This window comes from Dermacentor albipictus, unplaced genomic scaffold (assembly GCF_038994185.2).
Source record: "Dermacentor albipictus isolate Rhodes 1998 colony unplaced genomic scaffold, USDA_Dalb.pri_finalv2 scaffold_17, whole genome shotgun sequence".
NCBI lineage: Eukaryota > Metazoa > Arthropoda > Arachnida > Ixodida > Ixodidae > Dermacentor > Dermacentor albipictus.
In genome coordinates this window covers 4,977,499-5,049,587 of record NW_027225571.1, presented here as the reverse complement: position 1 = coordinate 5,049,587, position 72,089 = coordinate 4,977,499, and the positions used below count along the sequence as shown (strand labels likewise).

The 72,089-nt window shown below is 46.0% G+C and overlaps 2 long non-coding RNA genes across 3 annotated transcripts; one reads left to right on the top strand and one right to left on the bottom strand.

Annotated features, from left to right (window-relative positions):
- The first annotated feature begins 28,936 nt into the window (after nt 1-28,936).
- Nucleotides 28,937-69,349, top strand: LOC135896198 (uncharacterized). 2 transcript variants are annotated; one of them, XR_010562625.2, is made up of 5 exons: nt 28,937-29,735; nt 30,435-30,542; nt 31,955-32,075; nt 34,489-34,601; nt 69,222-69,349. It is a non-coding gene; the product is annotated as an uncharacterized lncRNA (long non-coding RNA). The 2 variants fall into 2 exon arrangements; XR_010562626.2 differs by having other exon boundaries at nt 34,475-34,601.
- LOC135896199 (uncharacterized) lies at nt 38,481-67,151 on the bottom strand. Its single transcript, XR_010562628.2, has 4 exons — nt 67,080-67,151; nt 55,782-55,842; nt 55,553-55,718; nt 38,481-38,678 (listed from the first exon to the last, which is right to left on the bottom strand). It is a non-coding gene; the product is annotated as an uncharacterized lncRNA (long non-coding RNA).
- Nucleotides 69,350-72,089: the final 2,740 nt, after the last annotated feature.

Genomic DNA, 72,089 nt, shown 5'->3' with positions numbered 1-72,089 from the left:
GGGCCGGTATTACGCTACCTTCAGGACTTGGCTCTACACGCGGATGCGATAGTGGAGAAAGTAGCCCTTAAGAGGAAGCTTTAGCTCTGGTGGTCCTATCTAAGTAAATGTAAAAGGAGAATTCGTTTTTCTCGACAGCCACTGCATCTAATTTGACAAGGTTTGTTGCATTTAAAACAAGAACTTAAAATCTAGTGTCTGTTGGTTTCGAATTCTTGAATTAGGTCATCATTTGTTTATTCAAAATTGTCCAAAGTGGCAAATTTTAAGAAAACGAGACCATCAAGTTTACAACTCTCTTTCGGCAAAGAAAACTAATATCAAAATTATGTACATTGCATCTAACAGCACATATAAAGCAGACAAAATTGATATATTACGCATGAATCTTAAAAAATTTAGTAATATGGAAATACAGCTTTTCCACAACCCTTGTTCACAACGTAACGACTTCACGTAAGATATAAATCGGCATATTGTAATTGTCTAATGGATGCTGTTTACAGAACCTTCTTTATCTGGAGTTAATAATTTGTAAACTTCGTGCTTTTGTACTTTTCGCACTTTCGAATTGTTGAATATCTTTTACCAAAATTCAGGCCCTAAATAGAAATTCCGCTTCCAATAGTCACTAGAATTAACCTTTCTCTCCCGAATCCAACAAAGTTCATTAAAATCGGTCCAGGGGTTATCTAAGAAAAGCGTTTCGGCGTTTTACATCTATTTGAATAGGCCGAGTAGGAATAGGGCCCGTGTTAAAGCTTCCTCTTAACGACTTCGCTGTAAAAAAAAAAGAATAAAAGAATAAAAGAAAACAAAAACGCTGCATCCATCAATATCGCCGGCTCAGATTTCGTCATGATGGCACCGTCCCCATCGGCACGGCTCCGTGAGCAGCTACCAAGCTGTTCACTTTCGTTATCTTCCTTCCCTCGGCGGCCGCGCATTGTCTTGATGCCAGCGGCGCGCTAAATCTGCACCATCATTCCGTCATGCATCGCTTCTGCGACCAAGCAAGCTTTCGGCGGCACACGTACACTGCCGTGTTGACACCAAAACTTTAAACTGCTTGCTTTCGAGTAAACAGCATGAATAAAAATGGAAGGCGACTATAAGGCCACGTGGAATATGTTCGCGGGACCATACTATTGATGACAGCATCCCGAAAGGCTAGATGTGGTCAGGTTGGCTTTACAGGTTTGGAAGAAATGACTGACGGTCTAGCTGCTTCATTATCACATAAACAGCGCTTGAAGTTGTTCGCGCAGTTTGTGTGTGGTTCCTCCTTTGTGTCCCGTCGTGAACTGCTGTTCTTTCTGTGGCTTTACAGATGTTCCTTTTCTGCGTCAGTTACGCCTTCCAAGAGTGTTTACTTGGAAAATTTTTGTTTGCAGGGCTCTTACAGAAGCATGTTTAGTCCAAAGTTTTTCGATTGGCTGCATAATCTCGAGGACGGGCTCCAAACTTCTCATTTTCTTTAGCCACGTAAGAACCATTACTGAAAATTTAATTAACGTAGCTTTGTTAATTACGCAAACAACTTCTCAACTTACTCCGCATCTAGAGATTAACAATCTGAACACTCGAATGATAAAATGATGTCAACATTGTTTGTATCATTTCAATAGTTTTGTTTCGTGCAGTTAAAAGCAGCCGGCATATTGATGGTGTTGTGGACTTCTTATAAAGTAAGTGTGAAAGCTTGCACAGGTTATCTTGGCACAAATCAACTTCATGAGCTTAAGCACATGTGCCCAACCTTGCACGACTGCCTTTACAACCGATTCTTATATATTATACAAGAAGCACCTCAGCGCTACGGTACATCCCACAAGGTGTGCGAGACCACTGTGTGCGCTCCCGATTAAGGTGCCTGAGCGTTGGTGGCATCAGGCTCGGTTTCCTGGCATCATAAGGAATAAAAACTGCTGCCTGGAAGAAAGCATTGGGTACATTTTCAGTACTTTGTAACATATGGATCAGCACGGATGTGCACGTTAGAACGAAAAGTACTGAAATATTAAGATGAGGCTTTCGCTGGATGTATTTTAGCTGTCTAATGATAAGATCTAAAGAAAAAATACTGTGATTTTGTGACAAATAATGCTGACATGAAATATGAGCTCCGACACAGTAGCCGTGGTGGAACTGGCCCCTAGACTATTGGGATACATTGAACCACGATACGCTGGTTTGATAGTTCGCGCTTGAATTTCCTGTATGTCGGCGCCGCTGTGCAGTGTTGAAGGCCCTTTTTAAACGACAAGCACTATTTTTCAGCTAATATTGAAAGCAACTGTATTCCTTTTTTAGGGGGGGGGGGGGGAGCTTTTTTTTTAGCGTCTAACCACAGTTCCAAAGTTATCAGTTAGCTCAAGGTGCGCCTGCATGTGTTTCTAATATCCAGTATGTTGTCACGGATTCAATAGCGAAAGAGCGTTATCTTATCAGATTGCGCGCGTGAAGCGAATACTGGCCTACATTCGCCGTCACATTTGAAGACCTGAGATTGCGCTGCAATGTACGAGCATTTCAGTCTGACGAGCTGACGCCTTGATCCGTAGATCGGAATCAGAGGAAGCACTTTGCGCGCAGCCATCGTTGCGCTTTGAGCGTTTTCTTTTCCAGCGCAAGCTCACCTTATAATGAGATATATTCGTGACTCACTCTTTGGAAGTGTTTTGTTCTTGACATCCCTACAATGTGAGAGTATAGAGGCGCTTCATCTTCATTGAGTGAATACTTGGAAACGGACTAGGCTTTTTCTTGCGTCTGCGTTTACACGCTTACCGCATCAATTTATTTTTTATAACCTAATTTAGGAGGCTGTATAACACAGCAACCTTTTATTAACAGGACGTTTTAATAACACAGAAAATATAAACGCTTATTAGTCGGCTTTCACCTTATGGTAAGGAATTTCAATAAAGATATCTTTATGATAATTCAAAGCCTATCCTCTTGACAACGTTTAATCTGAGTTCCTCTTTGCAAGCTGATACAGACTTGCAGGTGGTTCGTATCGGGGGCCCTCAACATATGTCTAACCGTCAAACAAAGAGTTATTCCGAATGTTTAATTTCAGGAAGGCGTGTTACCCTCCTGTCTTTCATTCCCGTTCGCAAACACGCATAAGACGAAAGTGCTGCGTGAAGAGCGTCGTTAGTCAAAACCAACGAACTAGCGTAACTCACCTCGCTTATATCGCTGTCATTTAGGCTTATATAAGAAATATATATATATATCTTATATCGACGCATCACGAATCGAAAAAGAACTGTCCGTGACCAGCCCAGCTAGGTTTCTTTCATTTCCTACTTCGTAGTAGCGGCTAATAGTAGCTCACGAAGCAGAGCACTGAGTGTGGATATTGCAGAGAAGGTGTTCTATATACTGTCTCGTCATCCACCGAAAATTGCCCGCCGTGCTACTGGCCATAGAAAATTCGTAGAAAATTGTATATGTGACGCCCAGCCATTTGCAACACCGCAACTTTGTTTTGCGATTGGAGAGTCCAGGTGAGAGAGAGGGTGGTTATGTAGATAAAGACACGCTATTTTCTGCAGTAACATAGGAATGCATGAATGAATGCCTTCATTTATTGAGAAAAAAGAAGAGCAAGCATCAGTGGAAGCACGTCTCAGCAGATTGGGAAAGAAGCGGGGGACAAAGAGGAAAAGCTGGAGGTCGGGTGGCAGGCAAAGTCGCAGTTTAGGGGCGAGAGAATATAAGCAAGAGTTGGTGAAACCAGTTGAATTCTAGTGTAGATCTGTGATGTGGCGAGTAAATGATTGGAGTCACCGCCAAGCATCCGTCATTTACGGTAGTATAAGCACCCGCCGTTCTTGGTAACAAACGTTTACTGAAAACCAATCTTCGCAATTAATTATTCATCAGCCATACCTCGCCACGTATTTCTTAGTGGCAGGGTCAGTGGCTTTCAACTACGCTGTCGCGACAAGTTACGACTATAACGTGACGCTTGCGGTTACGGTTGCCATACTCGTGACTCTTACTATTGCGCGAATACTATAAACATGGGTTTACTGCACAAGTTAGTGAACAGACATTTTAGAACCGCGTTTCTCACCTTACATACGCTCAACGCAAGCACCATTGCAGTATGTTACGGTGCGCGTCCCTTCAAGACGGAGACGAAAACAAAAGAACGCGTTAGAAGACAGGGTACCGACTTGGGCCTCGTGCCAAACATATCCAAGCCAACAATATTTAGTTTATTTCAATAACCTAAAGGCCCAATGCGGGCGTTACGTAGGGGGGGATTCATCAAAGAAAACTTAACAATATACAACACAGAATATGAACGGCTGAAGACAGGAATAAACAAGTTAATAAGCCAGGTACAAGTTGACAGGGGAACGAATGGCTAGGAACAGGTACTAAATAATGCACATGTAGCAAAGCCCACAAAACAAAACAAAAATCTCACCTTCAGAAGTTACAAAACATTTCATCTAATATTCCACGGAACGTTATGGCCCATACGCACACAATGAAAAAGAAACGAAAAAAAAACCGCATATCATTCTACAGTGGAATTTTCTAAGCATGACCAAAGAGCTGTTTGAAATGATGATGTTCCAGAGATAGCCGCAATGCTTGAAGGAAGCGAATTCCACTCTTCAATAGCCAGGACCAAAAGTGAGTATTTGTATCGTTCTGTCCGAGCGAAAATGGGTTAGTCGTCTTCATGTGATCTACACAAGCCGGTGTGTGCGGCACCGGGAGAAGATGTGAACTTGCGGATGGTGTGTTGCTGTGGTAAAGAGTATAAAAAAGATAAACGGCTGTGTTTTCTGTGCATGACCAGAGGCGGGGGACGGAGCGATATTTTCAGTATTGTTACACTTTGATACCGAGAGTAACGGAAACGGATGAATCGAGCAGCCTTGTTTTGTATAGATTTCAACATGTTAACAGGATAGGTATAATGACGGTTTCAGATCATGGATGCGTATTCTATCACAGGCCTGATTAGCATGTTGAATGCGTGTAGTTTTGTGTCCTGGTTGACTTGGTGTAGTCGGCGTCTAAGAAGACGAAGTTTTTTTTAAGTGTTTGGTAGTAATCAGTTCAATATGAGTGCTCCAGGATAAATACGAGCTAAAATTTACACCGCGGTATTTTACCGACGCTGAAGTTTCAATGATAGTACAGTGAAAGCTCGTTAATTCGAACTTCAATAATTCGAATTTATGGATAATTCGAACTGTACGATTTGGTCCGGCCAAGCTCCACAGAAATCCATGTATAAAAAAGCCCGTTAATTCGAACGCGAGAAGGTCCCCTCACGGATAATTCGAACTACGCTCGCCTGGCACACGGCCAGAGAAACGCACCTACTGCCTACACACAAGGCTGTATTGCCTCCGAAACGGAGAGAACGGCGAGAGAAGGCAAAATCGGAAAAAAAATCTAACCGACGCGGGGTCAGCCAGAAGGCAGCGGCGGCTGCCGCCTCTCCGTTCTACGTAACCTCCGAGACTTCTTGCCCGTTGCGAATCTCGGAGGCTTTGCAAATCTTGTACAGCTGCTAATGTTGTGCGGAGATGGCACGGCAAGCTCCAAAACACAGCGAATCAAGTACGTTGCAGCTGCGCTTGCAATCAAGAACCAACGAATCAGGGCTTTCGCCACCTTCACATGTTCAGCGTCTTTGTCTCGGCAGTCTTCATCGGTTGTGCACCTCTGTTTTCAGCTTAGGAGGTATCGGCCGTCGCGATTCATTGTGATGGTGTTAAGCCTCGGCTAACGTTCGTTTCGATGGACATCGGTGGTGTGGCACAGTCGGACCCAGAGCTTCGACTTGAAGATGGCGTGTGCCCGCGGCACACGCCATCACTTTCTGACACGCCAAATTTCAGACATGCCCTACTGCTTCCAAATCGCAGTGTACTGTTGCCCTCCTTCACTTTCGTTAGTTCGAACTTTCGTTAATTCGAACTGAAGCGGCTTCCCCTTGCGGTTCGAATTAACGAGCTTTTACTGTATTATTAAATGTGTGGGCATTAGGAATCGCCTTAGCAGCGGAAGTAAACTTGAGATGTATAGTTGTGTCTGCGTTAATTGCCATCTGCCCTACCGCACCAATGAGTTAGCTCATCAAGATCAGTCTGGAGAGCAATGATGTTAACAATCATGCCGTCGTTTCTATGCAAAGAGGTTATGTATTTAAACTTCTGGAGTGACAGTCCACCCCGTCACCTACGGGAGCGCTTGAAGCCGCCGGCGGCCATATTGTTAGAGGAAAAGGAGCACGGTTACAGTACGTGGCTGCAAGCACGCGCGACGCAACTGTACTTGCAGTTCTGCGATGAAAAATGAAATGAGACCCCTTTGGGAAGTATATCAGTCCGGCATTGTGTGTCGCTGTTGTCAAAAAAAAAAGAATGTCATGGTGGTGGGTGCCTTGTGTTCTGTGTACAATATGTTGCGAGAACTGAAAAACAATCGTTTCCTGTTTTCTTCATTCAGTAACCTGCCGAGTGCATCGGCACTGTGATGCCCTTTCGTCGATACGTGGTGCCGGGCCGTATTGGCAAAACATGACCTTGAAATATAGTATCCTTATGCCATTTCTTAAAAAAATCACTATTTGTGTTAATGAGTGTTTTTGATTTAAACCTAGAAAACAAGAAGAATATTCAACGGTAGGTCTCATTTTTGTCCGGCGTTTCAGTTCTAGCTGAAAAGAGTTGGTGAAAGCAAATTTACAATAAAGCTAAGGCGACCCACCATCTGCACGAAGCCGCAAGCCTACATGCGCTCCAATGAGGGTAACCTGCCAAAGTTAAAGTCATGCGTCACTGGCGGCTCAAGCAATCTTTACTTTTTTTTCCGTTTCTGCATCCGTTCTTCCTGCGTCTGCGGCAAAAACGAGAGGTGGGAAGGCAGATAAACGGAAATTGGTGGAGGCAGGTGGTAGCGTAATGGTTAGAGTGCCCATCTCCCAAATGCAAGATGCTGCATTTGGGAGATGGGCTCGAGTCCCGGTGGTTTGTTTGGGAAGACAGCTTTCTGTGCACTCTGGTGAGTGCGACGCTCAGAATTAGGCGGCAGCCTGACGACAACGGTCGCCGTCAACGTAACAGAATAAGCGGGCGTGCAAGGTCCCACTTAAAGCCGAAAGTACATTCAGAGGAGATACGCTATACTCTTGTCGGCAAAAAAAAAGTGATGAGTAACGAGCGGTGTTGTTGAGCGATGCTGTAGACCGATAATGTCACTATAGACAGGACCATGCTCCAATCCCGGTGCTCAGCGGAAATATACATCGACAGCATTTCAACTAGCGTGTTACTGATACTTCATTAAGGTCGTTGCGTGTTTGTGTTGTGTCTTGCAGGAGCGAGTAGTATAGGAGATGACATTGGAGAGAAGGCGGTGAGCGAAGTCCGCGAAAAGTAATTGAGGATAGCCATATTGAACGTCGACGCCGTCTTGAAGAAAGCCTGCGACTTCAGTTGCTCAGCCGACAGAGAGGCTTGAGTGGTAGCATACCGCTGGGCGTATTTGGTATCCACAGCGATAGACACACACTTTGCGGAAGTAAACAGGGAACGGCACGTAGTGAGTTGGCCGCCATTTTCAAGCTCTGGTATAGCTCTAAAAATGAATGTGGAGAAGTGTGACGCAACAAATAGTATATGCCAATCGAAATGAATCAGCGTGGTCATACTTGCGCGACAAGCCATGGTGGCCTGCCACCAGGACACCATGAAGTTGCAGCGATGACAGTTTTCATTGGGTACTTGAGCATAAAAACGAGCACATCAGAGACATCCGAGGGATGTTTCTACGGTATAGACCGTTTTTTCGCAGGCGCCGCCATATTGTGAACGCAGTGGCGCCGCCTATGAGCAGCGCCATACTGGCTTGGGTGAATGCGGTCTTTCGCATGGCAGGTATACGCTCGGCGGCAGGTTCTGGCGTTTGTTTTCGCGGTCGTGCGGTTTGTTTAGTATGACGTGCGTCTTCTACGCGGTAAACGGTTCTGTGAGACGTGCTGAAGTGGTTTAAGGCGTCATGGCCGGAATTTCTGCTGGCGTTGAGGTGGACGGAGCATGCAGCGCGATGTGTGCGCGCAGGCATATTCGTGCATACAATCAGCCTCGGAGATCACTTGTGTATTTCTGAATGTTCCAATCACTAATGTGACCTTATTGCAGTATTATCCTCTATTTCTGAGCTGCGATTTAGAAGCCATGAAACATACGCGACGATCGTAACAGCGTGAGTGTGGGTACCGTTCTGCTACGATAGGAGTTGTGATAATATACTTTGACAAGCGTTCAAACTGTTTGCTGCAGGTTACATTGCGTGGCTACTTGGTTCGATGGATGAGGTTTCCGCCCCTGAATAAAATAGTTTTGGCAAGTGATAGCAGCATACCTTACAGTCTGAATTATGCTTGTCCAGCAAAGGGACTGTTTACGAACTGCGCGAGCGTCCTGAGCAGTGGTAGGTGCTGGATTATATATATCTTTGTCCTATATACACCGCATGGTCCAAGCATACCGCATCAGTGGTTATATATTTATAAACGTTGTGCGGCATGACCATGCGTTGCCCTATTGCGGCGCTAGCCCGTTTTCTCTTGCTTTTTCGAGAAGGAGGATGATAACCGAATTTCTTTTTCGGTTGTGTTCGTTCCGTTCTCTACGACGCACACACACGTATTACGGAAATTTGTCCTCAAAAATAGGCATCGCATTCTTTTTATGCGATCTCCCATATATATTTTGGCTGTATGCAGGCAAAAAATGCAATGCCGAAGCGCACAGCTTACATATGTACTGTGCTGGTTCACCAACCGCAGTGATCCCTGTGTTGAGCAGTGCCATCGGCCTCATGCTACCGTAGATATATGGTAACTTGAAGCCTACTAGACTTGAAATGCGCGAGAACGATGCCGGTGCATCACAAATATTTGATTGCGCCTGCCGCTTAGATGTTTCGTGATCCTTAGGTTGGCCGTGCACGAGCATGCGCTCTTATGCTTTATGTTTTACTCCCTATGCCAAGTGATCAGATATTGAGCAGATTTACCATTTCATGCTGCTAATACAAAGACACCAGTTTTCTTTGTTGAATTAAAACTGATCAAAGCAAAATAGTTTACAACACATACACACACCGCGACTGATAATGTGCGTACACCACGGCTGATAAAACGCGTCACATTTTTGCGCCCCCAAAAGATATTTCCGCCTACTGTAGTTACCGATGCACCGAAAGGCTTCCGTGACGACCTTATATGAACGGACATGGCGTAAGTTTCCCAAAGTACCATCTAAAACATCTCAAAATCGTTCCACAGCACGCGACAGCAATACTTTCAAGCAGCGCCGCGCCGGATCGCCCAAGCCAGAGAGGAGGAAACGCTCTCCGCGCGCCCTATCCTCCTCGCCCGATGAAACGGTCTATAAGAACACATCGCCTTCGCCCCCCCCCCCCCAAATAACTAAATCACGAATATAAGCTTACAAATAGGGGCATCGTAAGATCGAGCACTAGGGCGCTTGTTGATCTTGTTCAGGATGACGTCAGCGTTTCATTCAGCGTTTATTTCTGAGAAAATGAGTTGGAGTTACGTTTATTTGCATCACAATGGCGGGCGTAATGAGGCAATCATTGACAGCATTTCATTAGAGGGTGCCTGACTACTCTGTGGAGATTACGTTTAACAATGACAACAAACACAGAAAGCTATGCTTACATCGATTCGCACATACGTGGGATACGCATAATTTTGTGACTATCAATTTAGATGCTTCAGAATGGCGCTCATTAGCCCAACATTTCCATCCACAGTGAGCAAAAGCGGCTGTCGTATCCACAGTAGAATTGATTTAAATGGCTTTAATCCCATGGACATTCACGCGAACTAAACCCTTGTGTCCAGAAAAGCTGGATACGCTCGAAGTTATATTCTTGTAAACGGAGTATCCAACGGCCGAGACGTCCTGTTAAATTCTTTAGCGTCGCCAACCAGCACAGGGCGTGGTGATCAGTAACGACCGTAAAGTGGCGGCCGTCCAGATAAGACCGAAATTTTTGGACGAAGCAAACAACAGCGAGACACTCTTGCTCGGTAATCATATGTTTTCTCTGCAGCTGTTAGCGTGCGACTTGCATATGCAACCACACGTTCTTGAGAATTTGCTGACGTTGCAGAAGAACAGCACCGATATCTTGGCCACTGACGTCAGTATGGAGAAGAGTGGGTGCGGTGTTGTCAAAATGACAAAGCACAGGTTTGGAAGTGAGGGCACGCTTCAAGGCGTCGAAAGCAGTTTGGCATTCGTCCGACCATACCCCGGTCATCTACTAATTGTGGCCCTGTCGTCCCTGCAAACTTCTTAACCTCATCCGCCCACCTAACTTTCTGCCGCCCCCTGCTACGCTTCCCTTCCCTTGGAATCCAGTGTGAAATGCGAAAACCCGCATACTTAGGGTTAGGCGCACGTTAAAAATCCCAAGTGGTCTAAATTATTCCGGAATCGTCCACTACGGCGTGCCTCATAATGAAATCGTGGTTTTGTGAAGTAAATCCTCATAATGCGTTATGTAACATTCGTTAAGGATGTCCTGGGCAGTCGCACAACTCTTGAATACAACTAAGTGTCAGGAGTTGCGCGAGAGGTCTTTGGATATGTCATCATTATCATCAGCAGCAGCAGCCTGGTTACGCCCACTGCAGGGCAAAGACCTCTCCCATACTTCTCCAACAACCCCGGTCATCTACTAATTGTGGCCCTGTCGTCCCTGCAAACTTCTTAATCTCATCCGCCCACCTAACTTTCTGCCGCCCCCTGCTACGCTTCCCTTCCCTTGGAATCCAGTCCGTGTATAATAGCTGTGTCTTACCAGTACTCACCTACGGGGCAGAAACTTGGAGGCTTACGAAAAGGATTCTACTTAAATTATGGACGAGGCAACAAGCTATACTGAAAGAAGAATGATGAGTGTAACGTTAAGGGATAAGAAAAGAGCAGTTTGGGTGAGGGAACAAACGCGAGTTAACGACATCTTAGTTGAAATCAAGAAAAAGAAATTGGCATGGGCAGGACATGTAATGAGGAGGGAAGATAACCAATGGTCATTAAGGGTTGAATATGTGGATAGCCTTTATGGCGTTCGATAGCTGCTAGTCTACATTGCGGCTATATAATAAAGGCGGAACGGCAACATGGTAGCGAATGTGGAGAACATACAAATCCCGCATATATTACTGCACAATAATTTTAAATAGCGTTCTTGCTTCCCGCACGTGGATAACCGCCATAGGAGACTACTTTGGAAGCTAACTGCAAGTATTGTATATGTCGTACCCAAGGGTGTACCTGGCCTGGTGGCCAGTAAATGTGACGTAATATTGCGAGCAGCTTCGGCCATAGCATGCTAACGGATGACGACATGAAGTGACTAGCGCAAGAGTGGACAGGGGACACTAAAGACGCTACAAGGACAAGCGCCCAGTTGGAAGTTTGCGCTTATCCTTGTCGCCTCTTTAGTGTCCCGTGTCCACTCTTGCGCTAGTCACTTTAGCATGAAATACCAACTAGCCCCCTCTCACACCCTGCGACGACACGGGGACAGTTTGCTCAACTCTTGTTTCGTGACTTTTGTGTCAAGGTGAAAAACCAACATATCCATGTATATGTCTTAATACTTAAGCACATCTAGATTTGCAGCTTCGGCGATAGCCCTTGAGTGCGCATCGCAAAGTCGCTAGTGAAATAATTGTGTGCACCTTAACGAATTCGATAAGGGAAAATCAAAATCCATCCACGACGGGGTCTCTAGTAGGCACTGTGCGATGTTCCCACCTTAACAATGTATGCCGATTGAAGAAAGGCTGCCCCGAAGTGCTTCTGACGGTTAGGCTAGCTTCTTTACTCCGTAGAATGAAAAAAAAGGAAAAGAAAAGGAAAAGAGAAGAAAAAAAAGAACCGAATCAAAAGCCCAGAATCAACAATTGCTCGTCGCGAGTAAACGCTGGATGACGAGTAATTTCCAGGCGACGAGCGAATACGCCTGATCAAGAACACTGATAACGCCGGCGGGACAAGCATTGTGGCGAAGTTCAATGCGCAGGGATAGCTTTTACTTTTTTTTTGTTTGGTTGACGTCATCACGCGTCACCGCGGGAAGTTTGAAAAGTTCAAGGTGAGTACGCCACGTGGTGGCATTCACGCGAACTAAACCCTTGTGTCCAGAAAAGCTGGATACACGGCGTGAGCAGCGACCAGATGTAATAAAGTGGTTAACTCCAAGGCCACGAAATCCAGTATGCACGGCCCTCCAAAATATCCTGGCAACGACGCATTGCAGCAGAACATGTTTATTGGATTCTTGAAGGGGGCAATTGGGACACTGCGAAGATGGGACAACGCCCCACCGCTCAAGCCCGTCCCGAGTTGGAAGCACTTGCCACCCTAGACGCCACATGAAGTCGCGTATGTGGCCAGGCAAAAATGACGCCGTTATCGCATCCCACGACACATTATTGGAACGTGCGAGGCGCGCTGGGGGAACTAGAGGAAGCAGTAAGGCTGACATAGTATCTACTACACGGTTTTGGAGAACGTCTACATCAGGACATACCTGTTGTATGTGGCGATAAAATGCCACGGTCGTACAGTAAAATGTAGGCGCGTTTAACACTTGTGGGCCGCGATTTAAGTGTACGCCCGGTAACATGTAGCGAATTTTCGTGCCAAGGAAATAGCAAGCGAGTTCACGCGCTGGACACTGATCATGCTGTAACAGACGGAGCAGAAATCGCAGAGCAAGCAGCCGGCAGCGGACAGACACGGATGGGAAGGCGAACCCACCGCGAGAGCGTGGTTGCCCAAGCGCCGCGCGACAGACCAGTTCTGTACGGCCCGACCAGAAGAAGGCACCAAGAAGGGACTGCAAGGACCTAGTAACCCGTAATGATGGCTGTACGACGTGACAAACGTACCACACTCGGCCGCAAAATACAGACTGCGCTAAGTACCTTCTTTCTGATAGGGGTAAATCATAACCTTGAACATCTTTGAACATCTTCAATATTTCGCCTTACATCTTCAAGAATTGAGAGCCACACAGAGTCTGATATGCCATTAGAGGTGTAGTCAAGGCCTAAAATGCGAAGAGAATTGCTCTTTTGAAGACGGAAAAGGGGACTTAGGCGTGTCTGTGATGAACCAATGAACAAATAACGACATTTTGAAAAATTTAGCGCAGCACCTTAAATATTTCCGTACTCAGTGAAAATTCGAAGGCTACGGGTTAAGCTATCTTCATTCCTGAGATATAATGTGATGTCATCGGCGAAGGCTGTCACCTTCACAACACCGCTACCAGGCAGTGGGAGACCGCATACGTAAGGGTCTCTCACTATTGAGCGCAGAAACGGTTCTAGGCTGAGCACAAAAAGTACTGGGGACAGAGGGCACCCTTGGCGAACGCCACGAGTAACGGGAAACGGTGCACTTTCTCGACCATCAAGGAACAATGTACTTCGGATATTTGAATAGGTATTCCTAATAAGTTCAACAAAATTTGACGAGAAGCCGAACGAGGTCAATACATTAAAAATGTAGTTATGTTCAAGGCGATCGAATGCCTTTTCTTGATCCAGTGAAACTAAGAGACCACGTGCCGACCTGGTCAGCGTGTATATCATTATGTCACGAGTAACGAACGAAAGACTGTGTATCTCTGCAAGGGACTGAGCATGACTGATGGTGTCCTATTAGGGAAGGCATCAGGCTCCTCAAGCGCCGGGTGAGAACAGCTGTGAAGGTCTTGTAGTCAACGTTGAGAAGCGTGATTGGCCTCCATTCCTCTGGACGAACTGATGACGGATCGTGCTTAGGTATTAGCACAATACGACCGTCCCGAAAACTAAACGGGAAATCAAAGTTCTCAAAGCATTGGCTGATAACCGATACGAAAGTGGCACCAATATCTTCCCAGAACGTTAGATAAAACTCCACGGGTAACCCGTCCGGCCCTGGGGCCGAGCCACGCTTCATAGAAGATAATGCTGCTTTCACTTCCTCGGCTGATGGTCGTGCACAAAGACGGTTAGCTACCTCAGGTGGAACCTGAGGCAGCCCACTAAGCAAAGTATGAAGTCCTTGAGAGCCAGAATCTATTTGCATGGTCGTACGCGCCATGTTTTCGAAATGCGTTACAAATAGCGAATAATCACGTGTGGGAGGTGGTGTAACAGGAAGTGCTCTTGGGGCCGCAGAACCGAATGCATTCGGTTGTCTAAAAAGCGAGTTTCTTGAAAAGCGCAGAACTTCGGGGTGCGCACACGGATTACGTCTGCATCGCCAAGCAGCAGCTGACAAAGACGACGCCGCGATGAGGCGTTGGAAACGCCTCCGTAGCTCACGCTGCCAGGACTGCATCAACGGAGTCAGTTGATTGACCCGAAGGGCGATGCGGAGCTTCGTGGCAGTATCCGCCAGTTCCTCTGACATACGTCGTCTGAGCGCACGTCCTTCAACTGAACAGTGTAGACGCCACTGCACCTTGAGCGCATCCCATGACTCTCGGTCAGATCTAGAAACAGAGGCGCCCAAAACTCGTGACAAACAAGAGCGCGAGCGCGCGTCATGTAGAACGCGCATGTCCAGACGCCAGGGTTTTACTGATGAGGAAACAGGGAAGCGAATTTCAAGTATTACTGGTTTGTGATCGGAAATATAAACAGGGGATGAAGGTAACGTTATCATATCAGACTGGGTGACATACTGAGCTAAATTGCTTGGCACATAGGCACGGTCTAACCTGCTTGACGACGCACCGCGTCGCCAGGTCCAGGCAAATAAAGAACCATGAAAAAGTTGATATGTATCTAGCAACGAAAAATGCTGGACGAGGCGACGCAACTCCCGTGCGTTCCAATCAGGGCGACCCCGTACATGTGCATCACACGCTGTCTTCTTCGGCTTTTGCGCGTGTTTATTCGACAATGTAGAACTACCACACAGGGTCACTGGATTGAATATACCAGAGTGTATAACAAACTTTGTCGTGCTAGTGAACTACGCGCTCCAGGGAAAAGGTTGTACCAAACCTTTTTCTGCAGAACGGGAAAACGTATACTGTCTACTCGGGCGCCGCCGGACTGAAAGTATATGAAATGGATCGGCACACGAAGTGAAATCCCGGATGGGCTAATTGCGAATAACGGTCCCCGTTCAATGCAAAAGTACCTCGAACGTTTGTTTTTCACTCAGGCAAGAGTAGCCTCTGTTACTCTCAAGGTAATGTGGAAGCAGAAACAATTGTCACATCCATGAAAAGTCCCCAGTATAAGTCAGGGGGCCCGCATCTCGCTCTTGTGGGTTGCCCCACTATATGCCTGTGAACAACGTTCTCAGCCCGGCCAGACATTTGATGGGAAGAAAGCTGCTTACTTTGGCATAGCCCTTCTAAGCACGCGGTCGCAGAATCAAATGCGGGCCGCAGCGGTCGACTTTTCTTGGGGGCGAAATGCAAAGAGACCCGTGTACCATGCATCCAGTGCAGGTTGAAAAACCGCCAGCGAAAGAAACTATGTGGAGTCCTCCAGTACGCCCAGACTCAAAATGAGATCGTGGTTTTGGCACGTAAAACCCTAGTATCGTATCTAATCATCTCGAAGAAAGCTCTGCAGCCGGTTGCCGTCGTTGCCCGAATACTCTTGGTGACAGCTTCAGAGAGCAATGAAACACACTCGCGTATCCTGTCTGGCATGCACAGTCACACAAATATACAGAAGAAACGTTCCCCTCTTACCCACAAACCAACGGCGCAGACACGAAACTTACGAAAGAGTTCAGAAGAGCTGGCACTTTAAAACAGAAAACACACTTAGGAATTAGGAAACCTCTTAAAGTAGTACGTATAGTGCGGAACAAACGGCCGCAAATGTCATGCTACTCAAGACGAACGAAACAGCTAGGCACAGTTGGAACAACGAACCTTGTTGCTCAAATTGGTTTTCCATCTTTGCACCACGCTGTGTTATTTGGCCGCGCAGCCACTGAATCTTTCTTTTGCACTGTTACGGGGGAGGGGGAGCAAACCACCCTCCCTCCCTCTGCTCCCCCTCCCGGCGGCGCAGGCTTTTTTCGTGCGGTCCTGGGCCGCCAATAAGCACGTTGTTAAATCACTCAAGATTTGAGACGGCTTCTTCGCCGCCGAAGGGCACGTAACGAAGTGTCCGAATGCGCGTCATTGACCGACTGCCTGTCACCCGGCTTTTTATATGCTCTGGAAGTGGACACGTGACAGGGCGGAACGCGGCGCTCCTCGCGACGGCAAACTGACATCGGCCAGACCCCTTGCACGTGCGCGTCCGTGAGCTCTGCACTTCTGCTACTTCTTCTTTAACAAGTGAGCCTCGCTTTTCCTATGCACCACGACAATGTATTTTTGAGGATGCTCATTTTACAGTGCATCACTACGCGGAGCAAATAACCTGCTCCTCGAGTAATAGATGAGGGCACTGGCTGACAACCGAAGGCGCCAATAGCAATTAAGCACCATGTAAACTTTCGGCACGAATTTAGACATGCCATACGCTCGCACGTTTGTGTGATGCACGCATGGACGGAAAGAGAGTGTTGGTTAATAAAAGAAATAAAATATCACTATGTAACATAAAAAAAGTAAATAAATGTAAACCTATGTATACAAGAAAAGCGCGCCAGGACACCATAAAAGATGGATTTCGATGTAAGCGGACCGCATATACGAATTAGACACACTCGTGATGCTTCCGAAGTATGCTGCCGACGTCCCTAACCCTGACCGCCGGATGAGAACGTGTTAACAGCTTGACGACTACGTCGCCAGGACGGTGGCACGACGAAACAACGGAAACGGTTAATTGGACGTCAAACGTCCTTGACATTGAGCGCGACGATTTCGAGTTCTATTCGAAAAAATGCGGTCAATCATTTTGGCGCACCACTTGCCCTCGTAACGAATTTTAGAAAAACGATTTTTCTTTTCTTCGGCCACCTACACTGACATGAATGACGCCGTGGTGTGCGAATCCTAGCGTGAGAAAAAACGCCCACAAAAATAAAATACCGCGCGGAGTGCCTTGAAATTCTACCGAGTGTTAGAAGCGGAAATATGCTTTCTCGTTCCCACTCTGGCCGCTGCATGGTCAGGAGTTATGCTTTGTGGTAAAGCAGTACAGATCCAACGCCAATTCTCACTATATGTACTAAATTCTACATGCTTTGCAAACCGGGTAGAACTGCACAACATGGCAGCATTGTTGACAGGAAGCGTGCCAAACACGTATCGAAGTAGACGGGCGAATAGTTTAGATGTGTAAGAAGCGCAAGCATTGAAAAATGTGCGAAATGCCTCATTTTCAGGTACGTGTAGATTGGTGATGCGGTCCAAGTAAACACCCAAGCATGATACCATTAGGAAAGGTGTAGAAAGATATTTGTCTGTGGAAGTTTAATACGACTACTGTTTGCTTTAGAGGTGAAAAAAAAATTCAGGTTGAGCGTCAGCCGCCTCGCTGGTCGCCGGTCCGTAGATACGCTTTGCTGCGTCGCGCGCATCTCTGGTTCAACGGAAAGACGTGGTGTCCGCGCGGGTGGCTAAATTGCGTGCTGATCATCGTTTTCTCGTCGCTGCAACTTAGAATGAGTGTGGCTGACTGGCCTGAGGCATCACAGGGGCATCGAAGCCTGTAGATTAGTACTAGGAGCCTGGGCCGCTATTTTGTAGCGATGCCTTATGCCTTATTCTATGCTATTCTTATCATCCACCGCACACGGCCGCCTGATCGCGTTGATAATGTGGGCGGACCATCGCTCTGACCAGTGGTCAAGCGCGAAAAGCCTGAAAAAGCATAGAATCGAAAAAGGCATCGCTACAAAATACCGGCCCTGTATTCCACTCCCCCTTCACCACAATGCCGCAGATGCGATATACCCAGCAGAACTTAACTTGTGTACGCAGTTTTCTATCTTTCAAGAGGTTCCGCTTTTTACTGCCGTCGCCGACGTATGGTCTTTGGCGCTTGCAACACCTTTGTATATCACTAGCACGTGAGCCGAACATTAAAAGTCGTGAGCCATGACGACGAAACGGTGAATGGTGTGCGTACTTTTCATGGAATCCAAGGCTCAAGTATTCCTGGATGTTCCACAGCGGGCGCATTTCGATGGGGGCGAAATGCGAAAACAACCGTGTACTTAGATTTAGGTGCACGTTAAAGAACCCCAAATGCTCCAAATTTTCGGCATCTCCCACTGCGGTGTGCCTCATAATCAGAAAGTGTTTTTTTGCACGTAAAACTTTTTGCACGACAACGAAGTTGTCTTCGATTGCGCTTGTCGATCCCCAAGTTTCTTATTTAAATATGTACCTAATGGTGGACTTAATAAAGAAGGAAATATTATTTTTTAAAATTCGTAAATCTGTTCACTGCATTTGTGAAAACTCTGTCGGCCACACCGACTGCGAAAGCAGTACCTATGGAGCTAGCGTAACTTTGACGGGATAAAGGCATAACCATCAAAGTTACTCTAGCTATGCACATACTGCTTGCGCTTTGTACATTTCTTTAAGTACATGACAGCAGGATGTTTTTCAGCTCATTCACGTTTGATTTCCTGCATTTCAGGAAGTCAGCTGTCCGCTTGTTCCCTTTACCTTACGCATTTCCACGAGAAAACACAATGAGAACAGCAGATTGTCAACGTGCAACATCACAGCGAAATAGGATCTCGTTTCCTGAAACTGCTTTGTAAACATAGCCAAGACATCTCTACCGTACACTACCATCACCAGCCCATGTTGGTGTGACGGTACACAAGTCACATTGCTTTGAAGTGGTGCTGTGTGCTGTTCATCGTGATCGTAATGCTGACTACCTCCAGATTAAAAAACAAGAAAGGGGCTGACAGATGGAATAGCGCACTGCGGTATAAAGTTCGTAAAAAGGGATGAGGTGCCTCAGAAAGGCTGGCCAATGTCTTAATAGGAGGACCTATCTTCGTCAAAGGCGGCCTCGTCATCCTCGGCGTCTTTGACGAAGATGGGTCCTCCTATCGAAACGTTCGCCAGCTTTTCTGAGGCATCTTATCCCTCTTCACGAACTTTATACCTCCAGATTCAATATTGGATAGCTGGCGTCCGTTGCAGGCTCATAACTATCACCTTTTCTTATATATTCCCCATCAGACCTTTACATGGTCAGAAACAAATAACCAAGGTATATGAGTGCTTAGGGTGTCGGAGGAAAGGGCGGAAGAAAAAAAATTAAACGCTCACGAATATTTGAGCCTTGGATTCCCTGAAAAGTACGCACACCATTCACCATTTCGTCGGCATGTCTAACGACTGTTAATGTTCGGCTCGCATGCTAGTGATATACAAAGGTGTTGCAAGCGCCAAAGACCATACGTCGGCGACGGCAGTAAAAAGTGGAACCTCTCGAAAGACCGAAAACTGCGTACACAAGTTGCGTTCTGCTGGGTATATCGCATCTGCGGCATTGTAGTGAAGGGGGAGTGGAATACAGGCTCCTAGTACTAATCTACAGGCTTCGATGCCCCTGTGATGCCTCAGGCCAGTCAGCCACACTCATTCTAAGTTGCAGCGACGAGAAAACGATGATCAGCACGCAATTTAGCCACCCGCGCGGACACCACGTCTTTCCGTTGCCCCAGAGATGCGCGCGACGCAGCAAAGCGTATCTACGGACCGGCGACCAGCGAGGCGGCTGACGCTCAACCTGAATTTTTTTTTCACCTCTAAAGCAAACAGTAGTCGTATTAAACTTCCACAGACAAATATCTTTCTACACCTTTCCTAATGGTATCATGCTTGGGTGTTTACTTGGACCGCATCACCAATCTACACGTACCTGAAAATGAGGCATTTCGCACATTTTTCAATGCTTGCGCTTCTTACACATCTAAACTATTCGCCCGTCTACTTCGATACGTGTTTGGCACGCTTCCTGTCAACAATGCTGCCATGTTGTGCAGTTCTACCCGGTTTGCAAAGCATGTAGAATTTAGTACATATAGTGAGAATTGGCGTTGGATCTGTACTGCTTTACCACAAAGCATAACTCCTGACCATGCAGCGGCCAGAGTGGGAACGAGAAAGCATATTTCCGCTTCTAACACTCGGTAGATTTTCAAGGCACTACGGGCGGTATTTTATTTTTGTGGGCGTTTTTTCTCACGCTAGGATTCGCACACCACGGCGTCATTCATGTCAGTGTAGGTGGCCGAAGAAAAGAAAAATCGTTTTTCCAAAGTTCGTTACGAGGGCAAGTGGTGCGCCAAAATGATTGTCCGCATTTTTTCGAATAGAACTCGAAATGGTCGAGCTCAATGTCAAGAACGTTTGACGTCGAATTAACCGTTTCCGTTGTTTCGTCGTGCCACCGTCCTGGCGACGTCGTCGTCAAGCTGTCATCAACACGTTCTCATCAGGTGGTCTGGGTTGTGGACGTCGGCAGCATACTTTGGAAGCATCACGAGTGTGTTTATTTCGTATATGCGGTCTGCTTACATCGAAATCCTTCTTTTATGGTGTCCTGGCGCGCTTTTCTTGTATACATAGGTTTACATTTATTTACTTTTTTTATGTTACATAGTGATATTTTATTTCTTTTATTAACCAACACTCTCTTTCCATCCATGCGTGCATCACACAAACGTGCGAGCGTATGGCATGTCTAAACTTCGTGCCGAAAGTTTACATGGTGCTTAATTGCTATTGGCGCCTTCGGTTGTCAGCCAGTGCCCTCATCTATTACTCGAGGAGCAGGTTATTTGCTCCGCGTAGTGATGCACTGTAAAATGAGCGTCCTCAAAAATACATTCTCGTGGCGCCATAGGAAAAGCGACGCCCACTTGTTAAAGAAGAAGTAGCAGAAGTGCAGAGCTCACGGACGCGCACGTGCAAGGGGTCTGGCCGATGTCAGTTTGCCGTCGCGAGGAGCGCCGCGTTCCGCCCTGTCACGTGTCCACTTCCAGAGCATATAAAAAGCCGGGTGACAGGCAGTCGGTCAATGACGCGCATTCCGACACTTCGTTACGTGCCCTTCGGCGGCGAAGAAAATCTTGAGTGATTTAACAACGTGCCTATTGGCGGCCCAGGACCGCACGAAAAAAGCCTGGGCCGCCGGGAGGGGGAGCAGAGGGAGGGAGGGTGGTTTGCTCCCCCTCCCCCGTAACAGTGCAAAAGAAAGATTCAGTGGCTGCGCGGCCAAATAACACAGCGTGGTGCAAAGATGGAAAACCAATTTGAGCAACAAGGTACGTTGTTCCAACTGTGCCTAGCTGTTTGGTTCGTCTTGAGTAGCATGACATTTGCGGCCGTTTGTTCCGCACTATACGTACTACTTTAAGAGGTTTCCTAATTCCTAAGTGTGTTTTCTGTATTAAAGTGCCAGCTCTTCTGAACTCTTTCGTAAGTTTCGTGTCTGGGCCGTTGGTTTGTGGGTAAGAGGGGAACGTTTCTTCTGTATATTTGTGTGACTGTGCATGCCAGACAGGATACGTGAGTGTGTTTCATTGCTCTCTGAAGCTTTCACCAAGGGTATTCGGGCAATGACGGCAACCGGCTGCAGAGCTTTCTTCGAGATGATTAGATACGATACTAGGGTTTTACGTGCCAAAACCACGATCTCATTTTGAGTCTGGGCGTACTGGAGGACTCCACATAGTTTCTTTCGCTGGCGGTTTTTCAACCTGCACTGGATGCATGGTACACGGGTCTCTTTGCATTTCGCCCCCAAGAAAAGTCGACCGCTGCGGCCCGCATTTGATTCTGCGACCGCGTGCTTAGAAGGGCTATGCCAAATTAAGCAGCTTTCTTCCCATCAAATGTCTGGCCGGGCTGAGAACGTTGTTCACAGGCATATAGTGGGGCAACCCACAAGAGCGAGATGCGGGCCCCCTGACTTATACTGGGGACTTTTCATGGATGTGACAATTGTTTCTGCTTCCACATTACCTTCAGAGTAACAGAGGCTACTCTTGCCTGAGTGTAAAACAAACGTTCGAGGTACTTTTGCATTGAACGGGGACCGTTATTCGCAATTAGCCCATCCGGGATTTCACTTCGTGTGCCGATCCATTTCATATACTTCCAGTCCGGCGGCGCCCGAGTAGACGGTATACTTTTTCCCGTTCTGCAGAAAAAGGTTTGGTACAACTTTCTCCCTGGAGCGCGTAGTCCTCTAGCACGACAAAGTTTGTTATACACTCTGGTATATTCAATCCAGTGACCCTGTGTGGTAGTTCTACATTGTCGAATAAACAAGCGCAAAAGCCGAAGAAGACAGCGTGTGATGCACATACAGTACTTGCATGCCATCAGCTAAGTAATTCTCAGGCAGCATCTTCTTTCTAGATATTTATCGTTTCCGCTTTCAGTTGTACGGTCCAGCCTGTTGTCGCTATGACAGCCCAGGCACTCCGTGTTAAATATGACAAGACATCAGTACACTCATCATATGCAATGTTTATACCACGAGCTGCGAAGAGATGCTGCCGAAAGACCACCCGCAGATTCCGCGTGCCAGATTGTCGATGCGATTTCCGCAGTACAGCTCACCTCTGGCGAAGACCCGAGCGTAATATTCCAAAGTAGCAATTATCTCCGAAGAACGGCGCGAGTCATGTTTAAGCGAACAGCCCAAAACAATGAACTGTAAGCGTATCCCCAGGTATTTGTTATACACATGTGCTATGAAGAATGATATATCTCTCAATAAACCATGCCTAGTCTTATCTGACCGTCTCTCGTCTTCTATTCTCCGACACCGCGTAAAACCGGCGAATGCATGTCGAAACGCCTAAAACAACATGTACTCGGATAAAACGTTCAGAAAAATAAATCTTTTTTAGACCCTTTCGAATGATATCAGGCATGGCTTTTTGCATGGACCGCATCACCAATGTACATTTACCTGAAAATGTGGCATTTCTCAGATTTTTCAATGTATTCTCCTCTTTAACTTCAAAGCTATACGCTATTCGCCCGCCTAGCTATTCACCCATCTTAGTCAACACTGCTTGGCACTCTTACTGCCAATTATCCAGCCACGTGATGCTGTTGTATTCGGTGTCTGAAACAGATGACGATTATTTTTAGGGACAAGATAAGCTCCAAAGGGTTTACATTTTTCTAAGTGTGTAAGGACAAAGGATGTCACACTGCTTGGCGCTGCAGTATAATATAAATGAATAACCTGCCGACGTTCATCTAGCGTTGATTTACACCAGTAAAATTAGGGTGTACATTAGAAGAACAAAAGCATTACAAGTGTGTTTTCATGTGGAACACCCTCTTTGGAGAAAAGGGCGTTTCTAGAGTTTTTACAAGGTTGAAAAGCCGAAACAAGCCTATTACCTCAATAAGGCTCTGAAAGTTTTAGGAGTGTAGAAATTAAGCTTTCGCCGCACTGGTTATCGTTGTCGTAGCCATCGCTTCTGGCTAATTTCGGTTAGTTTTGAACGCAGAGCTAGCCTTGAACCACGCAAACCTATTTAGGTCTCATCTGAGGTGAAGGCGTGACAACGACGGTGGACGAAGAGGGTACACACACACACACACAGGACACCTGTGTGTGTGTGTGTGCGTTCCCTCATCGTCGTCCTTCGTTGTCGCGCCTTCATTTCAGATCATGCTTAACCCACATGCCCAACTATCTATCCTAACGTCGTCTATGTAGGTCAGACCACATGTACCCTGGCGAGCATGCACTTACTCCAGGCAGCTGCTGGCCAGACGCCCCGACAAACATCGCTTAGTATTGAGACACTGACAGGACCTGAAAATCAAAATTTCAATGTAGCTACTGTCCATCGGTCAAGCTGGTGCAAGACAACACCACTGCACAACACGTAGCACAGCCAGACTGGAACACATGCGCGCGCGCGCGCGCACGAGAGAAAGACGTTGATTATTTGAAAATAAAATGTACACCTCTTTATACAATAAAGACCACCCCACTGGTTTTTCGGTATGGGTGCCTAGATTATGTTAATCATTCGCTTCATAATAGGTAGAGCAACAAGCTGTCGCATATATATCGCTTTGTGGTGGGCAGAGCTCCGCCTTGTCAGGATTCAGTCGTTCAGGGCAATGACTGAGCTCCGTAGCCCTGCAAGTCAGAGTGTTCGCAGTGAGATTAGGCGTGCACATATCCATATCTGATACTGTGCTGTGACTTGCTCAACCGCGTCGCAAGTTCCGCAGGTTGCGTCCAGCGACTTACCAAGGAATCGGGCTTTGAACGCTGGCGTGACTGCCGTGTCGGTGCACAGATGGCGGAGTGACCCGCGTTCCCGGCGTGGAAACCCAGGAGGAACATGAGCGCGAGCGTGCACTCTAGCCCTGACGTGCGCATAGTCACGCAACATTTGGGTATATTGAAGAGTTCGAAATTATCGAATAGGTCATTTTAGAACATAATTATGAATAATTACTGCTATACTCCATTCGGATTCGAAAGTTCTAATATTTGCCCATGTCTGCTTTAGTGGCAACCAAATTCCATCAAAATGGAGTAACCAGAGTGTATGAAAAATTTTGTCGTGCTAGACAACTACGCGCTCCTGGGAAAAAGTTGTAGCAAACCTTTTTCTGTTGAACGGGAAAAAGTATACTATCTACTCGGGCGGTATGAAAAGTCCCCTGTAGAATTCAGGGCACCCGCATCTCGCTCTTGTGGTTGCCGCACTATATGCCTGGGAACAGCATTATCGGCCCGGCCAGACATTTGATGGGAAGAAAGCTGCTTACTTTGGCGTTGCGCTTATAAGCACGCGGTCGCGGAAAAAAATCCGGGCCGCAGCGGTCGACTTTTGTTGGGGCGAAATGCAAGGACACCCGTGTGCCATGCATTCAGTGCAGGGTGAAAAACCGCGAGTAATAGAAATTAATGTGGAGTCCTCCACTACGCCCAGACTCAAATTGAAATCGTGGTTTTGGCACGTAAAACTCGCCCATCTAATCATCTCGAAGAAAGCTCTGCAGCCGCTTGCCGTCGTTGCCCGAATACCCTTGGTGACAGCTTCAGAGAGCAATGAAACACGTTCACGTATCCTGTCTGGCATGCACAGTTACTCAAAAATACAGAAAAAACGTTCCACTCTTACCCACAAACCAACGGCGGAGACACGAAACTTACGAACGAGTTCAGAAGAGCTGGCGCTTTAAAACAGAAAACACACTTATGAATGAGGAAACCTCTTAAAAGAGTACGTATAGTGCGGAACAAACGGCCGCAAATGTCATGCTACTCAAGACGAACGAAACAGCTAGGCACAGTTGGAACAAGGTACCTTGTTACTCAAATTGGTTTTCCACCTCTACACCACATTGTGTTATTTAGCCGCGCAGCCACTGAACCTTTTTTTGGACGGTTACGGGGGAGGGGGAGCAAACCACCCTCCCTCCCTCTGCTCCCCCTCCCGGCGGCCCAGGCTTTTTTCGTGCGGTCCTGGGCCGCCAATAGGCACGTTGTTAAATCACCCAAAATTTAAGACTCCTTCTTCTACGCCGGAGGGCACGTAACCAATTGTCCGAATGCCCGTCATTGACCGACTGCCTGTCACCCGGCTTTTTATATGCTCTGGAAGTGGACACGTGACAGGGCGGAACGCGCCGCGCCTCGCGACGGCAAACTGACATCGGCCAGACCCCTTGCACGCGCGCTATAAGCAATTCTCGCCCTGAGCTACCTATTTTCTAAACACATTTCCCAAAAAACCACAATATCTAAGATGCCCTCGGGCGAAATGAATAAAGCTGTTAAAGAAGCACTTGCTTGGTGTCATTCCGATAAGACACAGCGTGATTTATACCCTTTACAAACGAGGCAGGGTGAAAACCTCGCAGCTCAAAAGAATCAAGAGTTATGCATGAAGCAACTAGCAACAGTTAAACATGTGTGAAACCACGCATAATATAGATGTAAAAACCTGAAGTGCGCGACAGCTGGTGCGAGGATTTACCGGGCCACATAAAACTAACAATTTCAGTTCTTGCAAACTTCTGTAGCTTTAACATACAACACAATGCGCTCATGCAGTCGTGCTGCCTAGCTAGCCCAACGCGGTAAAGAAGCGGAAAACGGCATTCCGAACTTTAGCGAAATGCCTTTAAACCGCATGTTGCACTGCAGACGAACTTCGTCGCTTACGCGTCTAACTACAATCGAGTAAAAAATAAGAATAAAAAAGAAAAAACACCGAAGCGACAAAGGAAAGAATGGGAACAAGAAATTTCGCGCTGAAGCGACGACCCATTGCCACCGTTGCTCCTGCTGATGAGGTTTTGCGGGGAGTAACTAGAACCGTATCGCGGGCACATTTTCGCCGGTATTTGAGCCCCCCACCCGGCAACAATTCTTCTTCGTCATTCTTCGGAAGCTTTGGCCATCCTACACATGCGAAGCGTGTTGCCTATTTTTTAGACGGAGAAGCACTATCAGCGACGCAACGAACTACGGCGCGCGGCTCGCTCCTCTCCCGTGCGTTCTGCGCAAGGCCGCCACCAGTGGCGCGGCCATCGGCGTGCACTTGAAAAATGTGTATGAGAAATTGAACGAGATGTATGCATGTCGCTCAGATTTGATGAGAAATTGAACGAGATGTATGCATGTCGCACAGATTTGACGAGAAATGAACGATACAAAATGCATATTGAACGAACTCTCATAGAAAACGGGCGAGATCTGTATGATGTGCTACGCAGACTTTTACGAAGTGCACGAGATTTATGCGATGTGCGATAAGAATGCATAGAGCTTGTATGACATATGTGTGCGATGAGTTGTGTAGAACTGACGAGATTATGTATGACGTGTGTGAGGTGGCGTGTGATGTGCACGCACTGTAGTCGTATGAGCAACTTGATTTTTCAAGATGACTATGAATTGCATACAAAGTGTGTGCGCTTAAGTCGTAGTGAATACAAAAGCTCATTAATGATCGACAGTCAGATTTACGAGTTATTTGCAGTACATGCAAGAGCGTGATCAATGTGCTGTATGATTACATTGAATCATTGTGACACATATATGCCAGCATAAACTACAGCTCAACTTCAGAGCTCAACTTCTGGAATTTCATGCAACGAACACATACATCCCCATCAATGCTGGTGTCGGTACTTTTGATGCAATGATTTTCACTTGGGGACATATTCTCAGATGAACACTTATGACGATACTACTGCCTTTGCTTGACACATTCCTCGACCAGCCAGTAAGCACTGGATAGCACAATGATATTGTCGAAAGCTATCATCAGAGTTTGAATCCCTTGTTCAGAGTAGATCTGCCTAAGATTTCATTGCAATATAGGAGTCAGGTACCATCAAAGTTTCATAATAAAATGTTACAAGTTTGTTTGTGCACAAATAAAATAATCTGGCAATATGATTATAGCACATTGGAGACGCTTCAAACAAGGACGAGTTGGCAAAGTTTATTGCAAGCAGTTTGATCAGTGACAAATTATGTATGCACTTTGTCTCATCCTATAATATTGCTTGCATCAGAGATATCAGATCACTCAGAGGTAGTAATGGGCGAACTTGAACCTGCATATTTTCCAAACAGCCAAGTGCGTCAATCACAATACTGTCAAATACAAATCTGCGAAGAGCATGTTCGTGCCTGTTTATGTCCAATTGTAGAAGGCAGGCATGCGATTGGCCATGCATGCCCACATATAAAAATAAAAAGCAGAACCACAAGACAGTGTAGATAGGTTGGTGAACAGATAGCCAAAATAGCAGTCAAAATCCATCGCACTTTGTCACAAATAAATAAAAAAATATTGTAATTAAATAACAATTCCTAAAAATGTCATGTGATCAATTGTGGTCATGATCACAGTTACTGCTGTGAAAAATTATTTGCACTAAGTGTTTCACAACTTGCTGAGAGCTTGACCAAGTAAAAAATCCTCATATGTGCACAGCAGAGGCAAAAAAAACGAGATGAGCGTCGCAACTTGGTGACCATTATCTGTCTACATACTACACAAAACTGAATTTGAATTTAAAGGAGAAATGACAAAGCAGTTCGTGTGCCAATGATGGTTAAGAGCACTGCAATGCATTGCCATGCGTTGAAAGCGGACCTCCAAGCAACCAAAATGTAAGTGACCCTACACTGAAGCAGGGTCTTTAAATGACGAACATGTGTCACATCTTGGCATTCGCGGACGCAGTCACCAAATGAAAAACACCTTTGAAAATCGCAATAACGACGAATGTCACACGCGCGCGCACACAGACAGAATGCGAGCAGTTTCCGAAAGCACTCGCCAAAGACGGTACGGATGTTATTACAAGAAAGCAAATCCCGCCGGCATGGCACCATTTCCCGATGCACAAACAGCACCACTCATTAACAGTACACATCCGTAGAACGGCGCACAACAAGCCGGAACAAAGCGCAAACCACTCGACGCCAAATCCGTCGTCGATTACGCCGCTAAGAAACACGAACACCTTCTAACATTCACAAACCAAACGACTATGTGCTGCGAACTTCAAACAGATTTTACGGCGCTGTCCGGTTGATAGGGCTGCTCCACAGGCTGTCCTCGCTGCTGAAAGCAATGTCAGCAAAGTTGTTGAAAAAGGCCGCCTAAAACACGCAGAAACATGGAAAAAACTGTTAAGTTACGTTCTGGGTTGTACGACTCTTCCTTTCGAGCAAGGCGCGACTTATTCCTGGGACTGTGAGGGCGCTGCGGTCGAGCTCTGCACCAAGTGAAAGGCGCTGCTCTGCTGATATGACATGTGCACGATGTGCACGTTATACTTGCGGGTGTTTGCGCTTGTTGTGCTGTAGCCGATTTTATTTTCTCATTGCGTGTGCCTCGTCACTGTCCTCGGGCACGTGGCTGGCGGTCGAGGTCTTTTGCGTCCGGTCCAAGTTTTGCGCTCATGGAGACGCCAGTACCGGCGACGTGTGGGTCACCAAGCGTTAACATTGCGTGTGCACTTTGGTTTGTAGGCCCACTTTTTTCCATCTCATTCCTTTCTTCGGACGTGCACCCCCAGGTATGGTGGCTGTAGAATATTATACTTCAGCTTAAACAACAACAGAAAGAAATAACGGTTGCTTTATTCAGCGAGCACCATGCTAATGCCGAGTGCACCGACTAACAACCATAACTGTGCCAGGCTATAGCAGACGACGCTCGGATGCTTGGCGCGGAGGTCGATGGCAGTGCTGCTGTGGCGGGAACGGCAGCGGGCTGCATGGTGCGCATAGGCGAGGAGTTGGGGTACTTAAAGAGGATCTATAACGTTGTTGCGCCGGTCGGCCGATGTGATGCTGATCGTTTGATCATATTTTCGCGGTGCTTAGAGAACATGTGCTCCTTTTTTGTGTCAATTAGCGATCACTAAGCCCTGGGGCCTGTGCAACGCTATTAGCTCGCTGTATGTTTCTTGCGGTGCGCTGTTGTTGATTATCGTACTGCGGTCAATTCGCGCTTCTTTGTCCGCGGCTCATGAGAAGCTGTATTGTACTCTCGCCGCTCCCGCATCGGGTCACAGTGCACGGAAGAATGTGTTGATAGTTGTGCTATCGCGTGCTGTAGTTCACCGCAATTCAACACTACGCTGGACGGACTGTTGGTACAGTCGATGCAACGTGAACGGACACGCAGGAGCGCTCGCCTCGGAAGGTAAGGCCGGCGCCTGGCGCATTCTTATGGTTCATGTAGTGTCCTGATTCATGTAGTGTAGTGGTTCACCTTGTCATGCGCTGCAGAAGATGATTAGTACAGCTACAAAAACAATAACAGTGATTCCCAAATGTTCGTTCGATATCGGAGTGCACATTTAGCAAAAAGTTTCGCGAAAATTACCCCGAGATTGATGTTGCTAAGAGCTTCATCTATTGTTTATTTTCTTTTTGTTATGAAGCATGCTAGCGCCGGGGCATCGCTTGGTCTGAACGGGCACAAAAATTCAAGCAGTGTCACTGCTTCTGTACGTAATTTCTCAGCAAGAAATCGTATAGACAATTCTAGAAGTACGTTGATGTGCTGTGCAAATGTTTTCACAGCTAACGTTAACGCGCGACGGCATCCAAATGATCTGACTCGTGAGAAGATTTTAGCTTGTATGCAAACTTTGATGCTTATAGAGATTGTCGCCAAGGCAACCTGTATTTCTTATGTTTAGTGTTCTGTTTGTTTTCGTGCCTTTGACCCGTTGAATAACCGCCTGTGATGTGAGAATGAAATATTTAATTTGTCTCAGCGGATGCAGCTTCATGTAGCTGGCTGTACGAGAGCTTTCCACAATTTGACGCGATATTGTTAAATCACAAGTTTGCAGTTTCAGCAGTGATTACAATGAGCTGAACATTTATTGTTTAGGGATGTCACAATTTCCTGAGACGGAGGCATCTCTGCACCACATAGGAGGCTGCGGCACTATGCAGCTTGAACAGCACGACAAAGCATCTGATCTGCTCCTTTGACAAGGTACATACAGAACTGTCACAGCCATTTATGTGTTCTAGTGTCTGTTCGTGTATTTGGTACCTGCCAACTTTCCTGAGTCTCTCATGCAATTTATCAATTCTTGCTATTCTACAATTTTACTAATGTTCCATTAAGTAATGAGAATGAAGTTTTATTAGTGAAGATGTTCTAAAGCTGTTGAAAAATGGGGTGGCATAGGATTGCGAAAATGCACGTAAAAAAATAGTCATGGCGCTTATGCTGCTTTCTTAATTGCTAGCAATGAAAAATCCCTAACAAAAATACCAGAGGGACACTTGCTTTAGGCAAGTTTATTAAGATACGTTCCAGAAGCAGGCTAAGTTTGCAGTAACAAAAGCACTGAGAAAAACTCACTGAGCTAAAAACATGTTAGTTGCTGCTTTTCCAAGTGTGCTGCTTGTGTACAGCGTGTCAAGGTAAATAATGGTTAATAATGTATGCATAGAAAAATGTGGATGCTGAGAGAAAGCTTTAGGAAAGTGCGTGCTGTCTTTCCAACACAGGATTTCTGTCTAGAATTTTTGTAAAATATGAAGTGCACAGGCTGGCAAACACTGTTCAACACTTTTGCTTTAGATTTTAATGTAGCCAGTTTATTATGTGTCCCTAGTATAGCTTAGCGTCAAGCTTGAAGCTGATCTTTGATGTCAAATCAGTTGCAGGATGTAATATCACAAACTGCCTGTTACGCATGTCAGTCAATCTGGTGCAGTGGTCACAGGTGAGAGTATAACTGAAAGCTGCGCATTCTTAGCCCTTCTGCGCATGATGTGGGATAGAGTTTGAACTATGCTATAGTGGCACCATCTCCCTCACCTTCTCTTCCTCATTATTCTGTCAACTTGCAACAATATGCACAACTTCTAGAGGCTTGATTATGCTGTTGTCTGCTGAACTTGGCTGATGTGAATTTCAGTAGTTTGGGGTACCCTCAAAGCTATGCTGTACTTTGCATGCATTTTAATATGGTCTATTTGAAATATGTGATTGGCTGTGGCATTCTGAGAGAAACAAGGCCTCTTGTGAATAATGCATATATGCATTATTAGCATTTTCTAATACTCTTTCAAGAAGCAGCCTATAGGCTGCTCCCCAAAGAAGTGACCACCGTTGATTACACTACGTGGCAGTCTGGTCCAGTTTACTTAACCTGTCTGCCATCTATGCATGAGGAGGAGGAGAAGCGAAAAAAGGGACCTTTGATTTATGTTTTTGCACAGATGGCTCATATATTGCACTTGTCTTATCTTGCAGGCTTTGTTAACTCAAAGCTTTCTATGGGCGAATATCAGCATTTCATTCCTATTTATACCTAATAAGAATTACTTTGTTCACAGTGTCACTTTTTATATTATACTCTTGGGAGACTGAGCTCACTTGTTTTAATGCAGGTGTGGCTGGGCCTGCAGAAAGAGTGTAAGCAGGCTACTGTGTTGCTCATCAGTGCTGATCTCTACGTCTGAGTTGGCCCCACAACATCCAGGCACCACTGTGCTTTGCTTCGTGGTCAAGGTAATATCACATAGACACCTTGCACCTCAGTATCAGTTTTGAGAAATATGCTAAGAAACAAGGGTTGGCCTTGGTGATAAATACACTCGTGTTCTCTCGTTTTAAGCGTTCTTCTTGTAGTGTTCCTCATGTACATGTTTTCAGAGGATGCTTAAATGCAAACTGCCATGGAACTTGTTTATGCCTTAAAGTAGCACTCTTTCACCAAGAAAAAAGCCTTATTTAACGCACAATTCATGAGAAAGGTGAGGAGGTGACAGGACAGAACAGTCTTAACAGCCATCCAATTTTACTGCTTGCACAGCAATATAAAGTGAGAGGTGAAAGGGCAAGAACAGATAAATCGACAATGCATGTTGCTCACACAACTGTGAAAAGGACACATGGCATGGCTACTATGACACTTGTTTTACAGTGATAAATAAGGAGTCTTGCTATCTCATAAGCCACTGGAGGGGGAGCCAACTCGCAGATTCTCTGTCGCACATATAAGGAAAGGCTCACGAATCTTGCCAGCCCTATGCTCGTAACACATTCCCACAGTTGCATAGTTTTCAAACAAAATAATGCAAGTGCGCTTTGCACTACCAAGTGACCACCAAATGACCTGAGCATTCAGTTAACATGGTTGCAAATCCAGTCATTTATACATTGGCCTGTTTTGCCGACGTGGTGTCTACTGCACGACAGTGGTATTTAATATCCATCAACACCCCTGCGCTCTACGTACTCTTTCTTGCATGCTTTTTTTTCACAGGTAGTGGAAGATTACATGATTCCAGAACAATTTGGTTCGTTCTACACATGATAGTGAACCTGCCAGCCTTATATTAAACATGGAATTGGATAGGAAGATGTGGTATTTTTTATAGTGCCCTGGTGCATTCAGATTGTGCAGAGGCTTCAAGCTTGTATTGACAAAAATTGGGATGAAGCCACAAGAGGAGAGTTGTAAAAGTGTAACGAAAGCTTCCTGATAGATATACTGAATTGTGGTGCTGTAGACACTTATTGCTTATCCCGACTGGGTAACGCTGTTAGGGTTATGGATGCTTTGACACTGTAGGGCCTACAAGATGGCTAGCATTACGGAACACATTAAAACGACTGTAGGGACGCATGTCGTGCTATGGTATCATAATTGGCCCACAAAGTGACCACCTTTGCTTACACTATGTGGCAATCTGGTCCAGTTTACTTGACCTGACTGCCATCTATGCATGAAGAGGAGAAGGGACTAAAAAATGAAGGGACCTTCGATTAATGTTCTTGTACAGATGGCCCTTACATTGCATTTTTCTTATCTTGCAGGCTTTGTTACTTAAAGCTTTCTACGGGCAAATATCAGCATTTCATACCTAATAAGTATTGCTTTGTTCACAGTGTCACTTTTTCTATTTACCGTATTTACTCACATAATGATCGCACTCACGTAATGATCGCAGCCCTGAATTTGGTCTTCCAAATTCGATTTTTTAAAATTTCCTGTGCAATAATTGCACTCCGAACTTGCCGCAGCGGTATGTCATGTGCCAAGTCTAGCTATTAATGATCGCGCTTACCATCTGTCGAATGCTACGCGAACAACTCTTCAAGATAAACCAAGCGGTCTGCACGCACCAAACATTCTTAAGCAGATGCCCGATTTCATTCCTTTCATCACTTTCCGCACTTCCATGACAAAAAAGCTACAACCAAAATTGCCTTTATTATGTGTAGGCTTTGTAATCGTTGTGGTCAACAACAACAAAAAAGGCGCCTTTTGATTCTTCTCATCTGCACTCGTGGGCACGCAACAAATCACGAGCGGCAACGATAGCAGCCACGTTTACACTGATACGTTAGTAGTGTACCCTATCCATACGCCGACACTTGTAACACAGCTAAGATATTTGCCCACCCTTAGCGGAAACGTGCTGTATTAGGATAGTAGTGAAGACAAATGCCGCAGTTTCCGCAGCATGCCCGCCGTGTCTTTCTAGGTCACTGGCAGCTAAGCGTGCCCATCTGTTTCTGCCCCCTCATAGTGGACATGGCTACGTTATTGCAGCAAACTTACAGATAGTAATGATAATATTCATTACTGATATGGAAGAAACTGTTTCAATGCACGTAATGTACTCGCGAGAAAAAAAAAAATTGCGTTCGGCGCATTTGGTGTGTTCAGCTTGCTGCGCCGGCCGCCACTTTTGTTTTGGTGTCCTGCACTACATACAGTGGCAGCCACCTATTTGTTGACCTGTTGCCATCCCGCAGCAAACGCGGAATGAAAAAAATTCTTTTTGCGGGAAATTTAACCGGCGTAATGATCGTACACCTGAATTTGTGACCATTTTTTTTTACAGAAAAGTGCGATCATTATGCGAGTAAATACAGTACTCTTGTGACACCAAGCTCAGCTGTTTTAATGCAGGTGTGGCTGGGCCTGCAGAAAAGCTGTAAGCAGACTGCAGTGTTGCTGATCAGTGCTGATCTCCACGTCCGAGCTGGTCCCACAACATCCAGGCACCACTGTGCTTTCACAAGGTACACTGTAAGAAATTTTTATTGAAAAAAACAGAAATTTTCTGGCAGCTGGCCTGCCAGAAAATTTCTTTTATGCTGTGTTTTCTATTGTTCCTTCTTTCTGTCAATTCAGATTTTTTCTGTTTGCAGCTAACAGAGAATTTCTGTGAAATTGACAGAAAGTTTCTGTTACGCTATGTTTTCTGTTTTAACATTTTTTGGTCATTTCACAAGTTTTTCTGTTTGCGACTAACAGAAAATGTCTGTGAAGTTGAGTTTTCTGTGCTTGCTTTTCTGTTATTTCACAAGTTTTTCTGTCGGCAAATGACAGAAAAATTCTGTAAAGCTCCATTTTCTGTCATTTCACACACTTTCTTCCGCGCCGCCTTTTAATATACATAATACAGAATATTATGTATGCATACATAACAGAACATTACAACTGCTTCCATGTTTCAGTGCAATGAGACATTTCACTGCTTCTATGGGATTGCTAGAAATGGCACGTTTAAGTATTGAACAATAGTGATAAATGCAGGTGCAATATTAAACAATGTCATCATGGCTAGTAATTTACTACGTCTTCGAGATTCACATAATTAAGGTAAATGGTAGATAGGTGACCGAAGAAAAAAAGGCAATAAAATTGCCCTTCCTGCACTTCCTATATGGGACAGCTGCTAATAAGGTATGCAGTAACGGTGTGTATACAGGAGCACATATGATTCACTCTAAAATGGCAATACAATACCATGACTGCAACACAGAAAGTAATCCCTGTACAATGAAGACAAACTAATCACTAAAGTGCGATGGCAAGTATATGCGCATGAAGAGTGTCTAGGGCAAATGTGCCTTGCTCGACACTAGTACAGAATGAAGCAGCTAGTGAGATACAAGCAATAGAACATAACGCATCCACAGGATTTTTGCATTATTGCAGTATAACCAAAACATTGGACATACTAAGTAGGGTGAATCAATCTTGTCAAATAAAATAATTATGCAAATGAAAATAGTAGCACAATACAATGAATATACAGTCGCCGACCGTTTATTCGGACCTCACGGGGACTGCAGAAATGTCCGAATAAACAGGTGTCCGAAAAAGCAGATTAAGAAAAAAAAGTGCAATTGTTTATTTCCACGCACTTATTCGGGCTCGGCAGTAGGCTTGAAGAAATCGTGAATGCGTCGTTGCACGCTGTTCCGTTTACGCGCAATCAGATAAGCCTGAATCTCGGAGAGGGTCGTACGGTCACTATAGGAGGCTGAAAGCAGTCACTACTTGTACACGCTCCGCATGCGACGGCAGCGTAGTACATGGTGCGTCATCTTCCGACTTGAGAGTCATCGTCCGGCGGTGCAGCAGAAACCTGACGAATGATCTCGCCGTCGTCGAGTTCTGCGCATGTCAGTACAGCAGTGTCAGCACTTGTGAAGCTGTCAAATGAGACGATGTCCGGAATCGCAATGCAACCACTGCGCAAGTCTCGGCAGAACATTTTCCGCGTCAGTAGGGAGCACATCGGAAGGCGACAAATCTTAGGCCTCCCGGCACCTGCTTGCCGGCATTCCGCAGCGCAGTCTGCGTGGGCACTGTCGTCGCCATTAGAGACTTGACGCGATGTTTCCGTATGCCGCGTTGGATCACCGAAACCTAGACACAGCACACAAAGCAAACACCACCGTGCCGACACCAGTCACACAAACGAAAAACAGCGGCCTGCTCGCAGCGTCGTGCGCGAAGAAACAAATCAGCTGCTGGATTGTCTTGACATGGCTTACTAAGCTGAAACCGGAAGTGTTGCAGAGCCACTCTATCGAACTAGGCAGAAACGATGATGATGAGCGGGAATTTCCAGTAGCGCCACTTCGTGGGGCAGCATGGAAGCTCCGTTCAAAACAAAAATGGCATTCAGCAAGTCGAATAATGCAGCGGTCAGAGTCGGTGCTTTGTGCTCTCGACCGAGTTGGCTAAGGAGTGTCCGAAAAATCAGACGAGAGGTTGCAAGGTGTCCGAACTTTCGGCAGTTGTTATACATTATGGTCTAAGGGGAGAATGGCGGTGCCGCAAAGCTGACCGAATAATCGGGCATGTCCGAATTTTTGGAGTCCGGAAAATCGGTCGGCGACTGTACAACTGGTCACTAAACTGTAACGGCAAGTATATGCATTAGAAGAATTGTGCAAATTCGCAAATGATGCCTTCCTTGACACTAGTACTACATGAAGCAGTGAGATACGAGCAACAAGTCATAAGGCATGAAACAGGCTGTTTGCATTATCACAGTGTAACCAAAAGCAACCAACTGGGTCCTTCTAACTGGTATGTCCAATCTTGAGACTACAGTAAATATAAAAATCAAAATACTAATACATCGAATACAACCGGTTGAGAAACAGTAATGGCAAGTATATGCGTAAGGAAAATTGTGCATATAGGCAAAATGTGCCTTGCTTCGCACTAACTGCTAAAACAGCGTGAAACAAGATGGGACAAGAAAGAGCAGACGACAGGAGTGCCAACTTTCAACTGTTTATTCCTTGATGTTGCCACGTATAAATACACACATGAACCGCCAGCATGAAACTGAAAGCAAGAATCAAGGTGACTGACCCAACAACCGGTACAGCTCGGCTCTTTTCTTGATAGTGCCACCTATGGAACGATCCCACAGCTGCTAGCTGCACGTGCAATATTCATTGCCTCAATAGTCTCGCTAACCCACTACTTTTTGTGGCTTAGAACGGCTCCGTCACCTAGATTGCGTCCTGCATTGATGGCAGTGCAGGCTGAGGTGGCCCTGGATCCTCTCATTAAAATTGTAATCAATGTAGCTTGCACTGCCGTCAATGCAGGACGCAGTCTAGGCGATGAGGCTGCTCTAGGCCATGCGTGCCTTTGTTTGAACAGTCGGATTAGCAACCGTCACAAGTCCAAAATCAAGAAAGGGGCTGACAGATGGAATAGCACACTGTGGTATAAAGGTCATAAACAGGGATAAGGCCAGCCTCTCTGAGGCACCTTGTCCCTGTTTATAACCTTTATACTACCGTCACAAAGACAAGCGAGTTAGGGAGCTTATCGAGGCACTGAATACTACATGTGCAAGTAACGTGTGTGAATATAGTATCACTGCAACTATGATAAATGAGGTCATGTTTCGGATTGTTGGCAATCAGCAAAGGCTTGAGTTTTATCGATTGTGCTTTTCAGTTTCGTGCTGATGGTTCATGCATATATCTATAGATGAAAACGGCAAGAAACAAACAGTTGAAAGCGAGTGCTCAAGCTGGGTGCTCTTTCTTGTCCGCTCTTGTTTTAGCACTTAAAAACCACCAACTCTCCCAACAAGCATCAATTCTGCCTGCCACTAGTACTGCATTAAGCAGTGAGATACAAACAAGGCATAAGGCATGCCACAAGTTGTTACATTATCACAGTGCAACCAAAAACATTGTGTCACCCCACTCAGTATGTCCAACCTTGCAACTACAATATGAAAATTAAAATATTACTAGAATAGAGACAGCAGTACTACAGTGTATACAACCAGTCACTAAACTGTAATGCCAAGTATATGTATAAGGAAAGTGACTTGGGCAAACTGTGCCTTGCTTGAGACTAGTACTGCATTAAGCAGTGAGGTACAAACAACAAGGCATAAGGCATGCCACAAGTTGTTACATTATCACAGTGCAACCAAAAACATTGTGTCAACCCACTCAGTATATCCAACCTTGCAACTACAATATGAAAATTAAAATATTACTAGAATAGAGACAGCAGTGCTACAATGTATACAACCAGTCACTAAACTGTAACGCCAAGTATATGTATAAGGAAAGTGACTTGGGCAAACTGTGCCTTGCTTGAGACTAGTACTGCATTAAGCAGTGAGGTAGAAACAAGGTATAAGGCATGCCACAAGTTGTTACATTATCACAGTGCATTGATATAGAATGTTTTCAAGTTACAGAACACTTAAAAGTCATAGTCTTGCAACGATGTGACGAGGGAAGCCACTTTTGGGGACAGGCAATGCTGCTTTTTCTTGGTGCGCTCTACCTTGGTTCCCCTGCCAGGATTGACACCTGCAATGGTTCTAAAGCAAGGATAGAATGCAGTTACACTTGGTACAGTGAAAATATCTGTATTTTCTTCAAAGAAATAAGAAGATTGCTGTCCGCCAACCACCTCGAAATTTGATCTTTAAAGCCCACATGTTAGTGGTCTCCAGTGCATGTTCAGTGCAAAACAAGCAACTTCCAAGACAAAATTATCCTTTCCTAAATGATTACATGTACTATCAGGTTTTAACAAGCCTAGTGTTTTGTTACTGGGATTAAAACTTCACTGAACACCATCACTGGGTGTTAAAGGCATACTGAAAACAACTCCACCCACATTGTTGCTCTTAGGAGAAATACATATTGTGGCACATTCCCAATTCATTGACATTTGTGTGGCAGCAAAAGATGCATTAATTGCTGAGCAAATAAAATTTAAAAATTTGTCTGCCCCTTAATTCAAACTTGTGACACGTACACTATAAAGGACTTCATGAGAAGCATTTTCAAGTGACTTGAGGGACAGCATAAGGCCTCTGTGAACCGCACCCACAAAGCTGACAGGAAAATGCACTGCAGTGCACTTTGGTGAAATGTTAGTTGAAACTGTTCTCAGACCTCTCATCATGCAAACCAAATACCTTTGCTATGGCACTCATTAGCAAGATCCCGTTATGGCATTAAATAAATAGTTACTGTCGTTAACATTCAGGCAAGCATTTTTTTTTTTCAAGGCTCCAAATCAGGAGTTCGATACAAACCAGTCTCGTCAGGAAGGTACATGGTGGCAAATGAAACAGCTCCTACTAAAAAAAGCAACTGAAATGACGTTTCAGCTCTCAGAAAGCAGTTCACAATGGGGAAAAACAGTGCTATTGCTTTAAGAACAATTCACATAGAACCCAGACATCTTGCATAGACTGGTGGCAGATTTCAACCTCTGTGATTCAGCATATGCACTGTTTACATACTCAACGACTCGACATGTAGTGATGACGCTGTTTTTTTAAGTTTTTTTCTTGTCTTTTTTTTTATGTGTATGTGTGGCCAGCTAGGACTATGACCTGCAGAAACAAAAAGTTGCACAGACGATCTAACAATATGACACAAGCAACATGTGTAAGCCATGGTGATCTTGCCGAAATGGTTTTATGATGAAAGCTTTTCCAACTGACCTTGCTTTTCTAACTTTGCCGCATCGAAATGTATAAACTTGCGTCGGAACATCCCATATTTCCTTTCGCTGCAATTTACCTGAACTGGCCCAATAATGAATTTGGCTGGGATTGACAAGCTCCCCTGGGCTTGCTGCAATGCTCTTTGCGATGAATGGCTGACCATAATGCTTGCCACTGTAGTTTCTGCGAGATCATGATAGTGCGCCTACACCCATGTAACATGGGTGTAGCGTTTAACAATAATAAATCAAAGAAGCATTACTTTCCCACAAAAAATCAGAGTAAGAATCGGGCAGAACACATTTGGCAGGCACTCTCAGATTATGAACCGCAGCTTGCCAGTATCCCTTAAAGGGCCCCTCATCAAGCCTGACAAGCGCAGAACATACAATGCGCACTAATGATCGTGTTTGCAAAGAATTGCATCGCTACGGACCACGGAAAGGTCTAAAATTTCAATCCCAATGCTGTTTCTCCTTTCCCTCATGGCGACCACTTTCTAAGCTCGATGGTGAAGTACTAGTAACGCTGCGTCTACACACTCATGTCCGCAGTGTGACATTGCTCGTGGCGACACGCGGCTTCGAGAATTATTCAAGGCAACATCTGTTATTTGCGTGATCTGTTGCTTGAATTGACGAATTGAAGTTCAGAGAAATAATAAAATACACAAACTGAATGCCTGCAAGTTTTTTTTTTACTTTGCACCGAAGCAAAAAAGAGATGCACTTCTGCTTCGTCTGCTTGTTCCCACAGTCGTGCAGTTACATGCGCAGGTACCAAAGCTATGCCAGTTTCCATGCGTTCCAGTGCGTGATTGCACTCAGCAATCCTTGTTCTGCCTCAGTATTCATGGAGCACTGAATTATACTGCTAGCCATCTGTCCTGGTGCACAGCGCGCAAAATCGTGCGCTGTGTGAAACCAGACAATCACCACAGCTAGTGCACAACGCCGTCGGCGGGAGTGCGCAGCAATGAAAAAAAAAAGCGAGAAGAAAATCAAGGTGGGGCCTGTGACGCATGCGTCACGCGATCCTCGAGGTCCGATATGGGAGAACGCAGGGAAAAAATTTCGCTTGCAGAGGCTAGATGGGGCTAGTGGAGACAGTGTCTTGCCGGGCAGTGGAGCACACCTTCTGAAATCATGGGTTCGTGGCCCTGAAATATTTCTATTTCTGCTATTAATGAGGTGATTTGAAAATTTTTTATGGCAGAGCGCTCCCTTGAGGACACGTAACAACTTCCAGCTTATAACCAAAATTTGCTATGGGGCCTGGTGAGGGGCCCTTTAAGAGGAAAGTATATAACAGCTGTATCTTGTCTAGTAATCTCTGGTGCAGAAACTGAATGAAAAGGATTGAAATAATACTCAGGACAGCATGGCGGACAATTAAACGAAAATTATTGGTGTAACGTTGGGAGACTAGAAGAGAGCTACTGGGTCAGGGAACAAATAAGCCAATGCTATCCCAGCTGAAAGTGAGGACAAATGAGCATGAGTAGGGCATACGATTTGAAGCAAGATCACCAATGGTCTGTTAGGACAATGGAATGGATTTCAAGAGAAAGGAGAAGTAACAGGGAGTGCCAAAGAACTACTAGGTGGGCAGATGAAATTAGGAAGTTTGCAGAGGTGAGCTGGGCGCAGCTGGCACAGGACAGAAATAATTGGAGAAATATTGGATAGGTCTTTGTCCTGCAGTGAACACACCGTATTTGCACGATTGTAAGTCTACCACTTTTTTAAATTTGAAAATCCGAAGTGAGGGCTCGACTTACAGTCGAAACCGAAACATGGCACCGCCAAAAAAGCGGGACCAACGGGAGCTACAACGTAGTTACAATTTTATGTTTGCTCTATGGCCCCACCCGTAGCTTTTTGCTATCCCGCATGTTTGTTCGCTTCTCGGAAGAGTTTTTCAACATTTTTGTGAGTTTTACAGGGCGCACAACACTCATGAGAGGGTGTCAATAGTTGATGGAAACGCCGCTGCTCCATTCGCGGCTTCACCCTCAGAACGGCGGCGCTTGCGGGGAGCATCGGTAGTTCATGAAAGAGCAGACACCGCTCGCCGGTTTCTCTTTGCCTGTTGCGCTTAGCTTTCTTGACGGAAGGCATTGGTTTGACGCGTTCCACTCGACTGCCGCCTACGTGCTACTTCTATGCTTCCTCAGTCGTCATGAGTGCTCCAGACCCACTAACCATTCGGCACTCGTTCACAGCAGCGTTCAAAAGGGCTGCCATCCTTTACGCCGAAAAAACAAATCGCTGCGCAGCGGGCTGCAAGTTCCATGTTTCTGAGCGGCTAGTGCGAGAGTGGCGACTGCAGCAAAGTGAAATTTTCACCTGTGACGGCAAGTGAGGAATTTCCGACGTGCCGAAGTCTGGAGGCTTTCCGGAGCTGTAGGCTAAGCTTGCGGCGTACGTTGCTGAAATGTGCGATCGGTCCCTGCCAGTGAAGTGCGACATGGTCATGAAACAGGCCCGGATCTTCGCCTTTTAAGGACCTGCTCCGCCGTGAGTATGAGTGGCTGGCGGCAGAAGACCACGAAATTACGCTAACCAAACCTGTCAAAAGAGGCTTCTAGGCCACTGCGTGTGGTTGGGTGCATTCGGCGTGGGCTGCTATTCCACAAGATGTCGTGGTATGGTCGTTTGCCAAATGTGAAATTTCGTGGGACAACGATGCAGTGTGGGACTGTAGCAACGATGACGATGGCAGCACTAGTGAAGATGAGTAGTCCAGTGACCATGTCAGCTATTAATAAATTTTCGTTATCGAATGCTCCCTTGGGTATGCGGAGGATATGGGGAGGTCGACTTGCATTCGAGTCGACTTACAATCGTGTTAATACGGTAGTTGGGCTGATGATGATGAGGAGGTGTTGAAAGGAATCCATTGTTTAAGATAGAAAAGCCATCATTTAAGTATGTCTGTGTGCCATGCAGTATGAGGTACATGAACAGCTGCTTCTGTATCTTGAATAAATCCCCATCGGATCCTTTGCTAAATATCTGAACAACCTGGAACTAGTAATCCACTTGACATTTTAAGGCAATGATTGCAGCCTCGCCTTTTCTTGATGTGCTTGTTTTACAAGAATCTTCACGAATAAACATTTTCAGAAAACCTGCAACAGGTTTCGAGCACTGTACGATCAGTTTCCCAAGCATTCAATAGTTGCTTAACTCTTCCACTCTATGTGAGGAATCTGTAGTAAACAAGAAGACTAGGCTGATGACTTGGAACATACCGTGTATTCTTGTGTAATGGCCTCACCCGGGTAAAAGCCGCACCCAACACTTTATAAAAATAATGTTCCAAAAATATATTTAAGAATTGCCCGTGTATAAGCCACACTCTTGATTTTTGAGAAGGTTGGCAGTGTTAGCTGTAGTGTAGTGTGAGAATTCCTAAGTTTCCTTCTTTTTTTAATTGGTGAGAAAACAAAAGGCAGCCGTACCGACTTCTTGGTGCTGGCAGTAGCAGAAGTACAGCCTCCGAGATGCTGCCATCACTGATCTGTGGGGCATCACCATTTATTCCAGCTGGCATGCGACGCGCTATGGGAACGTCCAAGAATAGCCAGAGCCAGTAGGAGCGAGTACTGTAGTTCAATAAAGGCAAGTACCCCAGAAAATATTTATGGAAAAAAAAACGTGGGTTTCTCAGTTTAATGGCAGCACGCCCGACTTTCACCCCAGGTCTCGGAAAAAGACCTGTAGCTATTACACAAGTATATACAGTATTTTAGGGAATTTTTTTACGTGCGGCTATCCTGGGCAGTTTAGTGGTTCAGTGGAATGCCGACTCGTCCACCCAGTACTATGTCCGACTCCAAGTGACTGAACGTGGGCTGCGGTCTCGTATGCTTCAGGCATCAGCTAAATGTCAGTGTGTATATTATGCTAATATGAGACACCTGCTGTGCGTGTGCCAACCCTCGAGCTTCAGTGCAGATGAAAGGCAAAGGTAGCTAAAAAGGGAGGCAAATTCTCAGATGCTGCATGCGAAAGCCCATGTGCTGAATGCACATTTATGAATATCGGTAAGTTAGAGAACAAAATATTGCAGAAACAACAAGATGAATATGAACAATCAGCATGTGGCTTTCAATGCACTTGCAAAAATTCCATATGTTCAGGCCCTAATATCAGCTTAAGAATGACACTTGTGCTTGCAAAGGAAACGAACACAATATCATGGCTTTATCTTTGATTGATAATACTTATGACTGCACACATGCCGAGTTGCAACAGTGGAAATTTGTCACTAGTCTATGCAAGGTGCATGGGCTCCATCACGCACTGTACATAAAGTGCTGCCACTACAATTTACAGTTGTTTTTTTTTGCTCATGCCATTTTGTTTTCCCAATTTTTCAAGATCCCTCAGTGATGTTCACTAAAGTAAGCAAACTGACAAGGAAGTAATGAAACTGACATGAAGACATGCATAAGCATCACAAAAGAGCGTCATTTTCTGCCTGACACTATGTTTCAGTGGAAGTTCTACCACTCCAGTCAATATGCAGACATGATGACCCTCTCCTTTTTTTCAATCCAAGGATAATGAGACAAAGCGATTTTCAGTTTGCAGTCGCCGACTGATTTTCCGGACTCCAAAAATTCGGACATGCTCTATTCGGTCTGCTGCGCGGCACCGCCATTCTCCTCATAGACCATGACGTATAACAACTGCCGAAAGTTCGGACACCTTGCAACCTCTCGTCTGAATATTCGGACACTCCTCGAGCCAACTCGATTGAGAGCACCATGCACCGACTCTGACCGGTGCATGGTTCGACTTGCTGAACGCCATTTTTGTTTTGAGCGGAGCCTCCTTGCTGCCCCACGAAGTAGCGCTACTGCAAATCCCCGCTCATCATCATCGTTTCTGCCTGGTTCAATAGAGCGGCTCTACAGCAGTTCTGGTTTCAGCTTAGTAAGCCATGTCAAGACATTCCAGCAGCTGATTTGTTTCTTCGCGCACAACGCTGCGAGTAGGCCACATTCTTCGTTTGTGCGACTGGTGTCGGCTGGTGGTGTTTGCTTTGTGTGCTGTGTCAAGGTTCCGGTGATCCAACGCGGCATACGGAAACATCGCGTCAAGTGTCTAATGGCGCCGTCAGTGCCCGCGCAGACTGCGCTAGGGAATGCCGGCAAGCGGGTGCCGGGAGGCCTAAGATTTGTCGCCTTCCGATGTGCTCCCTACTGACGTGGAAAATGTTCTGCCGAGACCTGCGCAGTGGTTGCATGGCGATTCTGGACACCGTCTCATTTGACAGTTTCACAGGTGCTGACACTGTTGTACTGACATGCACAGAACTCGACGATGGCGAGATTATTCGTCAGGTTCCTGCTGCACCGCCGGACGATGACTCCGTGTCGGAAGATGACGCACCATGTGCTACGCTGCCGTCGCATGCAGAATGTGTACAAGCAGTGACTGCTTTCAGCCGCCTATAGTGACCGTACGACCCTCTCCGAGATTCAGCCTTATCCGATTGCGCGTAAACGGAACAGCGTGCAACAGCATTCACGATTTCTTCAAGCCTACTGCCAAGCATGAATAAGTGCGTGGAAATACAGGATTTCATTGTTTTTCTTAATCTGCTTTTTTGGATACCTGTTTATTGGGACATTTCCACAGTCCCCGTGAGGTCCGAATAAACGGTCAGCGACTGTACTTGCATTTCTTGCGGTGGTTATAGCCCTATGTGCATTATTTCTAAGTTGACTGATTGTACTAAAAAGGTCGAGACATACACTAAGTGACTTTCTACTGCACAAAAATTGCACATAATTTCACTGAAAAAGCCAGTGAGATGTTAATATGAAGTAAGGTTTACCAAAAAGAAAAATGCCTTCTGAAACAAACACCAAAGATAGTCCATTGAATTTACAGAAAGTAAAAGCTGAAAAGTTCAAACCTTAGATACAGCATACACGCCAGATAATGCCAGAACCACATCAGCTGCCAGACTTCAAGTACAAACAAAGCACTACTATAAACACCCTCAGTAACTGTAGCGGAAATGCAATCAAACCAAACAAAGATTTCATGCGCACAAGCCCTCATACTTGCCAATAGCAAAATAATGCTGGCAATTTCTGTAAAGCACCATCCATGACGCATCAAATTCACAAGAAAACACATTACAATTTACCCATAAAAAATGGATGGTTACCCGACCACCAAAGGATTACTGGCATTGAAGGCGTGCGCGTGCGCACACACACACACACACACCCTCTCTCTCTCTCCAACAACTTATTCCTCTAGGTTTTGTGCTGCCCTGGCCAAATATCCATGACCTCTGCAAGCAGTGTCCACAATCTCATGAAAATAGCCATACGCTCCTACACAATCTCAGAAGCAACGGTACCAAGCTCTCCAAACCGTCAATATGTTAGTAACTGGGCACCATGCGATGTGGCTCTTGCAGATTAGACGAATTAAGAAGTGGTTGAGCACAATGGCATAGACGGGGGAGGGGGGGGGGGGGCGTAGGTTGGGTGGTCGACCCCCCCCCCTTCATAACGGAACAGAAAGCTTCGGGAAGTGGGCTCCAAAAGAGCAACATGGATGGAAGAGAAAGCTTGAATGTGAAAGCAAGGCAAGGGCTAGTGGCAGTTCAAACAGGGGGAGGGGTTGCCATGGGAGCGATCCCCTCTCTCCTCCACAGAACATTGCGGCCGCACTCATGGCACACCTCTACCTCATTCCAGATGTTAACCGTAACTGCTGAGGGGGGATCAGCGCTAAAAATTCCACGCACAGATAATGATGGGACGAGCGCGTGCATAAAACTTGAGGGCATTGTTGCTCCCAACCGGACCTTTGTGTCATTGAAGAGCTTCTCATTTCTGGTACCTGACTGAATTGTGTACACCAAAACTGATTTGTGTACACCAAAATATATCAAGGACGGAGGCGCTTGGCCAGGGAAGGGAAGCTATGAAAACCACAACAGGTGGGATGGCAGGTTGGTGAATGGCTTCGAAGTCCACGCAAAAACATAAATATAGCAATGTTAGCAGCCACCGTGACATTCAACCCAGTGAATGTTGAGTGACAGTGACCCATTTTCAACACTGTTCTTTTTCCAATATATGTACCAGCAAAATCATCGATATACTTTATATAAATGCATAAATTCGTAAACCAAATTTAATTTTTTTCAAAGAATATCCTCCTTTTTAAAAATAGAATAAGGATGATAGCATAATTAGATGCAAAGTGGCTTCACGCAGTAGCAGTGAAAAACTTTTGTCAGAAGTGTTGTATTAGCAACGCAAAAGTGTGCACCTTCGTTAAAGCATTCTTGTCTGGGGAGTGCTAGACAGAAGTGTCTTTGCATGGTGCACAACCATACACACACACGCGCGTGCGCACACAGGAAGATGAGACGCACAACTTCGTCGTTATATTTGGTTTATTTGCCCAACAGTTTCAATCGGTGGACCAACCTTTTTCAAAGGTATCCCTTGAGAAAGGTCGGTCCACTGACCGAAACTGTTGGGTAAATATATCAAAGATAACCGCAAAGTTGTGCTTCTCATCTTTCTAAATATTGCTACGGAATAGTATTACCGATGACGAAGAGGCGAGCAGTACGAAGACGACGACAACGATTGGAGGCTAGCGCGGGCTGTTGCCTCTTGGCCAAGTGCGGCGTATTACGTTGTAAATATACTTGTATATAGCTTTTCATTTGCGTCTTCTTACGTAACATATCTGGTGGAGGTGGACGTTCCCTGTACCTCGTCACGGAGCTTCGCAGTGGACGGTACGTCGAGCCTAGCTTCATGGCTCCCGGCGATGACACTTCGACTCAGCCGCCTCCGACCCCTCCTGCCACTTTGACGACCTACATCTCTCTCCCTGCTCCTTGTGATCCTGGCGTATTCTCGGGCAAAGATGGGGACGACGTCGACGACTGGATCAGCCTGTACGAACACGTCAGCCGCAATAACCGGTGGGACCCTACTATCATGCTCGCCAACGTAGTCTTTTACCTCGGTGGCACACCTCGAGTTTGGTTTCGGACGCACGAAGAGGAGCTCACCAGTTGGGATTCGTTCAAGCAAAAGCTCCGAGACTTGTTCGGCAACCCCTATGGTCACAACCTTGCCGCGCAGAAGGCGCTTTCCGGCCGTGTGCAGACGTCAACAGAGCCCTATGTCACGTACATTCAGGACGTCCTGGCTCTGTGCCGCAAAGTTGATGCCCACATGCCTGAGTCAGACAAGGTATCCCACATCCTCAAAGGCATTGCCGATGACGCCTTCAACTTGCTCGTGTTCAACAACGTCGCGACGGTGGATGCTGTTATCAAAGAGTGCCGCCGCCTGGAACTCGCTAAAAGCAGACGTATCGATCAGCAGTTTGCCCGTTTGCCCAACACCCCAGCGACTTCTTCCTGTGCCGACGCTCCTCGTCCCAACAACACCGGCGATATTACCAAGATCGTTCGGCGTGAGATTGAGGCCGCCTATCCGGCTGCCTTCGACTCCAGCCCCACCAACGCACCGGCAGTCACGGTTTCCCTGATCCAGGCAGTTGTCCGCCAGGAGTTCGAAAACATGGGCCTTCACACCATCTGCTCGGCCCATCACCCTGATACCCATCCGGCTTCTTCGATTCCGCCCCGTCCCGCATCGTCTTACCCACCACGTTTCCGCAACCCAGCTGAATGGCGCACTGCTGACGACAAGCCCATTTGTTTTCACTGCCGTCGCATCGGGCACATTTCTCGGCACTGTCGAAGTCGCTGGACTTCCCCGACCCGGTCTGCTTATACTGCCTATTCTCGCCCCTCGGGTGGCCCTTCTCGTCCTTATGCCGCACGCTCCGATAATGCCGCCACTGACTCTCCTGCGCCGAACCGCCCCTATTCTCGTTCACCTTCGCCCCAAGGACGACAATCTCGCTCTCCCCAGCCCCGTCGCTCCTTTTCGCCGACTCCCTTCGGACGCCGCTCCCAGCCGGAAAACTGAATGATGCAGCGCCTCGAGGTGACGCTGCATTGCTCCCTACGCCGCCAAATCCTCCACTGACGTTGCCCACTCATCTGAACCTTCTTGACGTGCAAGTCGACGGTGTTCCTGTATCTGCTCTTATAGACACTGGGGCGCATTTGTCGGTAATGAGCGCGGACTTTCGTACCCGCCTGAAAAAAATACTCACGCCCGCCACGACGCTTGTTGTCCGTGTCGCCGATGGCGGAACAGCCCCCGTAATTGGTATGTGTGCCGCCCGCGTCTCCTTCGCCGATCGCTCAACAGTCGTGCTATTCACGGTCATCGCCCACTGTCCCCATGACATCATCCTCGGCCTAGACTTCCTCTCCGCACATTCTGCTCTAATTGATTGTTCCGCCAGTACTCTCCGCCTTGACCTGCCTGTTCTGGATCCCGCTGAACCACACGACCTACATCGAACCACACGACCTACATCGACCCCAGTCGCCTCAGTTCCGTCGACTTTGTTTGCTTGCCACCTACGGCACTGACTTACGTTGACCTAGTGTCATCCCCACCAGTGCCCGACGGTCACTATATCGCGGCTCCTATACAAGACGTCCTCCTTACACACGGGATCACGGTGCCTCATACCGTTTTATCTATTACGGCTAATTGCGTCTGCCTGCCCGTGGTCAATTTTGGCTTGACGACACAAGTGCTGCCACGCGGGATGTCTCTGGCCCAGCTTTGCTCATTCGAAGATCACTCAATAGCATCTATTGAGGTAGACAGCCATTCAGCCGATCCTCCTCTACCATCTCAGTCGACAACTTGCACCATCGCCGACTTACAGAAAATGATTGCGCCCGACATGCCGTCCAAGCACGCTCGTGAGCTCTACCGCGTTCTGTTTTCCTACAACGATGTTTTTGACTTTCACGATCGTCCTTTGGCCCAAACTACAACTGTTAAACATCGCATTAATACCGGCGATGCCCCTCCTATTCATCGCCGCCCGTATCGCGTGTCACCGGTTGAGCGTCAAGTTATTCACGCTGAAGTTCGCAAAATGCTTGCCAATAACATCATAGAACCGTCATGTAGTCCATGGGCGTCACCGGTTGTACTGGTAAAAAAGAAGGATGGCTCATGGCGCTTTTGCGTGGATTATCGGCACCTTAACAGCGTTACCAAAAAGGACGTGTATCCCCTACCTCGGATCGATGACGCCCTTGACTGCCTCCATGGTGCTCGCTACTTCTCTTCTATTGACCTCCGCTCCGGCTACTGGCAGATTGCTGTGGACGATCGCGACCGCGAGAAGACTGCTTTTGTAACTCCGGACGGTCTTTATCAATTCAAAGTGATGCCGTTTGGTCTATGTAACGCTCCTGCCACTTTTGAACGCATGATGGACTCCCTTCTTCACGGTTTCAAATGGTCCATATGCCTGTGCTACTTGGACGACGTCATAGTATTCTCCCCAACGTTCGCTACGCACCTCGAGCGCCTCTCGGCAGTCCTGGACGTTTTTCGTCGCGCCGGTCTGCAACTGAACGCATCGAAGTGCCAATTCGGCCGTCGCCAGATTACCGTCCTTGGGCATCTCGTGGACGCGAACGGAGTGCAACCGGACCCAGGCAAGATCCATGCTGTTACGCACTTTCCTGTTCCGAAGTGTGTCAAGGATGTGCGCAGCTTCATCGGCCTTTGTTCCTACTTCCGCCGTTTCGTGAAAAATTTCGCGGCCATCGCACGACCACTAACCGAGCTTTTGAAAAAAGACGCTCCTTTCCAGTGGGGCGATAACGAGGCCTCTGCATTCTCGCATCTAATCGACGTTCTCACAACGCCTCCCGTTCTGGCCCATTTCGATCCTTCTGCGCCTACCGAAGTTCGTACTGATGCCAGCGGTCACGGAATTGGCGCAGTACTGGCGCAACGCCAGCGCGGCAACGACCGTGTTATCGCTTACGCCAGCAGGCTCCTCTCACCTGCGGAGCGCAACTATTCCATCACTGAGCGTGAGTGTCTGGCCCTAGTTTGGGCGGTTGCGAAGTTCCGCCCATACTTATATGGCCGACCCTTTTCCGTTATCACAGACCATCACGCGCTTTGTTGGTTATGCTCATTGAAAGACCCTTCAGGAAGACTTGGTCGCTGGGCCTTACGCCTCCAAGAATATTCGTTCTCTGTCACCTACAAATCTGGCCGACTACACCAGGACGCTGACTGCCTGTCTTGCTACCCGGTAGACGAGCCTGACGACGCCGACAGTAGTACTGCCGACGGCATTTTCTCTGTGTCTGCCTTCGCTAACATCGCCGATGAGCAGTACCGAGACCTATCGCTGCGAGTACTCATGGAGCGTCTGCGCTCTACACCTACCGACGCATCCGTTCGCCGGCGGCATTCTGTACCGAAGGAACTTCCTTCCTGACGGATCTGATCTTCTTGTCGTGCCAAAACATCTACGACAGACTGTGCTCTTTGAGATGCATGACGCACCTACTGCAGGACATCTTGGCGTAACCCGCACGTACGACCGCGTCCGCCGCCGCTTCTATTGGCCTGGCCTCGCTCGCTCCGTCCGACAGTATGTTGCTGCCTGCGATACCTGCCAGCGTCGGAAAACACCTCAGGTGCTACCTGCCGGTCATCTCCAGCCGATCACTGTCCCCGTGGAACCGTTCTTTCGTGTTGGATTAGACCTCCTCGGTCCCTTTCCCACGTCATCCTCTGGGAACAAATGGGTAGCCGTCGCAACTGATTACGCCACCCGATACGCTATCACGCGGGCTCTCCCTACCAGTTGCGCCACTGACGTCGCGGACTTTCTCTTGCGTGACATTATCTTACTTCATGGCGCCCCGCGACAGCTGCTCACTGACCGTGGTCGTAACTTCCTCTCGAAAGTTATCGCCGACATTGTACGTTCCTGCTCCACTCAACACAAGCTGACTACCTCATACCATCCTCAAACCAATGGCCTGACAGAGCGGTTAAACCGTACTCTTACCGATATGCTGTCAAAGTACGTTTCCAAGGACCACCGCGACTGGGACATTGCCCTTCCTTACGTCACATTCGCTTATAATTCTTCCCGGCACGACACCGCCGGATTTTCTCCCTTTTATCTGCTCTACGGTCGCGAACCGACCTTGCCCCTTGACACGGCACTTCCTCCTGCTTCGATCTCAACAAGCGAGTATGCGCGCGACGCCATCGCTCTCGCCGACCATGCACGCCAGCTTGCCCGTGCTCGACTGACGGACTCGCAAACCACTCAGCAGCGTCAGTACAACGCCCGCCACCGTGACGTACAGTTTTCGCCTGTGACGTACGAAATTGCCCCTGTGAGCTCAACCTCGTCATCTACTGTGGCACCTAGTGATGTTGTGCATGTCAGTAGGCTCAAGGCCTACTACACTGTTTCCAAGTCCGGCCTTTAGTCGCTCCGGGACGGCGCTTTTGCCGCCGGGGGTAGTGCTACGGAATAGTATTACCGATGACGAAGAGGCGAGCAGTACGAAGACGACGACAACGATTGGAGGCTAGCGCGGGCTGTTGCCTCTTGGCCAAGTGCGGCGTATTACGTTGTAAATATACTTGTATATAGCTTTTCATTTGCGTCTTCTTACGTAACAATATGCTTGGCCCATTGAAAAATCCAGTTAGACACACACACACACACACATTCCCAGCTAACTTGGACCAAGATTTTGAGAAAGCCTATGCGTTCTTCAGAACTGAAATCAGGTGGATGTTGTTAGCGTTTATCTAAACTTACAGCACCATTTTTGCTCGGCCATATTTGAGTAATTAGCCTAGATAAGTTATTTCACTTTTTAAATATAGCTTGAAATGTTCAGGCGTCAATAGGAAAGTTGTGGAGCTCCACAAATATTGCCCAACCCAGGCAGTTCCAACGAGATAGACTTAGCGTGGCCGTTTTTATTCAGAAAAAACAAAAGCCCGCGGAGTTTAAAAAATACCACGTGACAGCGCGCTCTGTGCGCTTGAATGTGCCTCAATTACAGTGCTCTCAACGGTGCTTTGTAAAAAAAACGCTCGCTTCACACCTTTCGTGCTGCCCACGACAGAGCTTCGCATTGTGCTTGGTTCTGAGATGAACGCCAGTGGCTTCAGGCGGCAGTTGAAATACAGCGTGGCTCCCATTTCAGCGGCAATAATTGCACTCTCATGGTAGCAGAATAAATGCGGAGGAAAAATGACAAGCTCATGAGTTCGAATTTGGGAGCAAGGCCCCAACAAGCAAACATGCATTATAACAAGCTTGATAACGTCTTGTGAATTACGCTGGTTGTCACAAAAGGAGGAATTGTAAACTGACATGGAAGGTTGCTTTTTAGCTTCTTGTCCATTCCTTGTCGGCAGAGAATTTGTAATTTCATATTACGTGCCTTTTCCATGTCATACAAAAGTTTCAAACAGATGGCCCAAACAGATAACGGTTGTAGATTTATTCGCTGTGATGTCTGTCTAAAGAATGTGTTCAAACAAGTCGCCCTCTGCCCTAATACAGTATTGGCACCTTATCAGCACGTCCGAGGTAGCTTTTTTTGATGACGCAATACGGTATCTCGCTGCAGGCCTCAGCAATCTCTGCCTTTAGCGCTTGTGGTGTAGTTGTTGGTTTGCAGTACACTGAGTCTTTCACGTGTTCCCACAAGAAGTCAAGAGTTGTCAAGTCCGGTGACCTTGAAGGCCATGCCACTGGTCCATGCCGCTCGACCCACTGGCGTTTAAAGGCTTTGTCAAGCCAGGCTCGAGCAAGGCTGCTGCTGTGAACTGGTGCATCGTCGTGCTGATACTATGTTCGCTTTAAAAATGCAAGAGGAAGATCACAGCGAAAATCTTCGCCTGGGCCTTCCAAGATGTAGTTCACATACCACTGAGCAGGGAGCATGTGGTCAAAACATATGGGGCCAATTATCCTTCCGTCAAAGATACCGCACCACACACTGAATGGCCATTGGTACTGGTGTCTGGTTTGCGCCACCCAATACGGGTTCGTATCGCTCCAGTAATGTGCATTATGGATGTTGACTTGAGAATTTCTGGAGAAGGCTGCCTCATCTGTCCAGAGCACTTTGTCAACAAAATCCGATATTTCGACACTGTTCATGCGGATCAAATTTGAGAAATCAAGCTGCCATTGCAAGTCTCTTGCAGCTTTTGAAGCAGTTGGAGGTGATATGGATACATTTCAGCCTTCCTAAGAACTCTTGGCATTGAACACTGAAATGCCAACCTCACTACTCACATCACGCACGCTGGAATGAGGGTTTGCAGTCATCAAAGCCAAATTGTCTCCTTCAGACTCTTCACTGATGGTCCCCTTTCTGTGCTGCATCTTCTTGAAGCTACCTGTTTCTTTCAGCGAGTAACTCCTCATAATTGTGTTCGCGCTAGGTCTTCCCCCACGTTGCCTATTTCGGTATACCTTGGCAGCTTTCCTCTTGCCGCTCCCAAAGCTAAGACCATGTTTGCCTTCTGCTCGCTTGAGTACGCCATGCTTTAGGCACTGCTAACAAATTCTTCGAAACGGGTGCGCGGCACGACAGTAATAGACAGCCGAGCTCACATGCATCTAACCGCTGGCACAGCTTGGAAGAAAAGCAGCGTTGTAACAAATGATGCTCTCTCACACAGGTTCCAGATGTATGATGTTTGTCTTGTGTGTGTTTTTTCTATTCCGCACCAATTTGATTACTGAAAAAAAAATTGCTCTTCTCGTCATATCGGAATAAACAGCTGATGACGGCGCATTCTCCAGCGACAGGCGCGAGCGGCTGCTGATGCAGCACTTTTTTGGAGCGCAGTTGCCAGCTGCTGCCCGTAATGTCAGAGCCGAGGAAAGGTTGAAGCCCCCTTCGTAAGTGAAGGGAAGGCGCGGCACTGGTGATGTTCTTACAAATCACTCATTAGATCGCTGTAATCGCGGCGCATTCGGGGCGCACTGTCATGTGGTATTTTTTCAACTCCGCGGGCTTTCATTTTTCCAGAATAAAAATGGCCACGTTAAGTCTATCTCGTTGGAAGTACCTGGGTTGGGCAATATTTGTGAAGCTCCACAGCTTTCCTATGGATACCTGAACGTTTCAAGCTATATTTAATATGTTAATGAATTTATCTCGGCTAATTACTAAAAAAAAGATGAGCAAAAAATGGTACTGTAAGTTTAGATAAACGCGAACATCCACGCAATTTCTGTTCTTAAGAACTCATAGGTTTTTTCAAAATCTTGGCCGAAGTTAGTTGGGACACCCTGTGTGTGCGTGTGTGTGTGTACATATATATATATATATATATATGTAGAGAGAGAGAGAGGTGAAGCATGGGGAGAAGTGGTACCTGCCAGCGGTGATCCTCACCCCAAAGTAAATTTTTGGCTACACCACTGGTTGAACGCTTACTCCGGAAAAAAAATTTTTTTCTGGCTTTTCTTTTTACATGTGTACATGAAGTTCTTTAGGGCACTATTTTACTATGCAGTTACGAAACAATAGCAGCGTCAAAATTTTATTCCCTAGCTGATTAGTTGTTTGGGTTCAGCAAAAACCTTCCCTTTTCAAGATTGCTTTTTGTATCTATAAGTAGTATCATAAAAGGGTCCTATAAAAAATGAATATGCCTACAACTTCTGTCATCACTCCACATGTGAGAAGTGCAGAAACCAAAAGAAGATTATGACAGCTTAGTTAACAAGAAAACTCAATACTTACCGCTGTGTAAACTCCAAGCAGAGGCTTGTGTCTTTGGGGTATGCAACGTTGAACACGAAGTGAACAAAAAACATCAGCTTGAATGCCTGGCAGGGGTTCGTTGCATGCATCGCTGGCAGGCTGTCAACACATACGACGAAGCTCTTTGCAGTAAGGAAACTGCCTCCTGCACAAAACAAGTTTTAAATCAGGAATGCTTGCCCGAATGTGGTACCACAGAAAATTATACCTTTTGCAATGATGAAGGGAGAACATGGCCTGTCCCCAAGGTCGTCATCACTAGCAGATTCCTGGTGTAAGAGAAAACAAAGGCATATAAGAATTAATGTCTGCCAAAGTAGCACAATGTGAAAGCTGAAACCTTACAATGGTTGCAAATAAGCATGTGGCAAAGCATAAGTTTGAATAAGGCGTTTCAGTGCTTGCTCAGGCTCATGATAATGTTCTTCCCCAACAGTCTGTAGTGAATTAAATGCTTCGGCTTATATGTAAAGAGGTGTTGGCTACATGTTAAGGCCCTAAAAACCAGCACAGACATTTAAACATGTTGGCTTAATTATTTATAATACTGGGACTAATATATAGCTATATATAGAGCATTGCATGCATAATGTGAAGACGTGGGTTCGTATCCCACCTGTGGTCAGTCGTTTTTTCATCCACTTTCATTTACATTAATTTATCATTTCTTTAACTCAATTAGTAAGTACAAGTAATTTCCCCTATGATGTCCTTAGTGTCTTTGTTGGCTTCTTATTATAAGATATATATATTACATACATAGATAATCAGCAAAGGTTTCTATCGGCCAGTTTACTAAAGGAATTATAATGTTACGACAAACACGACTATTGTTCGTTTTTAAGGTTTATTTTGCCAGCAATTTAGGGACTGGTATTCCGTTCGTCAGGGCTGGTTTACAACTATTCTGTTCGGCCAATATAAGGACACAGAACAAGTGAGGAAGTGTGATCCCCACCTTCACACACTTGAGAGTGAAGGCAAGGGACCGTATGCAATATTGCACGACTCTCAAAGCAGTCATGGCAGCATAAGACTGCGACAAACACAGAAACAGGGGACGTGGAAATCGTATAAGTACAGTGCTCACGGAATAAAACGCGACACGAAGCATTTAGTAGAACCCTGCATATGTGCAAAGTACGCGAGAGGCACCATGTCGTGTCGCAAGGAATTTGATCACCAAAGGTGTCGAAGACTCCGATGTAGGTGTATGCGCCAGAATTACGTTGTCGTGATACGAACTGCAGCCAGTGGAAATTAAAGTATGCGCATTACTTAGCCCTAAAAAGATGTGTTTCATTCCTTGAGCACTGTGCAGAAAATGAGAACAGAGTGAATGTGAAGAGCAATATAAGGGAAAGAGGTATTAGTGCAGCTCTTGGCTCAACCAAGTGCTGTCTCCCCAATAAGATGCCACCAGTTATGAGTGGGCTGCCCGCATCAGGAAACATGTTACATTATTATAGTCAAATACAACTCAATAGCAGAAGAGGCCTTCTGTCCATTGATGTCAAGAGACTGTCATGGCATTGCAGTTAATCTGGTTAACCAGCAGATGACTTTTCACTTGCTAGCCCCTTGGAATGTCATGCTAACAGGTGAAAGGGGATTAACCATGTCATGACAATCTCATTATTGACTGGCTTCTTTAAGAGGCATTTAGTACTTCATTTTTACTTTGCACCTAGCTTTACACAATGTTGCATTATCTAATTGTATTTGACAATGTTAGCTTTATATTTTACGTAGGAAGATGCAGAAGAAAAGCTATATACAAGCATATTTACAAGGAAACACGCCGCACTTGGCCAAGAGGCAACAGCCCGTGCTAGCCTCTAATTGTCGTCGTCACACTGCTCGCCTCTTCGTCATCGCAAATACTGTTCTGTAGCACTATAATAACAGTAATCCCTATTGCAAAAACCAGCGCCACTGGGACCCAGTGCGCCGGATTATGGGCCCAGTGCAGCGCGCTGGACGCTGGGGCGCTGGGAAGGCGCTGGGAAGGCGCGGCACTGGCTACTCGTGCGTAAAACAGCTCTAGCGCGTTAAATATGCGGTGCCTGGACACCGTATATATTTTTTTGAATACAGAAAGCAAGGAAGAGCGCTTTAGTGCAATAAAAAAAGAAAAAAAACCGTAGAAAAGAAAATTGCTCCGACAAGGATTTGAACGACCGACCTACAGATCTCAAGCCCGTCACTTTACCACTACGCCACGCCATCACACGGAAATTCGGGGATAATTTGCCATGCCAAAGCCGAGAAGCAGTTTGTTTCGCAGAGCTACGTCTCGTACAGACATGGTTGATGCGCTATCACCCAGCAACTATAACTCACGCCTGTACCAGAAATAAAAATTGGCTGTCCGTATTCAGCAGCATGCTTGGAAGTGCCACACCATCGATTTTCACTTGCGATTGCTATTTTAACTACCCGCACCGAGATCGCTCCCCACCGAAGCTTAGGCCTAGCGTATCCGCCGAGTCCATCCTCTGGGAGTGTCTAGTCGCAGGCATCAAGGAATCTAACAAGGATAAATCACTCTATATGTCAGTTTTCGCATCGATGTTCTTAAAAAAACATTTTTTTCATGTCTACAGTGCCAGCATAAGAAGCGATGACCTCAGATGTGACGCGTCATAAACACAGGTATGTGTGCTATCGCCGAAGGCTCCCAGCACTAGCCCGCGCTTCTCTGACGAAGATCTATGACTAGCCAGGCGTCTTGACTGAAAGGCATCATTGTACTAAGGAAACGGAACATATCCTTTGCGTGAAGAACCAGAAATAGCTATCGAAATCGGTAGGAACAGGCCATACACCATCCCGGGTCGGCGGTTCATTTAGGACTTTTTTTCGAAGTTAAAACAGTCACAAGTGAAAATCGATGGTGTGGCACTTCCAAGGATACTGCTGAATACGGACAGCAACCTTTTCTTTCTGGTACAGGTGTGAGTTTTAGTTGCTGGGCGATAGCGCATCAACCATGTCTGTACGAGACGTAGCTCTGCGAAACAAACTGCTTCTCGGCTTTGACATGGCAAATTATCCGCAAATTTCCGTGTGGTGGCGTGGCGTAGTAGTAAAGTGACGGGCTTGGGATCTGTAGGTCGGTCGTTCGAATCCTTGTCGGAGCAATTTTATTTTTTACGTTTTTTTTTCTTTTTTTTATTGCACTAAAGCGCTCTTCCTTGCTTTCTGTATTCAAAAAAATATATACGGTGTCCAGGCACCGCATATTTAACGCGCTAGAGCTGTTTTTCGCACGAGTAGCCAGTGCCGCGCCTTCCCAGCGCACCAGCGTCCAGCGCGCTGCACTGGGCCCATAATCCGGCGCACTGGGTCCCAGTGGCGCTGGTTTTTGCAATAGGGATGTAAACAAGAAATAATAAAATATGGTGTGATATGTGGGGTTATATGTACAAAACTGACACATGAGCTATGAGAGATGTCATAGCGGACAGGTACGGATTTGGTATATTTCTAAGATTGAGGTAATAGTTCCACGGAAATCCGCAAGGTGGAGAGAAGTAATTAATGAAGGGGTAATCAGATATCCACCCATTCAATGTAATTGCTACAAAGGAAACCCATACGGGTTCCTCGAAAGAAAAGCCTCACATTTGAAGAAAATTTTGTCCTGATCTGGGACTCAAACCCGGGACCACCGCCTTTCTGGGCCAGCTGTTCTGCCAATTGAGCTAACCAAGCGGCAAGCAGATGGCAGGGCGAAGTCGAATTTGTCAACAACTCGAAGCAAAGGCAAGAGTTTGAGGTAGTAGTTCTGCGGAAACCCACAATTGTGATTTCCCTTTATTAAATACTTCTCTCCACCTTGCGGGTTTCCGCAGAACTATTACCTTAAACTCTTGCCTTTGCTTAGAGTTGTTGACAAATTTGACTTCAGCCTGCCATCTGCTAGCTGCCTGGTTAGCTCAGTTGGTAGAGCGGCTGCCTCGGAAAGGCGGTGGTCTCGGGTTCGAGTCCTGGACCAGGACGAATTTTTCTTCAACTGCGAGACTTTTCTTTCGAGTAACCCGTATGGGTTTCCTTTGTAGCAATTGCTACGAATGGGTGGATGTCTGATTTTCTCTTTATTAATTATTTCTAAGATTGCAATGCTTATCTCAACTACCTTGCAGAATAGCTCCCGGTCTTCATCGAAGATGGCAAGTAGGAGGAGGGGAGTTGCTTCATACTCTACAGCCATTGATTTCATTTCAATTCTGGCCTTTTCAATTTCCTCTAGGCATGTTCTCATGTTCGGCTTCTTTATTAAGCTGTGAGCATACCTAAAAACCTGTCGCCCAACAGTCTTAACTTGATCGTCAAATGTTTGTGAGGCACTGAACCCCAGTAGTATATATTGACATGTGAACACATGTGTGCTTCTTCAAAGAGGAAAGGCCAGTTTTCCTTTACGTTCACCACGCCTTTGCTGGCATCAATCACCTGCCTCTGTGACGAATATGTTTCGGCCATTAGCTGTGTGACTCGAGAACTGTTTGGGGAAGCTAGCCTGAATTGGGCTTGCAACTCTTTTCTTTTGTTCTCTTGAGTTTGAGCTGTTTCCGTAGACGGAAGGTCAGGCTGCCAAGGCTACACAGCCATAAAAATCTTTTTGGAGTTGTGGTTTCTTTGTGATCAACTCTTCATCTTCTGAAAAACACCGCTTTGAACACTCAGAACTGTGCCTTCTTTTGTTGTTAATTCTTCAGCTTCCATAGAAGCGTTTCTAGTCCTGTAGCAATGATGGTGCCATTGAGGGTGTCCTCAAAAGTTCTTGGATATTTGCTGACAATTTCACTCGCAATGACTCGCAGCACATTGCGCCCAGGCTTCTGGTAGCAGGCAAGCACCCTGTCACTTAGTGTCCTAATCATTTCATTCAGATCACTTTTCAGTGGGCGCCTGCCATCTTGACATGCTTTTATGAGTTCGGGTGGAAATGCGTCCCATGGAATATCAAAAGCCTGGCCCAACAAGCTCACAGAAGCTTCGCTTCCTTGTGGAATGGACACTTGCATGGCTGGTGAAGCAGCTGTCTGGAACTTTTCGAGCAGGATGCGTCTACTGACAACATTCAGGAACATTAGGTCAGCCTCCACTACATACTTGAGGTGCTCAAGTGACTGAACACCACAGTCCAGCAGTTTCTGTACAATATGTTTGATCACTTCCTTGTCCAAGTGCGGCAGCCAACTGGAAATACGCTGTTGCAAGTCCATTTTGCCTGTCAAAAGCATGAAATCAAACAAAATCTAATATAGCATGCTTCAACACAACAAGAGGGTACCTGTTGCGGGCAAGTTTATACTGCACCAATGGAGTCCAATCAAAGAGGCTTTCAAGCTTCATGCATTTGAAAGGACCATCACTACTGATAATGCTGTAGAAGAGCATAGCAGGCTCATATCTTGTGTGGACAGTTCTTAATAAGAAAAAGTGATCGCCACCACTGGCAAGAATAAGCCTAATCTCACCAAAAACTGGAGCGCCATCCGTCCGCCATATAACAACAAGCATGTCCTGTTTGTAAAGCATGCCACGGATAGTAGCTTGACTGGCCGAGAATATATTACCTTCTTCAATGATCACCTTGCGTACTTCCTTTTGTATTTCTGGTGTGCGAAGCTCACTAGAGAAGGAGGAACTATTGACTAAACCATGAATACCTGCTCATGTGTTCTTATATGCCTGATAAAGCTGATGGCGCTCAGAAAGTGTGTGCCTCAAGTTCCTGAAATTCTGGCAATTTCTTGCACACTTACGGAAATAGCTGTGCTTACTTTCACACCTCATTGTCCAAATCTTTATCAGTGGGCCAAACTGTGTAATCTGAAACGGGTAATGAATCAGGTACTGATGCTTAGGCTTCATGGCAACATAAGGGAAGAGGTGTGCTCTGCCCGTCATGTAGTCCTCTATAAGGTCTTGCAGCCTCATAACCATGGGGAGGGGATACTATAGTAACAAGCTGGACAATTTCAGAAAGCAAAAGAACTTGTTTCCAGATATCATTTTTCGTAGACTGAATTGAACCAAGTAGAAACAATGGAAGAAAGCGCAACATGTTCCAGTTTTGAACCGCATGGCCTCCCAGTGCTTTCTTGACGTGAACTTCGCATGCCTGGTCCGCCAAATCATCATGTTTAAAATGAAAACAAGTTATGCGCTGATTAAGGTTTTCAAGCGAAATCCACTTGAGAACCGTTACAAAATGCTTAATATACAAAGAAAGGTCAAATGAAACAACACCCTCAAATAAATCATGTGCCAAACAAGGAGGGAGACGTGGAGCACACACATGGAAGTACTTCAGCTCATTGAATAAGGAATCGAACTTCACTCCTTTTTCTATACTTGAACCATTGGCTTGCAGGGCTAATAAAGCACTATTGTAATTGGCCGGTGTTCTGATTTCTGAAATACCTGACAGTGCATTTGGAGAAAAAAGGTCAGCTCTTTCAGCCATGGAAAACCTACAGATGTGACTTGCAGAGCTAAAATTTTCCACAAAGCCTCCTATTCCGTGGCTTCCAAGGTTGTCTCCAAGGATGGCAGTCACAGTGCCAAACAAATGCATTCCTCTTGAAGTAACGAAATGGCCAGCTTCCAACTTCTTCAGATCATCGAGCAAAGGCATAAACACTTTGGCCTGCCCAAAATATGCAAAATCATTTTCATTGCAGAGGAAGCACAACTTGAGAGAATGAGCTGCATATCTTTTCCATGGATAGAAATTACCAAGGATTAAATAAACAGCAAGAAATTTGTGTTTCTTCTTTGCAGAACCAATTGGATTCACGACCTCAAATGCATCTTGAAAGAGTATAAGCTTCAGTGCTTCAGGATGCTCCTTGTAAAGTGGAATAAACTGGAACATGTTTCCATCAGTGAAATTTTTCAGGACACCAGGGGTCTCGGGCAGTATCCTATCGCACTGTGATATCACATCTTCATTTTCAAGCATGGCTTCAAGTGTACGTAGAATTGACACGTAATGAAAGGTAGCATTCTTGTTCTTTTTGTTTTTCCCCAACAATATTTCTACAGGTGATACATACAGAACCTCTTTCTTGAAGAAAGAGGAACGGCTATGTTCTGTCCTGAACACACCATCTGGTGCTCGATGCAGTGCCAAAACATAATCACTTTCAAATGTTTCATCTGTCAGCTTATCTATGTCATCACTGTTAACAGCTTTTTCCCTGAGCTTTTCTTTGAGACAAGAAGCCATTGCTGAAGCATTAGCATTCTGTATGTCATATATAGCCTCAGAAATAATTTGAACTGTAGATGATGGCACATGGTGCTCAGATAAGAGTCGCAGGTACAGATGGGCAAAAGCAGTGCTAACGTGGTTCTTACAGCTTTCTTGCATGCTGCCTTGACGCGGTGCCAGTGTACCAGGTAGCTCTTCCTCCTCGGAAGAATTGCTTCCAGTTTGTTCAGCATCATGTGGAGGGGTCGTAACAGTTGCTGAAACAGGCCTAGGCTCTTGAACTTCCACATCTGATACTGAGGAAAGGTACTTCCCGTGGTAACGTGAAAGATGGGAAGAAAAAAATGCCTTCTTATTGTATGCTTTCTTGCATAATGGGCATGTCACTTTTGCACCTTGAACAATGTGAAGTTTCAGGTGGGCAATTAGAGCTTTATAATCTTTACAAACCTGTATGTCCACAGTGCAGACTAAGTCAAAACGCTGCACACAGATGGAAACGCAGCTTTCTTGTTCAGCACGTCTAACCCGTCTGTGTTCACGACAGAAGTGACTGTAGAGCGAGCAAACTTTGCAAAATTTCTCGTTGCAGTCTTGAAAGGGACATTTTACATAAAAATTGTTCAAATTTTTGTGCAAAGCCACATGCCTGAGTGTAGAGCTAACATAGCCACATATACTGCAGGGGTACATCTGAAAAGACCACAACAGCAACGAACAGCATTACTCAAACGAAACATTACTGGGGAATGACCACACTGTACGATGTGCAATTTAAGAGTAATCATCCAAACTGTGCACCCTGCATTGATCCCGCATTCCTTTCACATTTTGGTACATGTTTTTAAATACTAGGTAGCAAAAATGCTAAAACAGTATCATACAAGTAGGTTTAACACAGGTAGCTCTTAAAATCCAGCATTGTAGTGATATAACCATATCAAATTCCAGTGAGTAATAACCAGCTAGAATTTCCAAGACAAGTGAAGCAGATGTTTGATAGCCATTGTATTTTTAGAAGTTTTGATCGGCGTTTTTAGACATAATTTTCATTTATTTAGATGTGGCTCCCAAATTACATCTTATGAATTGCCACCTTTTTACTTAATAGAAAAGCCTTCCTCATAAACTCTAAGCACTGGATCAAAAGCATGTGTGGTCGAAATTCATCAGTATGGCTACAGTGTATTTCTCAGCACACAGAGGCCCCAGCGCATCCCACTGAGTGCTCTTTTTAAAGGGTGCCCAAGAATGCTTTTCCAAGCTAAATTGCTGTCTTGTACGGTTATGTTCAAAATAATTTTGCACTGACACTTTTGACGGCAAGATTTCCTTTTAATATATTAGCGACGTTCCAGACTGATTTACCATTAACTAGTTGGGAAGTTCACGTCACCTATGCTGATGAACTGAGGCAAATTTTGAAAGAGATAGTGCTGCTGATGGAACTTGCCAAAACTTCATTACCATATGCCCTGCCCAAGTCCCTATATATTCGTAGTAAATGGGAATATGATACAGTTTTATACCCATGCTACAGGGATATGTTCCAGTGGCATACGAATTGAATGGCATTCGGCCTCGACAGACTCCCGCAATGCTTCATGAGAACTTCAAAACACATTCAGAAGCTTCAGCATTCACCTATTGTACTGCAATGGTGCTGCTGCTGCCATCCAATTTCACTTTTGTTTGTTTGCTCATCTTCAGCGTGTACAAATGCAGATGTTCGCGGTCAGTATGCTGTCAGCAGCCGTCGCTGGCATATCAATCAGTACTAGCTAGACCAATGATGACGCCATATAACCAAAGATTCATGTTATCCTAGTCTGACAGGTTTGTCAGGACAAGGAAGCGACAAATCCAGTCATAGGATGATTGCCTGACCTATCCTGAGCAGATCGGTAGCTCAGCAAAGCCTATGCCAATGAGGCAATGGCTCGAATAGCTCAGCTTGTCTGATACCTTGTCAGTGTTAGAAGTCAGCGGACCGAGCGGCTACATTCCATATGTGCACACTTCGAAAGTCATCAGAGATAAACATTTGCTAAATTATTTAATATTAATGGACGACGGTCCCCTTTTGCGAGTTCTGAGTCTGAAGTGCTCGCGACTCCTACACAATGTCAGCGACTTGGTTATCAAGTGTTTCTCAGGCGGGCGATGGCATAGGCGCTTCCTAAAGAGTTATCGCACTGCGTAAACAAAGAAAGGTACAACCAGTGCAAAATATAAGAGATCATTTAATGTAAGTAGAGCGCAGCTTACGTTTTATGTTATTCTAATTAGCAGTGGCTGTCTGCACAAGGCTATGTAAACAACATTGCACTAGAGTGCTGTCATCAGCACATTCCTGCGGAAAGTCCCTGCTCATGCAGTAAATGCGGTATAGTTTACTGTTATTACTGTTAGTACTCACCTACGGGGCAGAAACCTGGAGGCTTACGAAAAGGGTTCTGCTCAAATTGAGGACGACGCAACGAGCTATGGAAAGAAGAATGATAGGTGTAACGTTAAGGGATAAGAAAAGAGCAGATTGGGTGAGAGAACAAACGCGAGTTAATGACATCTTAGTTGAAATCAAGAAAAAGAAATGGGCATGGGCAGGACATGTAATGAGGAGGGAAGATAACCGATGGTCATTAAGGGTTACGGACTGTATTCCAAGGGAAGGGAAGCGTAGCAGGGGGCGGCAGAAAGTCAGGTGGGCGGGTGAGATCAAGAAGTTTGCAGGGACGGCATGGCCACAATTAGTACATGACCGGGGTTGTTGGAGAAATATGGGAGAGGCCTTTGCCCTGCAGTGGGCGTAACCAGGCTGATGATGATTACTGTTATCTTGAAGGTAAACATTGAGCGAGTGCACAAGCTTTTTGCTAAAGAAGCAGCAGAACCACGCAAGCAGTAGCTATGAAAATTAACATCCACAGAGCCAAAGCAAACATCTGGCGCGGCTGAGTGGGCCGGGGTGAAATTGCTAAAGCAGCTTCAAACCCAAATGCCGACTTAATGTCATTGAATAATGTCCTGTGGCAGTGCAAATTGGCAGTCGAGTTGAATGGCATTCAGTTAGATGGCATTTGGAACGACCGCGTAGCCAGGGCATGATTAGTTCGTTTTCTCATGCGAATGCAATAAACGGGCAATGCTTTCAACTCTCCGGAGTGTGTTGGCCCATGCACCGTACGCATTCTTTAGAGAGTACTCCAGCGCGATTACGCGAAAAGGGCAATACCTTGTATTTGCAGAAAAATGTGTAATTTGCAAAGACATTTAATCCTTATAATAATGTAAATGTAGGTGATGGGTAGCTTTATGAGAGACAATAAACAATTTAAATAAAAAGGAAATATAAAGAGAATACCCATATAGATACATAAGGCTCCTAAAAAATGCATAGGAAAGTTTATAGTAGGGGTCCACGTCCAAACTTGAAGTTTGGACGTGAGCCTACTGAAAATGGGGCGGGGGGGGGGAGCTTGGGGTGGGCCAACTAGAAATCTAGGGCTGGGCCGAGGCAAATTTGGGGGTGGGCCAACTAAATTTGTAAGCATGCCTACCTCATACTTGGGGAACTCTAGTACCTGCATTCTTTTTCGACCGAAAATTAAAACGCGCGATGTTAAATCTCGCGAAATCATCTATGTACGATATTACTTGTGTCTGCATAAATAAAAAGAAAACAGTAACAAAAATAACATACTCTTGTGAGCTCTACTTGGATGAGAAACGAGTATGAAAACTCCGCGCTTTTTGAGTCACTGCACAGCCAGCCAATCGCGTACTTCCCAAAACTAAAAACTTCCCGTGCTTTATTCACTCTGAATTTGTGGTGCGGAAACCTGCTAGCAAAGCAAAATTTCTACACCTTTCATTTTCCTGCAGATTATAGTGCTCATCCGCGTTCCTCACTTGCATGCGCTCTTTTCTGCGCGTTGTGTATTCTTTATCAGACACAGTGAAGCAGAAGTGGTGAATCGGTGGTGAAGCGGCTCTCGAGCGCAAGCCATTTCGAAAGAATAACATTCGCTCTTAACGCAAGCGCAGGTGTGCCTTTGATTCTTTGCAAGCGCATAACGACGCTCCAAACTAGTTTCGGAGACTCCTTGTCTTAAGTTCTATATAGTGGAAGAGATCTGTCCACTCAAGATTTTGCAAGGTCCCTCAGCGATTCATTTTCGATGCCCTTTCGATAGCAGTACAGGCCTGCAACAAGAATTCCAAAAGACAACATAAAGTGTACCATTCATGCGGGTAAGAAAGTGCACCACTCACCTTTTGTGTGAATAGCCTGTACCTTGAAAATCACAGACGCAGCTCGCCGATACTGCCGCCGGTCACGTCCACCATACATTCATCCCGCCAATACATGAATGCAGGACCGCAGGAAAAGTAAGGACTGCGGAATGTATACTGTTTCTCATTTTGCGGGTTAATATTACGGACTATAACTTTTTGGCGCTTAAAATATGCGATGTGACTGATAAAAAGTTTCAAGTGTTTTTCAAATCACATTATTTTTGTAACATATATGCCCACGTGACCAACCGTTCGGTGCACTTGTGGGGTAGCTGCTCCAAGAACAGAAAATTTCTGTTCTTTTCGGGAACGTGTTTCTCTTAAGGGCGTAAAATAGATATTTTCTGTATGAGAACAGAAAATTTCTGTAAATATTCCTGTTATTTTACACACATTTCTTACAGTGATAATATGATGTGGACACCTTGCACCTCAGTATCAGTTTTGAGTTTGACTTGATAAATATTTAAGAAGACACGAGGGTTGGCCTTGGGGATAAATACACTGGTGTTCTTTTTTTGAAGCGCTCTTTCTGCAGCGTTCCTCATGTACAGTGCTCACGGAATGAAACGCGTCAATTTAGGGCTAAGTAATGTGCATACTTTCGTTTCAACCGGCCGCAGTTCTTGTCACATCGACGTAATTGTGGCGTGTACACTTACATCGGAGTCCTCTTCACCTTTGGTGATCAAATTCCTAGCGACATGACATGGTGCTCTTGCGTACTTTGCACATATGTAGGGTTCTACTAAATGATCCGTGTCCTATTTCATTCCGTGAGCACTGTACATGTTTTCAGAGGATGTTTACACTCCTTCAGTGCAAACTGCCATGGAGCTTGTTTAGGCCTCAAACTAGAACTCTTTCACCAAGAAAAAAGCCTCATTTAACGCACAATTCATAAAGAAGGTAAGGAGGTGACAGCCAGTGTCCAACTATCCAGTTTGACTGCTTGCCCAGCAATATAAAGTTAGAAGCGAAAGGGCAAGAACAGATAAACCAGCAGTGCATGTTGCTTGCACAACTGCAAATGCGACACATGGCATGACTACTATGAATGCTGATATGACGATAAAAATAATGTAGTTTTTAAATTAGCTGGTAAGCTAACTAAAATTTTACACCAGCAAACAACCAGTTTGGTAGCTGTAGTTGTTGCACTACTTCAGGAGTAAGATATTATTTTTAATGAAAATTGAGGAGTGCTGCGGTTAGCGAAGCTATTTCTGCCTGTACAATAAATTAGGCATTTTTAAAAAGGCGGCATATAACAATTGTGTTGCTGTGCCACATAATTAGTCAAGTGAGGAGAGGTTTAAGTAAGAGAAAGAGGAAGATTAACCGTGTCGTACAAACAGATCCTTGTCTGAGCTGTCGTCACTGTGATGCAACCGCTCCCAGATAACTGGAGGGGGGAAGGGTGGGCTAAAATTAGCCTTACAAAGCTGACGCAATAATACGAAAAGCCATTGTAGAAAGTGTGGTTGCACCTTTGTTTGACCAGTGCAGTATCGGGGGCAGGGCCAGACAGCAGCTGAAATGTTATGTAATAGAAGCTGTTCATATTCAGTGCTCTAGCATGCGAATGAAAACTATCATTTAGTTTGTATAGTGGTATTAAAGGTGCATTAATCTTTCCTATAAACAATTCTGCACTGGCATCTATGCAGTGTTTTCCATCTGCATATTCCGCAGTGCGGTAGCAAAATAAGCTGTGAAATCTGTGTATTCACTTGCATGAGCTGGTTATACTTGTTCATTTAATGTAAAATACTTGTGGAAAAGTATTAGACTATTTCTGTGGTCTTGTATAGCAATTCTGCAGCCATTTCTATTGTTTGTGAAACACGAACATTTCACAGAGACGAGAACAAGACAATGCGAGGACGAGCACTTGCTTTCAACTGCTGTGGTTAATCTTGAAATATCAATTTACGTAGGTAGAAAACTCATAAGCCTTTGTGTTCTCTTTTTCCTGTTTCTCTGTGAGATGTTCACGCTTTACACACAATATCATGCAAGAACCAGCCCAATCAGTTATGCAGTGGAGCTACCTATTGTGCATGTCAGTTCCAATGGCTTGTTGTAATCTAACAGGGCCGGCTGCATTGTTTACAGTTTTGTGCAGATGCATACGAGCACTGTGGATACAGAGGCAAGGAGGCTGAAGGACCTGAACAAGCACCTCGCCACCATGCTTCGGGATGCAAAATAAAGATGGTTTGTGTTAATTGTGGGCCCTAAAAAGTGTCTTCTTTGTCTCTGAGCTGGCACATCAGCCGACTCACGTGGTCGAAATTAATCGCTGTAATGTTGGCAGAAGATGTTACTGTGTGGAACTTCACCAAAAATATTGCATGAACAAAAGAACTCATTCAACACAAATGAGAACAGGACAATTAATTTTTGAGGATGCTCATTTTACAGTGCATCACTACGCGGAGCAAATAACCTGCTCCTCGAGTAATAGATGAGGGCACTGGCTGACAACTGAAGGCGCCAAAAGCAATTAAGCACCATGTAAACTTTCGGCACGAAGTTTAGACATGCCATACGCTCGCACGTGCGTGTGATGGATGGATGGACGGAAGGAGAGTGTTAGTTCAGAAAAGAAATAAAATATCACCATGTAAAATTAAAAAAAAAAGTTAATGAATGTGAATCGATGCATACAAAAAAAAAAACGCGCCAGGACACCATAAAAGAAGGATTACGATGTAAGCAGACCGCATATACGAAATAAACACACCCGTGATGCTTCCGAAGTATGCTGCCGGCGTCCATAACCCAGACCGCCTGATGAGAACGTGGTGATGTCAGCGTGACGACGACGTCGCCACGACTGTGGCATGACGAAACAACGGAAATGGTTCATTCGACGATAAACGTCCCAGACATTGTGCTCGACCATCTCCAGTTCTATTCTAAAAAATGCGGTCAATCATTTTGGTGCACTTGCCCTAGTAACGAATTCTGGAAAAACGATTTTTCTTTTCTTCGGCCACCTACACTCTAAGCCGAAAACGGGGAAAAGGGGACTAATGGCAGCCGTTGGACCTTTGGATCAACGGTAAATCCACCGTGCGTGCCGTGTGAAGAGGCGAAGTGTGCGCAAATTTGAGGGACTAAATGTTCGTCCTTGCAAGGTAACGGTCGACGGTGCGGATCAACGGCACAATTTAGTCCTCTGACTCCCTCTCCTCCCTGCCTGGACGGGGTGGCAGCGGGTCATAAAACACTGTCGCTCTGCTGTCATCCCGCCCTCACGAAGGTCAACAGGTTTTCGCCATTGGCTAACATTTTGGCGGGATTCGGGCCCTGCTTGCGTGCACTCCGGGTAAGCGCGCGCAAGTCGGGTCCCGGGGAGACCACATCGGGGCGTCTGAAGGTGCGTACGTGTTCCTCTCTGCCGGCGGCGGCCCCCTTTGTCCCCCGCGGGCCGATGGTTACTCCGGCTCGTCGGGGTCCCGACATCGGCGGGCGCGCGCGCACTCTTCCGTCGTCTCGATGTACTGAGGCAGCGTCTGCCGATCGTGCCCCCGTCTGTTCGTCTGTCGTTTCTTTCTATTTCCCTTTTCTCTGCTGTGGGGCGCGCGATGGCAGGCGCTGACCGAAGGATAGGCAACTTCTTACTGCTGGGGTTCTTTTTTCATTGTTCCTCGTTTCTTTGTTCTCTCTCTGTCGCGGTGCGCCGTTAGTGGCCACCGGCGACAATTCGGCCATGTTTTGTGTAACTAGCTTCAGATTCGGACGGGACGTTAAAATTGATGTTTGTATTGACTTCCAGTTTAATAAATGTACTTTCTGGCTTCTCGAGAGCTTTGCCTAGGGTCTCCCTTGCCGCGCGCGCGGTCTCGCCTTCCCCCAAAGCTGGGGCCGGCGGGGCGCGTACGCGCGCAGCTGCGCGTCGGCACACGGAGCGGGCCGGAGCAGGCGCGGACGCGGTGCCCTGCACGCATGGCGCGTCTGTGTGCTCGAACCCGCGGTGGTCGTCCGGCGCGCGCGGAATCGGAGCGTGCGCGCCGTGAGCGTAGCGAGGAGACCACAAATTCTTCTTTTCTTCTTTCTGGAGGTGACGACATAGTAGGTTTTGTGACCGCATGCGGCAATGAAAGTGACAAAAAAGAAAAGAAGAAAAAAGAACATTGTGCTTTGGAGGCGTCTGGGAGCTTGTCTGTGGTTTTGTCGACAGCGTCTCTTTCATGTGCGCCGCGGTGCTTTGGAGGTATATGGTGGCCGAGTCAATGGAAAATAGCAACAGAATAGGCAGAGGGCCAACTCTAAAGTTTTTGTGGATGGCCCACACAGTCAAAACTTACACACTTATGACTTGATGCACGGAATTGTTAATTCTGGGGCTTTTGCTATAATGACCTTTCATATTAACGAACAATTTATTGTAGTCCCCTGAATTTTATTATATTAAGATTTCACTGTAGGATCATTTTCAGTATACCTGAATGGCACTTTGGTTTGCCACCTAGCACCCTGCTGCTGAAGTGACATTCAACGAAGTAAATTAAATTCACTCAAGGTGCCCTAAGTTTGCGCATCTGACCAGGATATTAAAGAGACACTAATCCCCGAATGCAGAGATCTAACTTGGATCGGGCTTGGACTTGACGAAGTCGGCCCGAAGCAAGAGGCGGACTTCAAAACGCCCAGGTCGGCTTTCGCGTTTCATAGACGCTCAAGCTGACTTGCTTCGTCAAGACTGTCATCATCATCATCAGCCTGGTCACGCCCACTGCAGGGCAAAGGCCTCTCCCATATTTCTCCAACAACCCCGGTCATGTACTAATTGTGGCCATGCCGTCCCTGCAAACTTCTTAATCTCATCCGCCCACCTAACTTTCTGCCGCCCCCTGCTACGCTTCCCTTCCCTTGGAATCCAGTCCGTAACCCTTAATGACCATCGGTTATCTTCCCTCCTCATTACATGTCCTGCCCATGCCCATTTCTTTTTCTTGATTTCAACTAAGATGT